The sequence below is a fragment of the Benincasa hispida genome, chromosome 9 (genome assembly GCF_009727055.1).
Source record: "Benincasa hispida cultivar B227 chromosome 9, ASM972705v1, whole genome shotgun sequence".
NCBI lineage: Eukaryota > Viridiplantae > Streptophyta > Magnoliopsida > Cucurbitales > Cucurbitaceae > Benincasa > Benincasa hispida.
This window is the reverse complement of record NC_052357.1, coordinates 24,230,197-24,302,285: the sequence shown is the minus strand read 5'-3', so window position 1 is coordinate 24,302,285 and position 72,089 is coordinate 24,230,197. Positions and strand designations below refer to the sequence as shown.

Genomic DNA, 72,089 nt, shown 5'->3' with positions numbered 1-72,089 from the left:
TTACTCCTTAAATTTCCATTGATTCCGCGATAAAAGTGTGCTATTTAAGACCATGCACATAGAACTTCGGGTCAACGTGAAAGCTCTAGAAAAAGCCCCTTAAACTTTTCCATAGAAGATGACCACACCTTCAGAATCACGTTAATTACTTCATAGTCTATCACAATAGACCACTAAAAGAGTGAGCTATGAAGACTTCACATCTAGTCCATACCAGGACCAACTTCATCAAGTTTGTCAAAGGCAAATCACTCAAAAATTGAGCTAACAAGATTTTATAATTATCCATTAAGTCTATATCAGGACCACCCAAAGGAAGGGCTATGAAATTTTTAAAGGTTTTAGTTCTGTTCATCAAGTCCGTGCTATGACCACCAAAATGAAGGGCTATGGACTGCCAAATCTATCACAATGGACCAGTCAAATAAAGGACTATAGACCATATTTAAGTCCCATACTTGTTGAAAATTCTAGAATTACTCTCATTATTAGGCCTTTAGTGAAAGAATCGCAAAATTCCTCTTAAACACTATAATGAACTAATCCTCCTTTCAGTAATTGTTTCAAAGCTCCATGCCTGAGGCGTATATGCCTCCTCTTGTCATCATACACACTATTCTTGACAATTCCTATGACAACATGTGAATCACAGTGCAAAGAGACTGGTACTAATGTCTCTACAATGGTACATCTCCTAGTAGATTTCTAAGCCACTCATACAAATGCCCTCCACAATGATGCATTTCTCAGTAGACTTCTAAGTCACTCAACCTCTTGTCCTGCTAATTCTAGAGTAATAAATTTAGACTCCATGGTGGACCTTGCTATACAAATATGTTTTGCAGACTTCCATGAAATAACTCTTCTACCCAATAAGAACACATCCACTAGTAAAACTTACTTCACCATTCTAAGTTACCCAGTTTGAATACACTACCCTTCTAGTATGGCAGAAGAATATTAAAATGTAAACAATAATCTATTGTACCATTAAGATATCTTAATAAACAACGAAGAGCAATAAAATGATCTTTAGTCATAAGTCTATTATAATTCATAAAAACATAACACTTCCTATAATCTTTGCATATTCGGATCGAGAAACACCACCTTCCTTATTTTTCTTAAGATTCATATTAGCATCATAAGGCATTCTTACAGGAGCATCATCAAAGCAATCAAATATCATTTTTCAATGTATGATTGATATAAAGAAAATCCATTTTCAGTTTCCTTATCTTAACACCAAGTATCACATCATTCTCACTTAAATCTTTCATTTCAAATTGTGGGGACATAAATAACTTAGTATTATTACTTACATCTATTTTTCTATCAAAGATCGGTATATCATCAATATACAAACGAATAGTCATTCAATCAGCTCAAATAAATTTGAGTAAACGCATGTCTCAAAGAACATTAACAAATACTCACATGATTAGCTTAAATAACTTGAGTAAATACTTCTTTACATTCATGCGATGTATTATACAAATGCTATCAAGGGTTTATAGTGGCTATTTCAAATATTTTAGTCATATGAAAATATGCATAAAATATTTGAAGATTCATATAAACCTAATTGGTTTGTTTCCTTTCAGAAATTGAAGATCCATGTTTAATTCATAATGTCTCTTCATAAGTTGCTAAATCATATGACAATTATAAATAATCAATCTTCATTTTCTTTTTTCAAGATCCTAAACATGCTCAATAAATACTTTCAATCAATTAAAATTTTATGTACACCTATGTAACCGTGATCTTATCTAACTAATGTGAGACTTTGTTCGTATTCTCAACAATCTATATGTACACCTATGTACCCATGATCTTATCTAACCAACGTGTGACTTTGGTTGTATTCCCAACAATCATCCCCTCGAACAAATGATCAACTGGGTCTCCCTTGAAGTAATCATCCATCAATCTAACTCTTATATAGGCTAACTCTTTTTCATCCGAGCATATTGCCTATTTGATATAGTTCAACCATGGATCACACTATGACTACTTTTGAGGTTCCACTACATCTTTGTTCGACACTTATGGATTATATCAACATAACTAAACTAGGGACATGACTCTTATACCACTTATTAAGGATAACAACTCTCAAAATATCTTCACAATAGTATGATATTGTATCTACTTTGGACATAAGGCCTCATGGCTTTGTTTTTTGTTTTGACCCAAGAAGTTTCATACGAACGGAGATAGTTGTTATAATTTATATACACATGAAAAATCATTATAAAATATCTACATATTTTATTGTTTAGACATATCATGATAAAAAGAAATAATACTTCTTCATGAAATTTAATGGCCATATATAACAATTTAATCATGCATAAACTTTTGTCAAATATACCACCCATGGAATGTTATTTCCATTCATGATAACATGATAATTAGACTTGCTCAACTAGATCAGAGTAACATCCCATTTAGGATATGAAAAGCAATACAATAACAACAATAAGATTATTTTCTTATTACACTTGTCATGAGACAATTTTCTAACTATGAAATATTCAAATATATATTGAATATCGTGCTCAACTATAGCAATTAAATAAAATTGTCAAATTCTCATACCTTATATAAAAATTTGAAATATATATCGTTGAGATTAAAAATATAGGAAATTCAACATATATTAAAGTCCATCTAAAATCAACAAGAAAAAACTCAATGATTTTGGATTTGAAATAAGATTTTAATCAAATCAAGAAAATCTTGCTACCATCATCATCCAAATTGACAATGGTTTGAAATTTAAAAATTGGATGTGATCAAGATGTCTTCACCTTAAAGTCATCATACTTAACGATGAACAACTACTAGACGCATACTATAGATTTTATGTCGTGTCCCAAAACCTACATTTCCCAAAAACACAAGCATGTCTAGCAACTAATGTTAATCAGTCCACTAATTTATCATCACAAAGTGGGAACTCAAATGCTAAGTTGTCTCCTCAAATTTCTCTTAAATCAATTCGAAATTAATTGAATAATGTATAAATAGATATATTTGGAGAATTATTTATTTTGGCAAATATCTATTTTTCATCTTTATTAATTTTAATTCTCAATTTGGAAATTGTAAGGCTTTAGGAAGTTTCATAAAGTAATACAATTCCATAAACAATCTATTTAATCATAAAGAGGAAAAAAAAAGTTCGTAACTTTCTCAAAAATATTTTCTTAATTTTCCTTCCCAATTTGCATTGACGAACCATAACCTTAACAATCTTATAATCACAACATAATCATAATATAATATCATATCTCTCAAATATTATTTTCAATAAACCATTCATTTATCAAGAACAAAATAAGCCAACAAATCATATAGAATTCTTTCATACGGACGTCGAAGAACAATCAATCAGAAATTCAAAAAATATAAGAGATGTAAATCAGTTGCTCAAATCATTAGAAGAAATCAATTATGAAAATTAAGATGGGAAGAGGTATGCATGAATTGAGCTTTGAGTAAGATTTTCCTTCTTTTATTATTATTATTATTTTTTTTCTCTTTTAAGTAATTGGGCATCAATATTGGTAATATCACAAGCCGAAGAAACTGTAATTGGAGATACATATCGTCTCCTTCCTACTTCCATATTCTCACAACACGCTCCATCAATTGGTTCCAATATAGACCTGGAAAAATCCTTTTGAATTTGATCGACATTTAGTAGAAATAATTATGATCTTGCTTTCAAATTATTGGAATCAAATGTCGATCGTTTTGCTGTAGATAAATCCACTTCCTTGAAACCAAGATCGACTAATCGCCAAAGCTGGTTGCTCCCCAAGGTTAACACAACTCCCGATCTTTGAAGTACACTCGTCGGAGAACGGATTGATATCAATGAAAAATTGCTCGGATAATAGTAGGTCTAGAGCATGGAAAAGAAGAAAAGGAGAAATCTTCTTTGTTCCTTTTTTTTTTTCCAAAAACTAAAAATTAATTTAAACAAATGGTTACAAAGTTGTTAAAAATTCATTTTTTTTTTTGTTATGGGTCAAAAGCCCAAAGTCATTCCCAACATATAAAATTGATTCATTACACTTTCGATCTTTGAGATTTGGATTTTGTTTTCATTTAGTTCATGAGTTTTTAATCGATTTCTAATCGAGGTTTGAAATTTGAAATAGATTTTTAGTTGATTGTTGAAGTTTGAAATTAATTTTTTATTAGTCACTGTGTATAAAGTATTAAGATACATATTAAAAATACGTTATCAAAGTCTAGACAACATTTGTTAACTTGTTACTATTTCAATGGTAAACTCCACTAGGAACGACTTAACAACTAGGGCGTGCTGGGTGTTTGAGGCACTATGTATTTTTTATTTATTTTTGAAAGGAAATAATAATATCATTCCAAAAAACCAACCTTTTCAAGCCCCACTAAATGAGAGAGCCAATCACGAAGGTTAGAAGTCCACAAACTAGAAGATTGATTTGAAACAGCAAACTGGGCGAAAGAATGGGCAATCCTATTATATCTTCTAGGAGAATAACATACTTCTTTCACACTTGATTTGACACATAAATTAAAGGCTTCAGCATAGATAACACCAAAAGGTTACAGAGAGTGCCAACAAAAGCGTAACTCAACTGACATAGTATTTGTACTATCAGAAAAAGTCATTGTCTTCATCTCCACTAAATGGGAGAGCCACAGCAAACTGGGCCAAAGGATAGGCAACCCTATTACATCTTCTAGGAGCATAATATACTTCATTCACACTTAATCTAACATATAAATCCACCTTCAAAGGACCAACCCCCAACTCATCTGCGCAAGCTGCAAACCAGGGAACAATGTTGAGGTTTGCACTCTAAGCTTGAAACTTCAACAAGACTGCCATCAAGATCTTCTCTACAAGGCTCAAGAAGGAATATGTGGTGGAAACACTCAAACTAAGCTGAATAGATGATGAGCTTTAGGGTTAGAAATCCCAGTTTCTCTCTTCAAATCCATGCATGAAGATGCATTTTATAGATTGATTTCATGCAAACACACAGAGTTGCATGAAGGACAGCTCCTCCTTGGAGTTAATTTGGTGGAATTTGATGATATATCATTAAGAGATAGTGGATTTTTACAACTCTCTTTGATTTTTAATCAATTTCTCAAAAATTGATTTTGATTTTGATTTTAAATAAAATAATTCTATTTAAAATAATTTTTACAAATTAATTCAAAAATTAATTTATATAAAACTAATTTCATTTTATTTTAATTAAAACAATATTAATTTAATATCTTAATATTAAATCAATAAAACACTAATTCCACCAATATGATTCAATTTCATATTTAAATCGTACTTTAAATATTAATTGATTCTTCAATTTTGTTTAATTTCAACTAAATTAAATAACTTTAATTAATTGAATCAAATACAATAAATTGAAAATCCTAATAATTGAATTTGAACATTTCATATTCATAACTCTAATTCTAGAATTCATCCAATTAATACTCAATTTGCTATTCCAATTTATGAGCTAGTAGAGAGACCTAACGAACATACAGATCATGAGCTCCAACGATTTGTAATTAATCAGTTAAACTTTTTAAATCGAATTAATTACTATTCGTTAATTGTCAAGGCACACAACTGTAACTCGATAGCTGCATTCTCCCCACTGTAGATATATTTCTGTTCATTTCGACCATAATCAATAAGTCGATCCTTCACGGGTCGTTCGTATTTACAGTTGAGTCAAAATTACCATTTTACTCCTGTAAATACATCTTGCACCTTAAGCTCCCATTGACCCTCTATTAAACAGCTGATTTGTAATACCATTTATAAATCATATCCCTCTCTACCAAGAGAGGACGGGGCCCCGTTGTTCAAGACTAGGTATCAACACTTAAGAGAACAACCTATTTGCTGACCCAAAGTCGGGTATCAGTGAATTTCATCTTGCATAGCTATGTCCCAAGCTATCTACCGGTCTTATCTTTAAAATGGAAGGCTTATTGAGTAGTGCTGTTGAACTACTCTCATCTTTGCATATCAAAGGATAATCTCGAAATAAACAGGAGTTCATAGTTAGCTCAGGATTAAGACCGTGTTATCCTAGGTCATTTTAGTTTGAAATAGTCAGTTTTAACAGTAAACGGTCGTTATAAAGAAAAGTGACTATTTCGAGGTCTAGTCTTATGCAAACTCATTGCATAGGATGCCCCCACTCATATGTCTCTACATGAATGATTTGTGGATCACATCATTTGTATCTTTATATGAAATGGGCTGCATCTAATAGTGTTACCAGGATGAAATACCCAACTTCATCTATATACTTATAGACCATTTAGGCTATATACTATAACTTGATCCTGTTTATGTCATCACATAAAGTTAAAGTATTCATACTATAACCATTGATTTGTTTATTAGATTTTGATTATAAAATGCAATATCAATGACTTTATTGAATAAAATACTTAATAACATTTTATTGATAAATAGAACGTTTAACACAAAATTTACGAACTGCGAGTTCTAGGTCATTTCCAACACAAGGGGGATTCCCGATTCACCTTGTTTCGATCTTCCCAGATGGCTCAACACGTGGTACCAAATTTAAGAAAATCATCACCACACAAGTGAGTAGTCATCCAAACTAGCACCTCACGGATAGGTATAGATAAAATACAACAAACATCATCATCCCATAAGAACTACCTTAACTTACCTTCATTCCATTGATGTACCTCATCAATGAACTCCCTCACCTTGAGATTATCCATAGTCATTCCCTGAGAAGTTAGGACACGAAAACTATGTTCTCTTGGAATCCATGGATCAAGAAACACATGTGTTTCCTCCTCAGTACCTATGCACCTACGAATTCCTTTTTCCTACAAGTCACAACCCCACTAAATACTTCTCCAAACATAGGATGGTCTATCACCTTTCACTGCATAAATAAAGTTCACATCTTTGAAATATTTGCCTTTGAACACCCGAGCCACAATAGACGATGGGTTTTGCAAAATGTGCCATGCCTGTTTAGCAAGTAAGGCTCGATTAAAGCCCACCAAATCTCTGAACCCAAGGCCCCCCTCCAGCTTAGCCTTGCGCAACAAATTCCATCGAAGTCAATGGACTCTTCGTTTCAAATCAGATGAGCCTCATCAATATTGAGCAACAGAATGCGTAATCTCATCAAAGAGACCTTCTGGTAATTTTAGACAAGACATAGTATAAGTTGGGATAGCCTGTGCAAAAACCTTAATAACAACCTTCTTTTTCCCTGTAGAGAACAATCTACTCTTTCAAGTAGAAGCACAGTTGGGAGGTACTACGTTGAGTTATGAAGTCTGAAGTTAAATAAGTTTGTTTTGGAGGCGTAGAGTTGAAAGATGGAATTTCTCAATATATATGCAAAATAGAGAAAGAGGAGAAAAATGAAATTCTTCAATAAATGTGCAAATTTCAATAGTGTTTATTATTGAAGTTCAGTTGTTTAGTACCAACATATGAAGTTGGTGGGCCAAACACCCTCATCACTTTAGATTTTACCTAGTAATTAGAAATCAAGTTTAAACTTTATAAATCTAATCCATCACTTTGAACCAACAATGAGTATAGTTTAACTGATATTTTTTTACTATCAACCTCGAAATCAAAAGTTCTATTCTTCACCCTGTATATTGTAAAGAAAAAAAAATTGTCACTTGCAAATTGTTAATTGAAAAGTAAATTAAAGTCTTTTAAGAATGAAATGTATTAAATTTGTGACAATTACCACAATCAAATGAGTTTATATTCACGTATCAATTGTAATGAGTCTCCATCACAAAAGAAATGAAATTCCTTGGACCATGCTTACGACACCCTAAAGCAATCATAATAAAAAATTCATTTTTATTTACTTTTATAGAGAAACGCAATAAAAAAGGTAAATGATGAAAGTTAGTAAAAAAAAAAAAATGTAAACTCCACGTAATAATCAAACATCAGACTATCTCTTCTACAATATAATTACATTTGTTGGTTACAAATTTCATAGTAAGATTCACGTTTCATTAGATTACAATATAATTACATAATTTCATAGTAAGATTCACATTTCATTAGATTACAGAACATTGGTTAACAACCATAAATATAATGAATGAAACCCATTATTATGTTACCATGGATGAATTCTCTTTGTAAAGAAGTAGACATAGTCTAAATTCAAATTTCAACGTAAATTTTAGCGAATAAAATAGAATATATCAAAAAAGTTTTAAACACGAATGAAAACTGAAGCCGCCACGGTGTAAGTGATTGTGATATAATAGAAACCCTCGTGACAGCTGGCAACTACTGTCGGCACCGACATAAAAAAACTAAGCCGCCTCATTAATTTTGGCCCAATGTTTAACCAACCACCTTCGAAACTTTTTTCTTTTTATTAGTCCAAAAAAAAAGATCTTTTCTTATTATAATTTTGGGTAAATTATAGAGGAGAAATTGTGGTTCGTAATTAAATATTAAATTTTTTTCAATATATAGATATTATTTCTACATTTCTATGAGTTTTATATCGACATAAAGAATAAATTAATATTTTATTATATCGTAAAAAGATCTACGAAATATTATAATTAAACAACAAAACATCACTAATGTAAATATAATAAAATATCAGACATAGATATGTTAATTTGCTTAAAAATCATATAATATTTATTTACTAATTTAAATTTATTTTTCAAAAATATCTATTGAAATTGAACTTTTAATGATATTTCTATCGATGTTTTATAAAATTAAGACTTCGATATTTCCATCGACATCGACATTTTAAACATTGTTCATAACTAAAAGAAAGTCCCTTTCTAGAGACCCAAATAAAAATTAGCCCTAAGTTTGAAAATCAAGAGATTCTGGTCTTCTGATTGCGTTAATATCATGTAAAATTACCACTTTAACTCTATGTGGAGATGGACACTTCTTATTTTTTCGATTTGCATTTTTTTTTTTATTAAAAGTCACAAATCGAATTGAAATTTTGGGATTTCTTTAGATAAAATTTAAATTTATATCTAATAAATTAATTGGTTTTTAAAAATCTCAATATTTTTTAGGAAAATTAAAAGTTCAAAATTCTATGGTCGAATAGATGCAAACTTTGAAGAGACAAAACCTAGTAATTTAATCTATTTTTTAAATCCTCAAAATGTTTTTAAATTTAATCACTATTATTTGAAAAGTTTTAGTTTAGTCCATTTGTTTTTGAAGTTTTTTAATTATGATCTTTCAGTTTATGATAATTAAAATTGGCTGAAGAAAAATTTACATGTTTTAGAGAACTAAGGTCACTCATGCAAGAAATTTTCTATATACTCCCCGAATTTCCAATAAAAAAATGATAATAAGAAAAATTTTAAAATTCAAGATTTTAAGGATAAATATCAATTTACCCATAAACTAATAATTTTATCAATATAAATTCTGAATTTTGGGATTATATCAATTTAAAATCTCAAACCAATAATGGTATTAATTTAAATCTTAAACTTTCATAAATACGTCAATTTAAACCACTCAATTATTTTTATTTGGATAAACATTGAATGAGACTTATAACTTTATCAATTAAATTTCTAAACTTACCTAAACAAATCAATTTAGATTCTCTACTAAGATTTATTTGAAAATTATCCGTTCGAATTATAATTGTCAATTTTGTTAAATTGAAATTTCTAAAAGTCTATACACTTATAAGAATTTATGCATTGACGATTTCAAATATAATCTTAATAAAAGTTCTAAGTTGGTTCGCTTATAATACTTTATAAGATTAATTGAAAAAAAATTAAATATTTTGCATGAAATTTTTCAAACTAAATCTGAAGAAAGGTATAAATTGATACATTTATGAAAGCTTAGAGTTGAAATTGATATATTTATGAAAGTTCAAAGTTTAAATTGATATAATTATTAGTTTGAATTTTAAATTTTTACCTCTCTCACAATTAAGGTTTGAATTGAATTATTAGTTTAGAGTTCACATTTTTACAATTCCAAAGCATATAATTAGTATTCATCAAATTTTAAATTACAAATTTTCAAACAATATAAGCTAGATTGAAAAGATAATTGAAGATAAGGGACTAACAACATTCCTTTAGACATTTCATTATTTTGTCAAGTAAAAAAAAGTAGATGAGTAAGATAAAATAAGAGCGTGAACAATAGGAAAACCTCTCTATTATTTCCAATCTTCACCGCAATAAATTGAATTTGAAAATCCAAAGATGTAATTGTCAAAATTAAATAGATAAATGCATCACGATTCAAAGGTTAAATTTATACATTGATAGAGTAATTCATTATATAAATAACGTCTAAAGTGTCAATTCTTTCAAATACTGACATAAATTATCTATATTGAGGAATAGTCTCTTCTTTTTTCGAATGCAATATAAGGGTTGTGAGTGTTTTTTTTGGTTAAATTATAAATTTTAATCTAGTAAGTTAAAAGTTAACGTTCATGGTTTGATAACTAAAATCTTATAAAGAGTGACACTATAGTTTTATAAGATTTTCATAAATAATTTCTCCTATTTTAATTATAAATTATAGTGACTATATTTTAACTTTAATAAAATTATTTGAATCAAATTTGCAATTCAACTTTTCTTTTCTTTATTTTTTTAAATGGCGGTGAGTTTTAGTGGGCAATAGATTGTGGTTTAGTTCCTATTCCAGAAGAGAACACATTATCCTATCAAGATCCAGCATCAAATATTGAACGCCTTGCAACAAATAAAACAAGCAATTGATAGAGATTAAATTCAAGATTGAGCCTGCGATTTGATAACCATTTGATTTTACTTTTTAGTTTTTGAAAATTTAATATGTGGTTTATCTTTTAGTAAAAATTTTCTAACGATATCATACGAAGACAACACAACGTGCATATCTCATATCAAAGGAGGATATATTAAAGAAGATAGAACAAAACATACTTCACCGAAACTTTTCTATACTCATGATCTTGAAGAAAATGATGACATGCTGTAGAACAAATTTATTTGAAAGACAATCTGGCAGACTTATTTACAAAAGCATTATCTACCTCAACCTTTGAAAAACGAGTGCACAACATTGGAATGCGACAACTCAGAGATCTTAAGTGATGTTTCCATGATGAAGAGTAAATATACTTAGTATCAGATTATATAAAATATGTATTCTTTTTCCTCCACTATGATTTTTTTTTCCAATGGGTTCTTTTCCTAGTAAGGTTTTAATGAGACATGTTTCATATGTAATGGAGATGTAAGGGGGAGTATTATAAACATGTTAAATTAGTTGTAATATAAATGCCCATTATTAATGTTCATTGGTCACGTTTCACTTATTCATTACTCCATATGTTGTTCATGTAATCCACCTCCTACCTGCTAAATTGTCTATAAATAGTGGCATTTGATGGATTTTGAAAGACACATACATATTGGTGATCAATCCAAAAAGATTAGAGAAAGTGGAGAAATCCACTCTATGTTATTTTATTTTCTTTTTGTTATTTATTTATTTTATAAATTTTTATGTTATATTATATTATTTATTTTAGTATATATTATTATTATAGTATATTTTCTCTATATCTGTATTCTCGTTGTGTGTCGTTTTGCTCCTCAAATTCACAACATTATATGTTTTTTTTTCTTTTAATAAATATTAATTTTCTTTGTGTTGATAGGCCAGGATGGTCTCTCCAAGACCTCACTGGGATTGTCTTTTGGAATTAGAAAACGGTCTTGTTCTGGATCTATTGGTGGTGACTGCATGACAAATTTGGGAGGTGAGAAAAAAAAATCCTTTTCTAAGAAAAATAACTTTATATTGATTCCATTAATTGTCATATGGGGGATTTGATGAATTTTGATGGTACTTTGAGAGCAAGATTTTGAGGGAGGTTTTCTAGTTAGCTGTTTTAAGATACATTATCAGAGGTGAATCCTAATAAAACGTAATATGTGGAAACTGAATAATGAAGCTGCATGGAATCCTTCAAGTTAAAATGGTGGTCTAGGTTAGGTGCTTTGGGATCATCTTGGGTGGGTTAGACAAGTGGAAATGAAGACAATCTCACATCCTTATAAGATACCGATTCTCAAAATTCTGACTATTTTTGAAGGGTTGTCTTATACTTTTTCGCTTATGCATGGACATGTGATTGTGGAGGAGGTGGTGAACTTGCTAAATTACAAGACAATTGATCTTACGGAGGTGGCATCTGTCATTGACAATGTCAAGTCTTTGATTCAAATCTGTGGAGAGGTCTTCTTCAGTCAAACCATCATTGATATAACATCCTAGTACATTCCCTTGTTCAAAAAGCTATGGTGGAGAATTGTATCAAACTTCTCCATATTCCTTATCTAGAGTGGTTGATAGAGTTGATGTCAAATCACATGATTGTGTAATTCTGCTTTATGTTTTTATTCTTAAAAAAAAAAAAAAAAAAAAAAAGCTAGAAAGGTTATTTATTTATATTTATTTTATTTTTTATACTTAAAATCTTATGCTCACCGAGAGGTAGTTTTAAAAATTGAACTCATATGCATCACTAAAGTAGTCTTAACATCGAAATATTTAAATTCCATTAGGTAGCTATTTTATTTTTGGTTTTTGGTTTTTAAAAACTAAGTTTATTTTCTCGTATCTTCTTACCATGGTTTGCATCTTTCTTAAGTACAAGAGTTGAATTCTTAGTCAAATTCCAAAAACAAAAACAAATTTTTAAAAACTACTTTTTTTAGTTTTCAAAATTTGACTTAGTTTTTGAAAATATGGTAAAAAGTAGAAAACAAAGGAAAATAAAAATCTAGGGGTGATAGTGTTTGCAAGTGTTAGAGAAAATTAGGGTTTATTCCTATATTTTCCATTTATGTATTTTCCTTTGGTGGTTTCTTGATTTATTCAATAAGATACAAAATTAACATGGTATTAGAGCATTAAGGTTTTGTCTTATTGAACTCTAACTGCCACCGCTCTGTCTGATTTTTGCCTCCAATGATCGATTGTCGACGAAGGAAGATCCACGCATAGATCCGTTGCCCATATCCGTCTCTAATCCAGCCACACCTCTTCACCTTCTGTCGTCGTCGCTTCTATTAGATCTGTTGTCCTCGGATTTTATGTTTAGTTTAGTCGACGCTGCATTCCACTGCCCTTCTCTAATATGTTCACGTCATTGTGCCTTCCTCCCTTTCCTACTCAGTTTCGCACTACCCTGCTCAGATCTGTTCACATCTCTCTGTCACCCTAGGTTGTGCTGCCTATACCAGAATCTGTCGCCGTCTACCGCGACTATAGATGAGATCCTCTGATGTTCGTCCCTTTGACCAGATCGCACCACCTCAGGTCGTCATCTTTAGATCCATGTCGTCTTCAAATCTGCTGCCATTCATGTTACGCTGCCGCTCAGCCTATATCTCTATTTGGTTCCATGGTTTGATGGTTTTAAAGAAAAATACAAATCTTCTTTGGTTCAAGTGTAAACTAGTTGAGTTTTGGTTCAACCAGTCCAGTTCTTTTTCAGTCTAGTTCGATCAGCCTAGTCCAATTTACTTTAGTCAAACCGGTTTTAGTTTGATTCACTCCATTACATTTGGTTCAAGTTGGTTCAATTTGGTTTATTTGCAATTATGACAAATTCCCTATTGAAAAAAAAAAAAAAAAAAAAAAAAACTTTTCTGGGTCTTTATCCTGCTTTCAAATCGGCCGTTTGTGAGTTTTGTTTTAGATTTCTTTATGAGGGTCTTTATTTCTAGCCTAAAAGTTCTTGTTTCGTTCTTTGTAGGTTTTGTTATAGATCTCTTTTTGAGGATCTTTGTTTCCAAACTAGAAGTTTGTTTCCCTACTTCATGTTTTCGTTCTTCACGGATTTTTGTTTCCATCCCAGATTTGCTGATTTATTTTATAAATTTTCTTCACAAACTCAAGTTGTTCGTCATTCTACCACCTTCAGTTTGAGGGAAGGTATTAAAGAAAATTAGGGTTTGTTCCTAGTTATTATTTTTCTTTTTGGTATTTCCCATTTATTTATTTTCTTTTAGTGGTTTCTTGATGTTTATTTATTCACCTTTGTAAAAGGTTGATTATGTATCTGATTTATTCAATAATATACAAAATTAACATACTAATGTTGCTCAACAAATCTAAATGGTGTGCATAGATCTGCCTTTGCCAATGACCGATTGACGAAAGCAGAGATTAGATAGAGGCAGTAGGAAGTAAAGAAGGTGGTGTTATAAAATCCTAGTATTTAGACTTTGATACCATGTTAATTTTATATATCATTGAATAATTAGCTTCCACAGGCTACAATGAATTGTCCAATAAAATACTCTAGCAGACCCAATAAAAAAAAGAAACAAAAAAGGAAAAATGTTAATATGAAAAATACATATTAGGAAAAAAAAACCCTAATTTCCTTTAATAGTAGACTTAATTTTAAAAAACTAGAAACTAAAAATCAAATGATTATCTGTGCTAGATAGAAATCTTTATTTCTTAATTGGTAAAGAGATCAATAACCCTCGACTCTCGAGTTTTCTTCCATAAAACTAACATTTTGAACTTCAATTTTTAGTAATCTAATTATGTGATTGGAGATTAATTCATTACATTTCTGCATGACCTTTCCATACATATTTCGTATTTCTTAACCGTTCTTTAAAATTAGTTCATCATACAAGTTCCCAACATAGAAGCAAAAAGGCTATTTTAAAATCTAATTTCCAAAATAGTTATCTTTTAAGAAACTTCTATTTTCAAATCTGACATCTTTCATTCCTTTTCATGGCTAATGAAAGGGCCAGCATTCTATTCTATGATCCAGCCCCCCACCCAAAAGAAACAAACTTTAGTTGACAAACAAGTCTGACTAAAGAGCATGCAACGAAAGAGTCACAACCATGAGGAGGGAACCCATATTCTTGTTCAATTTTGATTAGGGAGCTTCTTTTTCTTGCCTGGAGGAGGAACGTCGCCCGCATCGAGAGACGTATCCTTGTCGAGTTCTGCTTGAGACATAGCTTGAGTTGATTCGGAAACTTTCAGACTGTTCGAAATCACGATGACATCCTTTAACTTCTCCAACATTTCAAAAGCATCATGATTCCCATTCTTGTACTGCACAATTTTAAAGTTTGGTGAGCAGGTTTGCTTACCCCAAGCTATAAATTTGTTGATCCCACATTAAAAAAAACACACACATATAGAATTAGATTATATGAAACACACATACATATAGAATTAGATTATATGAATATCAACATTCTAACTCTACTGTCACATGCGTAATCCGAAAGAATTAAAATTACGAGCCAAATATTCTCTTGGTAATAGTTTTCGAAAGTGGCCCTCGATAATTAGCAATTTTTATAACCACTAAACATCAATTGCAAAAAGATAACAAAGTCAACAACTTAACAACTCAGACACATGATATCATTTGGAAATGGACATAACACAACATAGACCATTAAAAATGGCAACACATCTTTTTCAGAAAATGATACATGTACATTAACAATATAAAATGTTGAATATATCATATTCTTGAGAATATTTTGGTATAATTAACCTATTTCAACAAGTATTTTGTTTTCTCTCACATCACAGTTTTCCAGTTGTCATTCCAGTTTTAGAATGAAACTTTTCATCACATGGGAACCACAGTAATGTCTTAGGACTTTATCAATGGCATCCATATATATAACCCAAGAAAACTGTTGAGTTCTTGTTGCAATCATTGTAATCTTCACATTTACCACTAACAAACTTTAATATTTTTATCATTCCTAAGGTTTAAAGGGCCAACTTAAACAATGGCAATTTTTAAGGATTGTCGTCTTCAAACTTTAGTAAGAATTGGCCCAAAATATAACATTCTTTGTTGCAACAGAGAAATCTAGCTTCTTCCTCACTTTTACACCGAAGAGGGATCTAGATTCTTCTTCTTCCTTCTATCATGACCCAACTTGCATGTTTCTCTAACTATTTTCATGATACTTTATCAGAAAGAGACTAGGATTTTGAGTTCTACTAGCAAGTTCTTTTGTTCCCTCTTTTGTAGGCAGGTCATGAAATGATACCTTTTTAATTCTTATGACTGAACTGGGGTGCATGCGCTCTTATACGAGTTCTAGGGGTCTTTTGGGAGATTTCTTATGTACATTTTTATTCTATCAACAAAAAGTTTATTTGTTCCTTTTCAAACGAAAAAGGAAGTAAAGAAAAAAAAAAGTCGATGCAGATCTCATAACTATGATAGCTAGCAGAATTGAAATTCGATAATACATACAGCTTCGTATTGGTCAAGAGCATTCTCCAATTTTTGAGTAAGCACTCGATTTTCTTCAGCTAGTTCTTCAATCTGCACATAAGCAAATAGTTGTCGAAATAAACAGTTGGCCTCAAGAAAGCTTGAAGAAACAAAAATCAGAAGATGGAAATGACTAAATATAACCTTCTTCTGGGATGCTATATACATGCTCTTATAATTCATTTCAGGCGTAGGTACCGTTTCCATCGAGATTGATCTTTTGATAACCTGCTCATTTACTAATTAATGAGCAAAATCATTCAACCTAAAAACACAACAGGAAAAATAAAAAGCTTTGTACCTCAGTCTTTATTGAGTCTAAGGTATAGCCATGTGCTTCAAGTAGTTTTACAATATAGTCAATTTTCCCTTCAAATTTCCTTTCCTTCTTCATTAAGTCTGCCCAATCATTCTCTTGGTCAGGAGGTGGCAAACTTTTCTCATGGTCAGTAGGCAACTCATCTTCTGCATCACTTTCACTAAGTGTAATCTCTTCAATGACGCTCTGTATTTTGGGGCTTTGAGGCATGGAATTTCGGATACGTCCAGATCGACGGATAGAGAACCTATTCGCTCTCTCTTTAGAAGTACTTTGGCTGGTCAATGGTGATTTTAATTTCTTCAAGGATGTATTGGTACCTTCTAGTCCCTCAGAGGTAGTCATTGTGCTTTCGTGTGCTGCTTCTGTGCTCTACAAAAACAAATAATCTTTTCAGGCTTTGATTTTGATGAACTAAATCAGTAGATAGATTCAAAACTTATAATTTATTCTACCATTTCTACTGTTTCAAAATTTACTCGAAAGACGAAACAAAGGTCATGGGGACAAAAGAAAACTTGAAGTGAGCTAGAAAACATTAAGACTGCATGAACACATTGCACCTTTTTAACTCAACATAATTTCACATCAGAAATTAATGCAGAAATTTTTAAAAAAAAACGCTAATAAATTATAATTAAACAAAATACAATAATTAACGGCATTCTAGCAGTCTAGTTTGACATTGGACATGACATCTTCCTACGTGATCACAGGTGAAGAACAGAATTTAGATGAAAAAGTCCCAACTGAACAGAAGAACAAAACAGAAGTGCCAATCACAAGCACAACCAAAGGGACTGGAAAAGGAAAATTATACAAACGAACTCCAATTTTCGGTGATAAGAGAAGAAAGAAACTTTTCATAAACGAAATTTGTCTCAAAAAGAAGAACCTGAGCACCTCCACAAACTCGAGCATTGAATAACAGAGATGTCATAACTCAAAAGAATGTCAAATACAACACCACACCTTAAAAGCATGGGAGTACACTCCACACCTTACATATGACCCTTTAGACTCAATGAATAGAAACAAACACATTTGAAATGAACTGTAAGTTCAATCACAAAAATCAAGGAACATTCAGCAGAAATGTGATCCTTTCATCTAAAAATGCTCACAAAAATCAAGGAACATTCAGCAGAAATGTGATCCTTTCATCTAAAAATGCTCTACTCTAACCTTTGTTCCAATCTACACACAAAACAAAAACTCCCCACAAAAAATACTTCAGTTCACATCAATGGAAATCAAAAGTTTTGGAAGTTTGGAGATACCTCCAAGGGTTTCAAGCTCTTAAACTTAAAACTTAATAACTTAAATTCCTCATTCAGTTTAAACTAATCTCAAGTATGGTTTGAATCAGTGAGATGGATAGAAAATAAGCATGATACAAAGGAAATGAAGAACCATGAAGCAAATAAATGAACTATCAATAAATGTATATTCGAAATGCGCGATCAAAGTCCTACATTGGTTAGATAAGAAAAAGATGGTAAGTATATAAGTAAGGGAAAATTACAACTTAAAATTTCAGATCACAAGGGTATATAAGATCATTACTTCCATTCTACAATCCATCTTGTGGTTTTCACCATTACAACAAAGAACTATAAGATACTTATCTGAAGACTTGAAAGTAGCAAAACAAATTTTCCATTGACAAGTTCAAATTTAAAACAATTAATTCTCAAACAAAATTAGCTTCAGAGTTAGAAACAAAAGTGCATGGAAGAAACAAAACAAGAATAAGAGTTGATTTACATTACCAATTCTGCATCTGGCCCAGTTTTTACAGCCCGAGGTTTCTTCCTCATTTTATAGCCGTAAAAAGAAAAACCCTTTAAAAAAAAGATCAAAACATAGAAATTTCCCACCAAACTTTACTTTTCAATCGAATGAGAACAACCCCATTTGAGAAATTGGGAAGAAGAAGGACAACTAATTTATTATGGGGTGATTTACAGAATCCATTTTGATGATCATCCAATTTATTTATTGCAGGAAAGAATAAAAAAGAACGTCATTAAGGATCCCTTTTCTGAAAATGGGATCTTCAAATTTCAGAACGTCTGAGCATTCGGAGTCCACAATTATGGTGCCTCCAACAATATATATTCCGTTCAAAATTTTGGGTGGGTTTCTATTGAAGACCTTTGGGTGGGTTTTAGACTCTCAGTTTGAGAAAGGAAATAACAAAATAGAAGGTTTCTATTTGAAAAGTGGTAAATAAAAAAATAAAAAAATTCAAATTAAGAAAATGGCAAAATGATTTTCCGAGTTATTAATTAGGTTACGAATTATCTTCCAAAAAAAAAAAAAGGTTACGAATTAACAATTAAAATTCATTAGTAATTTGATGGTTATAACATTCAAATCTCATTAGCTATTAAAAAACAGAATATTTCCAAATCTTATGAAAATAGTGGGTGATTAAAAATATAAAATTATAATTATAATAATTATAATCAACATTTTATTAATTATTAAAAAAACAAATAATTTCAATTCATACTATAAAAGTATTTTCTATATCTACTACTTTTGGAAATAATAAACTTTATGAAAATATATTTTTGAACTTGTACTATTGAGGTTCCGTCTTATAACTATTTGGTTTTTTATTTTTGATTTTTGAAAATTAGTAGACACTACTTTCACTTCCAAATTTCTTTCTTTGTTATCTACCTTTTACCAATGATTTAAAAAACAAGCAAAATTTTGAAAACTAAAAAAAATTAGTTTTTCAAAACTTCTTTTTATTTTTGAATTTTGGTTAAGAATTCAACTATTATATTTAAGAAACATGCAAATTATAGTAAGAAATTGAGAGGAAATATACTTGATTTTCAAAAACAAAAAAAACGAAATAATTATGAATAATTCAAAAAATATATATAATTCAAATTATAACAATCAACATACTATAAACTATTAAAAAGCATATTATTTTGAAGTCTTACCATAAGACATTTTTTTTTCCATATGCTCCTTTTGAAAATAATAAATTTTGTGAAAATATATTTTTAAACTTGAAATTAAACCACCCAGTATAAATAAATACCTTGTATTAAAAATAGTTAAGATCTTCGTCAATAATACACTATGTTCAAAAGTACTATATTAAAAAGCATATATGTATATATATATTTGGAGTACAATAAAGATGAGAATTTGAATTACATACTTTTGGTCCTACTATATATATTTTGAAAATGTTTGAAAATTATTAAAGTAAATTTAGGTTTATTCCTAATTAGTATTTTTCTTTATAGTAATTTTTTTTATGTATTTTTCCTTTTTTTGGTTTATTTCCTTTGTTCGGTCTCTTGGTGTCTATTTACTTGTTTTTCTATTGTATTTTTTTTTAAAAAAATTGATTATTCAATATAATATAGTATCTGATGGAACGAACACATGTGCGATAGAAGAAATAAATGATCTAAAATATTCTAATCATGTTAATTTAAAAAGAATAAGCATGCAAATTAATTTAAAACAAAGGGATAGAGAGTACAATCTTTGTAGTCTAAAATCTTCTCAAAATTTGCTCCAATCTTCTCAAAATTTGTTCCAATCTCCTCACGAACAGTTCGTAGACTACCAGGAGAGTCTTCCTGACTATTCTCCGACTTTAGAACGAGATGGTTGGATCTGGTGAGTGATCAATTTTGAGAGAGAATTAGGTTTAAATTTTTCTCAAAAAATCTCATGAAATTCCAATTTTGCCAAGAGAAATTAAAAAACATAGAACATCCTATTTATTGGGGAAAAAACATGCAAATCATACAATTTTTGAGTTAATGAGAACTTGACACTCAAAATCTCATCAACACAAAGTGGAATTAGTGTCTTGATGTCTTCAAGTGGGATGAACACCTAGCAACATAAATTTAGGATTTTCCCACTAAAAAATGGTGGATTTTCCCACTAACTTGGTTAAAGGTCAATCTTTGACTTTATAAGTCCAAAGTCTTGATTTTTTTTTAACTCTCAAAGTCTAAAGTCAATATCTTGACTTTTGTTGCAATTTTGACCAATTCTATTTAATTTTAAAATTAAATTAATATTAAATAATTAATTAAATCATTTAATTAATTTAATTTAATTTGATATTAAATCCAATGCTAATCCCAATCAACATGAATCTCTATTCATAGTCTTGATATTTAAATCTTATTTAAACATCTTTATCTCTCTCTTTAACACTTTACTCCAAAAAATCGAATTCGAACACTTCAAATTCGTTTGTCACATTTTTCTAAGAGTTAGTTCGATATGAGCTAGTAGGGGACCTTATGAACATACAGATCATGGGCTCCAACAATTTGAGATTAATCGGTTAAACTTTTTAACCCAATTAACCAACATTCATCAACTACCAGATCAGTACACTAAAGCCTAATAGTTACATTCCCCTCATTATAAATATATTTCTGTCCACTCGATATAACCATAATCAATAAATCAATCTTTCACAAGTTGTTTGTAATAACAACTAGGTCAAAAACTATTTTACCCCCGAGATTACATCTTGCTCCTTAAACCCCATTGATCCTCTAATAAACAATTGATTTGTGATCCAATCACCAAACCGAGTCCTTCTCGGGCCAATGAGAGAGTGGGGCCCCTTGTTCAAGACCTGAGTCAACACTTAAGGGAACAATCTCTCTATTATCCCTAAAAACGGGTAGGAGTGAATTTCGTTTTCCACACCATATCCCCAGCTATCTACTTGGTCTTACCCTTGAAATGGGGTGATTATTGAGCCGATGCTGTTGAGCCACCTCTCACCCATACAAATCCAAGGATAATCCCGAATAAACAGGAGTTCATAGTTAGCTCAGAATTAAGGTCAAGTTACCTAGGTCATCACTTTGAAATAGTCAATCTTAAACCGTAAACAACGTTATAAAGTAAGAGTGACTTATTTCTTGGTTGAATTTTATACAACCTCTTTGAACAGGACACCTTCACTCGCATGTCTCCACAGGAACGATTCGAAATCACATCGTTTGTACTAAATACAAAGTGGGTAACATCCAATAGGATCTCCGGAATAAGGTACCCAACCTTATCTGTATATTATAGACCGTTTAGACTATTTACTCGAACTTGACCCATTTTTATGTCTCCACATAAAGTTCAAGTACTCATGTAATAGCCATGGATCTTAATTTAAACGTTCTATCTTTTTTTCTTTTTCTTTTTCTTTTTCTTTTTCTTTTTTTTTTGCATATCTTCTCTTCTTGAAGTTACAAAATTACCGTTGAACCACATTAAGTTGAAAGATATTTTATCTGGCCAATTTTTTTTACTCATGACTATAATTATAAACTTCTTTGAAAATTAAGGAATTTGTATTAAACAGTTCGAAATAGCATTAGATGATGGTGTTATATTACTTATTTGCAACTTTTATATTCATTTGAAGGAATTAAAAACAAAGTCAACATGTGCACAATTCAACTATCATAATTATATTATCAACCTCAAAATCTAAAGTTCGATCTCCCTATCCCACAATTACCATATAGGAAAATACTATGATGGAAGAGTGTCAATTTGCTGTTGAATATAGCAGTAGGTTAAAAATGGTTTTCGTCTCTAATCTTTTATAAAGGTAACAAATTTAGTCCATGAATTTTTATTTGTAACAATTTAGTCCTTAAATTATCGATTTTGTTACAATTTAATCCATGAATATTAGTTTGTAACAATTTAATTCCTAACCGTAAAAATATTATCAAAATTAAATGTTGCCTTTTATTATTCAAGGATTTGAACTTTATAGCTAACGTAATGGGGGTGTTTGGCTCACCAGCATGAGTTGAGTTGAGTTGGTATAATATACCAACTCAATACTTGGTCTACCAACTTTAAATATTGGTGGAGTTGAGTTGATATTTTACCAAGTCACCCCAACTCATTACAACTCTCATTTCTTCCAATGTTGCTCTACCCAAACTATCGACGACCATTGTTGTTACACTCCAGAAATCAACTCCGAACTCCAACAACTACCTCCGATAAAAACTCCACTGATCAATTCCGATGATCAATTCTAGGCCCCGACGACCACCTCTGATGATAAAATCCATTGACCCAACTCCAACGACCACCTTCATGCGACCAATTTTGGGCTTCGACAACAAATTCTGATAACTAACTCCGACAACAACGTTCGTAGGCTTCGACTACAAGCTTCAATGAAGATCACTTTCGATGACCACCTTCGAGCGAGCAACTCCGACGACTAACTCTGAGCTTTAATAACCACCTTCGAGCGAGTAACTCCGACGACTAACTCTAGGCTTCAACAACCACCTTCAAGCGAGCAACTTCGATGACTAACTCTAGGCTTCAACAACCACCTCCAACGATAAAATTCCAGTAACCAATTCTATTACCACTTTCATGCGACTAACTGCGAGCTTCGACAACCACCTCCGACTACAAACTCCAATAAAAATTATCTTCGACGATTGTGGGGATTGATAGGTTTAGATGGGCTGTATTAAAACATTGTCTTCTTGAAAACAAAGTTGATTTAGGTTTAATTGAAAGCCTAGCCCGATGTGAAAACCATATACCACTGATGGAAAGCACTTGAACACAAAATAGTGTGTTAAAAGCACAATCTACGAGAAGAATGATCTTCACCCTACACTTTGATGGTCGAGATTAATTTCAAGCACTCTGGAAATTGTAGACACTTCAATGACTATTCTTCTCTTTTCTTTTTGCAGAAAGAAACCGAGAGAAAAGAGAAAAAGAACCAGAGGGAGATACTATCGGAGATCGTCTGGGCGATGAAGGCAAGTATCGTCTAGGTTATTGGAGGTAAGGTTGTGATTCGTCTAGACGAAGTAAGATCCGTCTAGACGATGAAGGATTTCCCGAAGATCGTCTAGACGATGGGGTCCGCTGCCGAGTGAGAGTCTACACGATAGGAGTGCCAAGGTACACGATAGGAGTCAAAAGGTGCACAATAGAGTAAAATGTGCACGATAGAGTAAAAGAAGATCAGGGAAGAAGAAGAATGCAAAGGTTTTTACGTGGTTCGGCCAAAGATAACTTACGTCCACGGAGAAGCTGGTGATTTCTGATATGGGAGTTACAATCAAGAAGTATTACAAGATAAGTTGTTAAGCTATCTTGATCTCTCAGTTTTTTTCCCACTCTCTTACTTGTATAAGAAAATACATATGTATATAAAGACACCTTGTAACTAATTTCTAACAACTTTGAAGTTGAATTCATTATTTGTAATAACAACGATCAACTTCAACGATCACCTTCGCACGACCAACTTTGAAGACCAATTTTGGACTCTAAAAACCACCACTGACGACAAACTCTAGCTACCATCTCCAATACCACCTTCATGTGACCAACTTTAGGCTTCGACAACCACCTCCAACTACAAACTCCAACAAAAATCTTCTTTGATAATCAACTTCGACAACTACTTTTGACTATTATAAGACTGATAACTATAAAAGTATGTTATAGGATTGTTGATTATATAAATAATAGTATTTTGTCTACATTAAGTGCAATTTTATACGTAGAAATTTGTAAAATATATTTTTATTTAATTGAATTCACATATCAAATTAGTGTTAATAATATTTGGAAAAGTTTGTATCTAGTTGAATAGTATGTAACACATAAAAAAAAAACCCTAAAATTGAGATTTTTTTCCTGAAACATTTTCTGACAATAAATAATGATGAAGATTTGTTCTATGATGATCTTCCAAATTTGGAAGAATTAAAAGTAAAAATGTTCAAGAAATGTAGTGGTACTTCATTAGCCGTTAAGATGATGGGGAGAGATTCAATTAAAAAAATTTATGACAAAGTAAGAATACAGAGCAACAATAGGAAGAAGAAGAAAAAAAAATGAAGATGAAAATCGTGGAGAAAAATTAGGAATCAAAACTCAAAAGTTTTGAATTCTCATTGGTTCCCATTTTATTTAACTATACAAAGTCATGTTGTCGCTTAGCAAGGAGACTGCTAAGCATTGTTCCTTCCCGTTACCCCCAGTATTGCGAGGGAGCTCAGTTGAGCTCGGTAAAGCTCCTTGCGGTCTATTTTTCAGCTCGCTTGCAATTTGTCCCATTTAGGGCATTTGGAGCTTTGGTTGAGGAAGATAATAGTCGCCACTTTAGAGTCATCATCAATCTTTCAATGGAATTCGATATGTAGATATTATTAACCATTTGACATGAATGATTCTAGGGTTTATCTATTCAATATAGATATAAAGTATTTATGCTAACAAGTAAAAAAATTTGATTGGTGAATTTATGTTCGGCTCTGTTTGCTACTGGTAGAAGGACATCGCTGACAATATGTTAAATGGATTATGATCACACCGACTGCAATAAATATAATGGGTTAATTGTTATTCATTGTCAAAAAAAAAAAAAAGAAAGAAAAACTTCAAAAATTAAAAGAATTGCAGTCATACTTTATTCAACACAAAAATGAGTAAAATTAATGAATAAAAAAGTTTTTAAAAAAATGGTTATCATAAATGCAGATAATTCAGAAAACTGTATCAGATATCTTAGACATATGAATTCAATTCTGCACCCCAAATACAGATATATGAACTCAAACCAAATAACTCTACATCCCAAACATAGATATATAAACTCCAAACATCATATCTCAACTCAGCGTTCCAAATAACTCCAATAGATTCCTAATTAGTTCATTGATGTGGTTATACAATAAAATTCACTAAATCATAATACCAAATTTCACAAATTAAAGTACACATTGTATTGCTTCATAATAACATTTTACCAAACAAGGTTGTTTAAAGACTAAAGTTGTTTAAAGACTAAATCAACCTCCATCAAAGACCAAAAGTAAATTTTTAATCAATTTTTAATTAACCTTATCAGCATATTTTAACGATAATTAATATATATTAATTTTCTTTAAACTGGAGGTTCAAATACATAAAACTCTAAAAGTGTGTTTGGTATGTGATAAAAGTAAAAAAGTTGAGTTGAGTTGATTTGGTAATTATTAGTTGGAGAGTAAATTATTTGGGAAGTTAAATTGTTGTGTTTGTTTGCAGAGTTGAGTTGAGTTGGTAATTATTGTGTGTGTTTTTTGTGCAGAGTTGAGTTGAGTTGGAGGATTTGATATAGTTTTTTTGTGAATGAGATTAGTTCTATTTTTTTTCTGTTTGTTTTTTTATTTCATTCTTTTATTTTTTAGTTTTATGTTTTGTTATTATTGATTAATTTTCAAATATATACGTATTTTCTCAAATCATTTATGACATAAACTGAACAATCTCAATTTTTTTTTCTCAATTTGTAGAACATAATATATTATTTTGCATATATTCTTTTAAAAAACTATAATAATTCTAATTCTCTTCAATCGGTAAAACATACCAACAAAATATATTTCATATTGCTGCTCAATTAATTAGTATATTATATATTGTATCTATATATATTGAATGTATGTATATATATTGAAGGTAATTATCTCAATTACTAATTGGTATATTGTATGTATATATATTGAATCTTGTTAACTTAACTTTATTATTTCACCTATCATACGGTTTATTTTTATATAATATGGATAGTATATTTGGGGATCTAAATGGAAAAGATGAGGAAAGAGAGAAAGAAATAAAAATAGAATCCAAAGGTTTGACGATAAAGAAAAAAAAATCAGATCTGGATCCAAACGACAAAGATGATGGAAGAAAGAAAGAAATGAAAATATATTGATTTATAGGATTAGTTTTGAGGGATAAAAAAGAGAGTTTTGAGTGGGTAAAAAATGAGTTTTAATAACCCATAGGTTTGACTATTAAAAAAAAAAATCTAGATCTAAACAGCAAAGATGAGGGAAGAGAAAAAGAAATGAAAATATATTAATTTCTAGAGTTAGTTTTGAGGGGATAAAAAAGAAAGTTTTGAGTGAGTAAAAAATGGAGTTTTAATACCCATAGTTTTCTTTAGGGACTTAACAAACATAGGTAATAAATACCTACCCAACTCAATAACTCATACCCATTTATCAAACAACTCCTAAAAGACAATATCACCACTGGTCCGAGAACTACATATTAATTTTTTTGGTGGTCAAACAATTAATAAAAAACAGTAAGAATGATTTTTTCATTAAAAAATTAGTCTAAATTAGAAAGAAAAAACAAAAATAGATCTTAGAAAAAATAAAAATACAAGAATATGCTATGTCTGTCTACACAGCTATAAATGAATAAAACAATACAGAACCTATCTCTATACAAAGAGGAAAACATAAAGAAATGATAATTACAGAGAAACTTTGCTCATTAAAACCTTTTTAAAAAAATGAATTTAGATTTATACAAAAATTCCCACCTTATTCGAACAAGAGAAGAATGAAAAAAAATCACTATTTTGGTGTAATCTGGTAAAGTCTGTTGTACCAAATGGAGTGTAATATCATATGAAACATATCATACTTTTGAGGCTTTGCATGCCATAGAAAATGAGGCTGCAACTTCTTCACCCTCATCTGCATCTCCCTATACCTCTTATCTGGTATTGAAAGGAGGATTTTCTTCAGATTCGGAATGTCTTTTTCCGCAACGAAAACTGCAAATGATTCCCAGTTAAGAACCTCGAACAGTGGAGGCACGAAGTTATCCGAAATGATCACAGGAACACATTCGTACAAGATGGATTCAACGACTCGGGGGCTGTTGACTTCGTAACCTTTGGCACAGATGCAGTATTTGCTGTTCTTCATGTGCCACAGGTAGTTCTTTGCATCTTTGACCTTTGGCATTGGGCCCGAGATTTTCATGTCGGGGTCTTTTCGTTCCCAATATTCGAGGAGAATTGACCGTAAGTAGCCGTGCATGCTTCCTGCAAAGAAGGCGAGGATCGGCCTCTTCGATGGAGGATTGCCCCCGACATCCCTTAGAGGATTCCGAGCAACACGCACAAATGTTTCGGGAAGAGATACATCCTTGCCAAAAACAAAACCTTCTTTGACATCGGAGTTGCACAGAGCTCTTATGCACCTTGCCATATATTTCCTGGTTTCTGCTGGTGCCTGAGGTCATGCTTATATATATTAGCAAATCGAGATAATGATATTCTAATTCACAGCTAATTTGACAGTTCACATGGTGTTCGAGAGGCTCCGAACACGCTTTGCAAATCAATTCATAGCAGTCCTCTCTTGTCCAAGCATACACAAGTCGTAAAAAAGATTCTAAAATGCATTATATGGAATGCCATTTGAGTTTCGAAAAGGATATTGAATATTGACAACGTAAATGACTAGAATGGAGAAAGAATTACCCAGTCGTGACATGCAACGAGAAAATGATCGGCTCCTCCAGTTCTGTTCCAGTAAGGATATCTTGCACCAATGAAGTCCAAGTAGTTCTTGAGGTGTTGTATGAGGTTCTTATGGTTGTGTGAGTCGTGAACGTATAAGACCTCTTCCAATCGTCGAGAGCTGAATGGCAAGTAAAATAGGTGAGCTTTTCTTGGGTTCTTAGTAACAAATTTTTTGTTTGATTCTAGTATCTTCATGAACCACCCCTCGGAAGCATAGATACTCTGGAGCGGACCCTGGTGAAAGATTGGTCTCTCTCCTTCTCTATAAATGTACACTTTGAGAGTACTCTCCATCAGTTCATAGCTCCTGCAAGATAGGATGCAACATAAATCAACACCAAAAACATCTAGCTATTTGCAAAATTGAGTCCATGCTGGAATTATAATCCCACCTTTTGAAAATGGAAACATTTCGAAACAGAGGAGCGTAAAGATCTGGGTCATTATCTATCACGGGTGCATTCTCGATCTGTAACTTTGCTTGTAGCAGTTCCTGATCAGCAGCTGAAGACCACCATGGTACCTGCATAATTTGAGAGGTACACCAGATAATTGTTTAAACTGACTACGATTTTGAGAGACATTCCATTAAGACAAAATGTTTCAGCACTTACAAGCGGACTGTTGGACGTGCGACTTTCAAACAACAAATTATCCATCTCAGATATTGTATATACTCCTGAAAAGGGGGCTTTAGGCACTTTCTTCTCCTCAGAGACTGACTTGTTTTTTGATGTATTGTCATTACGGCGCCATTGCTCAGTTTTCTCACTCTTATCAGGTTTATCAGAAGTGTTAGGAGCATTTGATCCAACAAACACGTTGTGGCTTGATGTATTTGTAGCAATATTACTTGTATTCCCCACTATCAATGAAGATGAACTTGTTGGCGGAACTGCAGGCGAGGCTGCAAAGTTATCTCCCGAGTGATTATTATACCCTAATGTCGAAACATAGCTTTCTGTTCCATTTATTCCTATCGAATCATTTTGTAAAGAGCTGTCTTTCCCATCGAAGCTTTGATTATTTCCTTGCAAATCCCCATCAGCAGATTCATCATCAACTGTCGAATTATCAACAGGCTCCATCGAATCCCCAGATGAGGAAGACTTATTAGCATCATTATCCATGTCTAATTCTAATGACTCTTTCAAGGTATGATCTTCTTCTGGTACAAATTCATCCTCTCTCTGTTCTTCAAGTGGGGTATCGGCAACGATCTCAGTCTTCGATTTTGGATCACTGACAGGGGAATGAGAGCTTCCTTCTCCTATGACCGAAACCTTACCAGCAGAAAGTAAAGAAGACAGAGAAAACCCATATGGAAGTTCAAAGTATTGAAAAGCCAAAATCATGGCAAACATCAGCCCCATCAGCCACAGCACTCTTTTTGTATCGATTCGAGATATCGAAAAGAGTTCTTGACCCATTTTGAAAAACTGTGCGATTGATACTTTGATGACTTCTAATGACCATAATCAAACCTTGCAGATATTTTAAAACCCCAGACCAGGATGGAAAACACCCTGTCATAAATATTAAAAAGGAAAACCATAATATGATTCATTCCTCTGTTAATATACCAAGAATAAAGACAGCAACACAAGCAGTAATGGAAGGGGAAAAAAATTGAAATTATAACACCATCATGCACTAAAAGCAAAAGCAATGATTCGTTCAAGGCAATAAGCACATTGAGTCCCTTACCATTAAAGTAAAACAGAGGCTACAGATCTACAAGATTTATAAGATCTGCCTCACCAGGATCAGAAGAATTTCTAACTTAGATGAAACCAACTAAAAGACAAAGGAAAGTATAATTTGATTGATTCCTTTGTTATTATGATGAAAATTAAACACCCTGCCATAAATATTAAAAAGAAAACTATAAAATGATTCATTCCTCTGTTAATATACCAATAATAAAAACAGCAAGACATGCATTAATGGGGGAATAAATCAAATAGAGAGATAAGTTATGGAATTATAACTCCTCATGCTTTAAAACATTATTAATGTTTCATTTAAGCACAATAAAAGCTGACAGTGGTAGAGCTACTAGATCTGTAAAATCCATCTTTCTAAATTCTAAGTTGAAACTTGAAAGAAACTCAGTGGATAAGTTACTCATTACTATCCTAATGATCCCTCGTTCGATCTTCCACTCATGTTGGTTGAACTCACAAAAAATAAACAAATAAATAAAAATGAATGAACTACAAGAAATGGGAAGTGTAATTTAAATCAAAGCATTTCAAAATGCTGTTGAGCTGCATTTCATTTCTGCCATTTTTGAATTTGGGCAAACATCAAGTTAATGAAAATTAACGCATATGAAGATACTCTTTCATCTACAATCAAGCAAGTAGAAATCCAGGATTTCAAACATATAGCAACAACAAGATCAAATTGAAGATCAGAAGGAAGGAAATTTGAACCAATGATCTGGTCCATGAAAGAAAGTAAAACTCAATTTAAAAAAAAAAAAAAAAAAAAAAACATGAACCACATCCATTAACACAACACAGTCAAATAAATTCATTATTCGAATTCCTAAAACCCAGAGACGATCTCGAATAACCCACCAGAAAATACTCGATTTCTGTACAAACGAACCAAAAATTCCAAAGAAATAGACTAAAAGAGAGAACAAGATTCAAACCTTCAAAAAATTGAACTCACGAAATGCGTTTCGAAGGGTAATTTTAAGAATCGCGATTCAGACCCATTTGAAATTCTTTTCTGGGATTCACGTGGTTTCTCAGGATCGAAACAAATAACGAAAATCGATTCGATTACCGAGGAGCTACGTGGCTTCTACGGGCTCTAGAAGATGGTTGGAGAACGTGAAGTAATTGAATATGAAGTGTTATTTGCTACTTTGCTTGCTGCTTCTGCTACTGATTTTTCTGCTTTCGTGTTCTGTGTTCAAAAATTATATTTAATGGTTTGGAAGAGGGGCGGCCGGAGAAGAGAGGCCGTTGATTTGATGTTCAGTGAAATGGTGTAAAGAAACGCCGGCCGTTGATTAGTGACTGGCCGCCGCCGATTTGGTCAAAAGAGACGGCGGTATCGGTCGCCGTCATTTGGGCCTAAACCAACGGATTCATTTGTCTCGCTTTCTTACACGCTGCCGAGGAAATCGCTTTCTAAATCTTTGTTTATTTATTTATTTATTTTATTTTTGGTTTGTAGACTTTAACATTGTTTTCCTTTTCACAAACATTTATTGTTTTAATTTACAAATTTTGTTCCTACAATTAATAGTTTTAAAATTACATCCATACAATAATTTTACATTTTTATGAGTAGGATATTAATATGATGAATCGATATTTTTTTTTATTGGATCGTAGAAAAATTTATGAAACATATAAAATAAGTAATAAAATATCATTAATATAGACATAATATAAATTTAATTTTTTATAATATTTTAAAAAATGTCATTTGAAATTATAGATATTTTCATCGAACTTTCTTTAATTTAATATATTGATATTTCCATCGACATTGACATTTTAAATCTTGTCTATAATTTGAGAGGGAAAAATGGGTTAAAATTTAATCTTTATGAATTTAAAAGTTAGACTTTTAGTCTTTATAGTTGGATAAAATCTCCTAAATAGTCTCTATAGCTTGAATTTCAATTATAAACTATATGGACAACTCTAACTTTCTCGAAACTATAGGGACTAAATTTAACATTTAACCGATTAAACACTATTAGCCTTTAATGACAATTTATTTTTATTTTTAGTTTTCATAGTACAGTATTCACACGGACACTATTGGCTTCTTTAAACAATTGAGTTAACAAGTGAAGATTAATACTCAAAAAGTGATAAAAGAAATAGAAAAAAGAAGAAAGTCAACGACTCAACAAAAAAGAATCCCATGATTCACTACCTTACACCAATTTAAATATAGTTTAGTGGATAATTGTACTTTAATTTTCATATTAATCTCTGGCTTGACCATCTCTCTTTTAATATTTACTTGTATAGATCAAGGTGCACGAAAAGATAGAATTAATTAATAAACATGTCGTCATCTTTCATATTATAATTTTTTAAAATATTTTTAATCGACTATATAAATGTTGTTGCAAATTATAAATAATTAAGACATATATTTTTTTAAAAAAAAGTTAGAGATTTAAATATTCATCTCATTTGCTATTAAACTCAATAATGGTCCTCTAAACTTATTGAAAAGTATTAATAATAGACTAAACAAAATTATTTATCAAAAATTCAAAGACTTAAAACGTTATCTTGTCGAAAGTTCAACTAAATATATGACTACTAATTTCAAAATAGTGAAATAATTTTATTTATTGAAATGAATATTTTCAAATTTAAAATTAAAGTGGTAATTTTATATAATATACTGGTTTTTTTAGAAAAATTGAAGTGTATATATATCCATAGGTGAAAAAATACGAATTCATGATCAAGTAATTGGATTGAGAAAATGGAAAAGAAAACGACATTGAAAAATACATCTCTTCATTATACAAATTTTGTCCAGTAAAATTAAAGCACCGTCTAACAATGTGTGGTCAAATCATTTGTCACCATTCAATCTCCACCCAACGCATTGCACCAACATTAAAAAAAAAAACTTAAAAATAAAAATTTTAAAACATAGTATCGTTCATAAAAATCACCTTGATTTCTAAAATGATTGCAAAAATTCACAAAATTGAGCATAATTTTAAAGAACATGGCAACATTAAGTGTTTGGATTGTCAACGAAAAAAGTGTTCTTCAAGAATACATTTTTTTAGAATATTTTTCTTAAATGTGTTTCAAATTTAAACACTTACATGTTTGGTTAGAACTTTTCACAAGTATTTATATACATAATTTTGTTTGGATTGTTATATGCCAGAAAACATTTATACTTCAAATTACCATAAAGAACTATTAAAACATTATGGACTAATTTCATAAAAAATCGCATGTATTTTGTTTTTTTGTTTTTTGTGTTTTTTTAGAAAGATATATATTTTGAACTTAATCACACACTATCTTAAGATTATTGAATTTTTTTTATTGAAGTTAAAACCAAACATTAAATTCATTTTTTTGATTTTTTTTTTGATGATTCAATTTTAAAAGCAGAAATATCTTGAAATGTAAATATATAACTTTGAAAAAATAATTGATCTCTAACAATAAGACATAAATAATAATAATTTTTCATATATAATATGATATCAACTAGATATAAAAAGTTGTGCAATTCGATCATGTTCTTCATTCATCTCCATTTCACGAATTGAAACTTTATGTTCTTCGTTGGCATCTTCATGATTCTTTCATCATGTGAAGGTAGTGGCATTCGTTGTCGTCATAAGGCTTGAACTCAAAATCTGTTTTTGAGTGAACTCTTATAAAGTTATGGAGAGTCATTGAAGCACTACCAATTTTTACTTATTTGACGAATGGAAAATTATGCATTTGTTAAACCATTCTCCATCCATTCTTCCAAACACCAAATGACTTTTTCAAATTTAAACACTTCAAAATGCATTCCAAACATATCCTTAATCCATCTAGATAATTATTTTCTAAAAATATTTTAAAAAATAGTTAGAGACTATTCTGAAGAATTAAAACAAAGTAATAAAAAAAAAAATTAAACTTATGTTAACGGCACAAATGAAAAATTGCATTCCATAAAGATCAAATATCTGCTCGTTTCCTCTAATTTTTTTAGGATGTGCTCGTTTTCTCTATTTTTTTTTTATTAGAATTGAAATATTGATCTAGCTGAGTTGTGGCTAGCAAGCTAATATTTTTCCTATTAGATTTTAATTATGTAAAAAAGGAAGTTTTCAAATTATTTAGAAAAAATTGGTGGTTTTTTGTCTCGCATTCATGAATATATTATTATTTTTTTATTAATATTCTCTCAATTTTATATAAAAAATAATAATAGACCACCTGTCCGCCTGTCGTGTAGCGCCTCGTTGATCGTGAATTCTTTTTAATTTTGTCTTTTTCCATTTTAATATCAACATAAATTCTACCCGTTTCCTCCTTCTTCCTTCATTTTCTCCCTAAACATCGAGAACCAGTCTTCCATCTCCTTCATATTTTCTCACCAGCCATTCTTGTAACACCTTCAAAATATTTCTCCCCAAATTTAACAACCATCACAATTTCCACCATCTTCATATTATTAATTTGTTTTAGTACAATATTTCTTTTGGTTTGATATATTTTTGTTATTTAATAACATATTAAGTTTTTTATAATCTCGTACTGATTTTTTTTTCATTTTGTTTACCGTGAATATTATTTCGAATAAGAAATTCTACAAACTATCATTTGAAGTTTTTTTTTGGTAAGGTGCAATATTTTTCTTTTAGTAAATTGATATATTTTTAATAGAAAATTAAAATTTTTATAATTTTGTATTGATTTTTTTTTTATAGTGGGTTAACTTTTTTGTATTGATTGTGATAATATGAGAAAGGAGAATTACATGCGATTACCATTTGGTTATATATATTCAGATTAACTATTAAAAATAGGTTATTAGACTTCTAAATGGTTATAGTTTTTTTTTTAAAAAAAATTTCAATAAGTCAAAGGACATAATAAACTCAAAATCAAATGTACTATAAAAAAACTTATTAGATGGACTATTAAAAAAAACTTAGAGATTTATTAGACACTCTTAGAAATGTAAGGTAATTGTACATAGACTACAAAAATTAAAAAAAAAACAAAAAAATAAAAAAATGTAAGTGTTTTTTTAATAGTAGATATTATTTCTTTATTTTATAGTGGATTAAATGGGGAAATATAGACGTGTTATTTTATAATGAATTAATTGGAGAATTTATTTTATAGTAGGTTAATTGGATGTTTTATTTCTCCAATTAAACAAAAATGTAAGTGTCTAAGATGTCTATAATTTTATATCATTTTTTTTGTTATTTTGTTTACAGTGGATATTATTTCTGAGAAAAATTCTACAATCGATAATTCAAAGATTATGTATATAGTTATTTACTTTTATTTGAAATGATGTATTGATTATTGAATATTGAATGTTTGAATGTTAATGTTAATGTTATTATTGTTGTTGTTGTTATATTTAGTCATTGGTTTATTCCATCATTATCATTATTATTATGTTTACAATTTTTTTTATATTTTTTTTGTTACATATATTTTGTGTTATAGGCATTCTTACGTTAGGTTAAGTTGTATTATTCACCATAATATTGTAAATTTTATGATGATTAAAAAACAAAGATGCATGTCTATATAAAAAAAAATATTTATCATTGATTTCCTAAATGAGGATGCATGTCTATAGTAAGAATATTTATCATTAATATTTTCGTCATTTAATAGAAAATCAATTTTCACATGATTTTGTACCTATTTTATTATTATTATTATTTTGTTTAAGGTGGATATTATTTTTTTAAAAAAATATTTCTTTTTAGAAATAGGAAACTTGAAACAAAAAATAGGAAATGAGAATGTCATCCAACCTGCGTCCAAATATGTTAATTAGGCATTTTTTTTAAAGAATTAAACACTAATGCATACTTTCTATTTTCAACCTATTGTTCGAACAAACATTTTTTTAACAAATAAATGATGAATAAAATCAAAAAATTAAATATTTTTTAAATATAGTTGGTCTAATTAAATGTTCAAACAAAAACTATTAAATGTTTTAAATGGTCAAATTAAAATTTCATTTTGAGTGCAATATTTTTTTAATATAGCTGGCTTTATTTACGTAGTGATAAATATTAGTTTGCATTGGTCAAACTACAATGGACGTTGTGGGATTTGTATGCTAAATGCATGGAAACATCGTTAATGGGCGAAACGGTATAGAATATGATAATAAACATGCATTGCCAAGTTGACTTCAACACATTAATCGATGGATTATGTGATGCATTATCCATAGATAGAGATGATGAGGTAGAGGTAATATTTAAATATGGTAGTTATGTAGCGGGATCTACTTCTACATTCCTATACCATTACGAGGTGAAGCTGATATATGGTTTATGATGAGCAACGCTCTATACCCTCCAAATAGAGTTGAACTATATATATCTCAACTCATGTCCCAAGTCCAACCTCAGCAAGAGAAATTGAAACTACTATTGAGTTAGAAAGTCATAATGTGGAGAATGAGCATTGTGATTCAACTATTGCCACAAACGACGAACAAGTTAAAATAGACGATGATGATATCGATCTAGATCAACTACGAATGCGTTTTTTTTATAGTGATAATAATATTATATGAATTCACTTAAATCAAACACTAATGAGATGTTTAATCTTAGTAAACAGCTTAAATTGAATCACTTATAATAATTTAGAAGTTTAATGAAACAATGATGTATTTCACTTTTTTTTTTTACTAAATTAGGAAGGTGTTAATTGGTGCATGGGCATAATTTAGATAGAATTATAAAAATAATTATAGAAGTTAATCCACAAGTTTTGGAAAATTGTAATTTAAAAAGAAAAAAAAAAGTTAGAAAGAATGAAAAGGAAAGTGGAAAAAGTGGGTTGTCCTTACCTTCCCTTTTAAATGTCTTTGACATTGTTAGTTGACGCAGATTATTATTATTTTTTCATTTTCATGAATGCATCTTTTGAAGAGAGGTATTCAACCATTTTTTTTTAATAATTTTTTTATATGAATGCGAGGAAGACTAATAAAAAAAATATTTATGAATGCGTCTCTTGAATAGAGTATTCACATAAAGACAAAAAAAAAACCATCCTTTTTATATTAACTAACGAGGGTGTCCCATGATTTGATAATGCGAACAATTCGGATTATCCCATAAAGATTGAGTTAGGTTTGTTTTAATTTTGGGTTGAGTTAGATTGAATTTTTTATTCTTTTTTCGGATTGAGTTAGATCCGGATTACATTTTTTAAAATTCGGGTTGATCCAATCCAACCCGAGTTTCTAATATTATTAAAATAGATATAAATAGATATATATATTATAACTTATTAATATTATATCTCATGCATATTTTTATGATGTATGTTTGAAGTTTATATAGATATCTTGGATTTTGATATTTAACATTTGAGTTCTATGAAATTTTAGTTATTAATATGTATTCTATACATATTTAAGTATTTAAGAATTTTAAGTTAATAAAAATGATAATAAAATAAATAATTAATTAATTACACGGACAACCCAACCCGAATTTTAAGGGTTTGGTTGCAGACCCTATTCGAGTCACTCGGATAGCCAATCCGAATACTCCAAACCCAATCTATGTACACCCTTATTAACTAATCATAACTTGCAGTAAGCATGTGGATGATTAGTCTCTGAAAATTTGTATGAAGGTAATAAATTGGTACATGTCGAGCAACACCTTTTTTTTTACATCTCATCGAATTGTCTATTAATAAATTGTGATGTGGCAAATTCATCTTATTTCTTTTTTGAAATATTTTAATTTTTTTCGTGCATCGATAATGAAGCGGATACATAAAGATGGGTGCATATTGAAATTCACTTTTACCATTTTTTAAATTCTAAGAAGTACAAAGTATATGTGTTAATTTAATTGCATTTTTTTTTTTTACTTTATTCACCCGAATTTTGATTTGGTCATTTTTAGACCATCGAGAATGATCTATTAATTTTGTTACAATTAATTAGATATCTTGTAGAATTAGCTTATAATTTATTTTTTTATGTCCAATAATCCTCTAATTTATGAGATTTGATATGGTTCTTTAAATATTAGATTCCAATCGATTACTCCGATTATACCCTTAAGCGACCTTTCATGATTTGGAGTATTTAAACCATTTATTAAGTTCAATTATAATACAATAACAAAGATATTTTACTAATTTATAGGGCCATTCAGATTTAAAATATTTACAGGTATAATACAATATAAAATAATTTGTAAATGTAACAAAATTTATGTCCAATTTTCAGAGTGTGATAGACTATATAGTTAATAATAGTCAATTAGTAATACAATCGATCACCGATAAAAGTCTCAATAATAGAGTATAGATTTTGCTATATTTACGATTTTTTTTAAAAAAAATCATTATTCACTTGATTATTATATTAACCATAAAAATTCTACCTATTATAATTATCCATTTTTTTTTCTAAACGATCTATTAAATTTTGTGATTTCACCTTATTAACCCAATTTTTCTTATGATTGCAGGTATACTTTGCCCAAAAAGGAAGGACATATGCCCAATAAGAGGTTTAGAATTGAATGGGCTTTAGGCCCAAAATTGGGTTCTAGGACTGTGGTCTATCATCCGGATTGAATGGGCTTTAGGCCCTAATCTAAAAACTGGGCTAACAGAAGAAAGGACAATTTTTAAGGTTTCATTTAAAGATATGACAAACTCATTTTAGGTTTTGAAAAATAGCAAATTGATTAAATAAATAATTGATTAATAATTTGTGAATGTCATAAATACCCTATAGATTACATTCTCTATTTAAAAAATACTCAGATCTTTTAATGCTAATAAAAAAGATTATTTCCCCTAAATTAGGTTGTAACTAACTAACCAAATCTTAATTAAATGGTAAAAATAGACAACACAAAACAAATCAAAAGTTGAAAATAAGAAACCCGATAAATAAAAACTTAATATAGAAAAATGGACCAAACCTCTCTCGACAGTTTTTCGAAGTATACCAATTGGAACATACCACAAATGGGTATTCTAACCATTAAACTATACTAACTACTGTCTCACAACAACATATGAGAACATAATTATTGTGTATTTATAATCTAGAACTAAAGCTCTATATAAATACTTACAAAAAAAAAATGGTGGATAGATGATACTTACTTCAAAATCGTAAACAATAAATACAAATTCTCAATCAAATATAACAAATCCTTAACAAGTTTTATGATTGTGCAAAAAAAAAAAAAATAAATAAATAGGAAAACAAAAATTTTAGATAAAGTGATATTTGAAAATAAGATAACATAAAAAAAAAAAAAGACGAAGAAAAAGAAGGAAGCATAAATGAAAAATTGGAGTAGAGTGAAGTTTCAAAAATCACTGATTAAAAAATGGAGAAAGAAAAGAAAGAAGTAAATAACGGTATAACACCTTGTAAAAATGATATGATGCTATACAACCCAATTTCCCTCTTCCTTAATTGAGCTTCATTAAAACGGTATTACATCTTGTAAAAGGAAAAGAAAGAAGCAAATAACAAAAGAGTAAAAAGAAAGAAGCAAATAATAATTTTTTAAAAATCAATATTCATAAGTTAATTACATTGTGATTTTAATATCGTTGAAGAAAAATTGGTGAACAACAAAAGAAAGAAGTAAATAGACTACTTACTGGAAAGTTATAATCTTGTGAAATAAGGGACTAAAATTATTGAGAATACAAAAATAATTATCCATTAATTATTTCTCTTCCTCTTCATCTTCTGATTTCGAATTCACCATATCTATTTTCCTTTATCAAGCCTTCATCGCATTCTCACTATCAAGATTTTCTTTGGTGTTTATAAAAGAATTGGTGAAGAATAATTTGGAGCATGAAAATGTATCATGACTGCGCTCTAAGAAAGTCAGCTCCTCTATAACATAAGTTTATAGTAAGTATTTAGGTAATAACTCCGGGAAAGAAAGAAGAAGAAACAAAATAAATATATAAAATGAAATGTATAATGAAATAAGAAAAGAATGGATGAATCGAAACAATAAGAATAATATGAGATTTGAATATATATATATATATAAAAGAGAGAGAGAAAAGAAATGGAAAATAGCAAGATTTGAAAACAAATATTTGTTATTATCTCAAAGTTTCAAACATATAGGAGATTTTGTAGGCTATATATAATATAGGAAGACCAAAATGAAATTATGATGTAATACAAAATATTATTGAGGGCATTTTAGGATTAACTAAAAAACACATTCCTTGTAATGGAGGCATTTTGCCATAATGTAAAAGAATTTTGTCATTTGCTATTTTTTCAAATGATATTGTAATTACTGCTATATGCCTGAATATTCCTTTAGAGTACTTGTGAAATTTCTCTCTCTATTTTACAAGTGAAATTTCAAGTTCACTTGTGATAGTGACTTACATGAAAAATGAGCTTATACCTATCATGTTACATGTAATGTTTAAAACATCGACATTAATGAAAATATTAGTTTCTTCTTAAAAAAAAAAAAAAAAAAAATTTAATAGTTACTTTTATAGTTGAAGATAGTTGCTATAACAAAACAAAGAAATCATTTAATAAAAGCAATGTTGATTATAAGTTTCATTTTCAAAAGCTAAATTTAAAAATAAAATAAATATAAAAAATGGATTTGAAGTTTTGATAAATTCAATCAAGAATATAGTTTGCACAACTTCCATTTGAGAATAAAATTATGAAGCTAAAAAGTCTAATTAAACATTCTTAATATCATAATTAAGGAGTGTAGAACTATATGAGCATATTCAACAAGAGCATAATTTTATTCATACATCACTTCCCACATATTTCGAATAACCCCACTTAATTAGTTAAGAAGCATCATAGTGTCCTACGAAAGTTTGAAGTACCTTACTATGGTTTTAAATCCACAAAGTATAATGATACAATTTTACTATTTTAAGCCACTGTAATATGCAACTATTAACTCATGTTCGAATTAGTCGAATTGAGCCTAGCTTAATAGTAATTGACATGCACTTCCTACTTTAAAGTTGGACGTTCGTTCTTTCATCTCATACCAAAAAAAGACCATTATGTCACATAATTCAAATGTTTTAAACATAAACTCTCAACAAAGGCAGAAATTTGTCGATATTAAGGAAATGCATTGACAAAACTACCCTTTGACGATGTGTGTAGTTTTGGCGTTGGTAAAGAGTTTTCCAATCGTAATATTCCCCCAACAAGTTTCTTTTTATCGAAATGATCTTGGTTGGCATGTTTTTTTTTTCTAGTATTTTTTATTGTTGAGATAAAAAAATTTTGAATTCTTATAGTGGAGGTTCAAATCCTTCACCCTACATGTTGTTGAAAACTATTAAAAAAAATTCAAATCCACCTAAGGCCCTAACAGTATCTATTATTTATTCATAATATATCATAAACTTGCCAAAAATATTATGCTTTGATGAGAATTAAAGACTAACTCGTATTACTAACTTCTTAATTGTAGTTTTAGGGACAACAAGCCTTCTATATATATTAGTATGATATTATCCACTTTAGATATAATCGACACCTCGTTAATATAGATGGTCATCCTTACTTGTATATACCTGACCATAATCTTCTCCTTATTATTAGATAACATGGATTGTAAAAATCAAGGGACCTCACATCTTGAGAGGGTAATTTTCTAAAGAGAACCCTAATTGTTGCATAGTAGAAATGATGAATGTGACATAGGAGCAAGTAGATGACAATAAAGATATCCAGGATTGATTTCTTGTGTCTGTGGAGCAGTGGAGGAGGACGTTGTTGTTTGAGAAGTAAGGGCAGTGGGTAGGTATTGATCTGGTTGAGGGTGGAGTCATCAACATAGCCAAACAGAGCATGGGGTTTTAAGATAGCAACAGACTTGAACTTTCCATTATACGTAATTGGTAGAATCTAGATGGACAAGGACGATATTACATATGTTTAAGAGGAGATACGTTCAAGGAGGATGTTTGGAAAGAAGAAGATGTTCTTGCCATTGGATGAGAGGAAAAATAAAGAGAAGATGTTCGTCGACTGCTCTGATACCAAGATGAGCCTCAAAATAGAGATAAAAATATCAATATGTATTTTTCATTAGGACTAGTCGCAAATCGTCACATCATTTCTCCAATTACTGACGAAATTAAAAATCATCAAATTCGAGACTAATTAAAGGTTGACACATATCCTAAATTGAAATTAAAAACATAAATTGGCAAATCTCGATGATGCCACGTGTTTTCATCGTGACCGTTGGATCAAATAAAATAATTTGATCAAATTTGATATTAATATTTGGGTTAAAGTTCAATTAAACCAGTTTAACTTATCCCAAAAGCTAATTAAGGCCCAAATCCAGTTAGTTAGGCCCAATGGTCAGGTATATGTACCAATCAAACTAAGTTCATAAAGCCCACCTAAAAACTCTATAAATGAAAAAGTTCTCATTTATTTGAAGGGTTAGAATTTCTCCACTCCATAAGGCCTAGAGAGAATTCTCCCAACAATCATAATACTTTTGCTGAATACTAGAAGTAAGACTTCAACTTCAAGAACATCACCAGTTCCCCTTCGTAAGAATTCTATAAACAAAATTAAACAAAATTAAAGGATAAAGCTAGAGATCGAACAACATCCACATCAAATCTACACAAACATAAATATTGATAGAAGATTTACAAGAAAAAAAATCTATATATCTGTTACAACTACAAGAAGAAGATTTAAACTAAATAATCCTGATACTTATCTTAGTCAATGTAGAACTTTAGTCGCATTTTTAATCTTAAAATTTATCTATAATTCTTTTTAATGCTTAGCATTTAGATTTATTATTGTTATTATTATTTGACATATGCTAAATTTAGGATTTTTTTTTTTTTAAAAAAATTACTCGAGAGGGAACACAGAAAAGTGGATGGACTTTGAGGTGCAGCACTTTCTTAGGGAGACAAGATCAAAGCAAAACCCTAAATTTACTCATTCTAATCCTTTGGATTTTAGAGCATGGTGACGTGTATCATCTCTAAATAAACAAAAAATAAAGTTTCAAAATTATAATATGGGCTTTAATTATTATTTGCAATATGCAATATGTGAGAGACACCTGGCCTTTTGTTGGACAAGACAATATATATAGCTAGAGATGAAAAAAAAATAAAAGGATTTGAAATGTATTCACAATGTTGGGGAATTGGGAGGTTAAGTGATTGTAGCTAGAGTTTGTTCTCTCTCTTTTTGAAGAATATGTTTAGGTGTGAGTCCATCTCATTGTTTACCTATTTCTGGCACCAACTTGCAATGACCAAAAAAAAAAAAAAAGTGAATTGTTGTTGGTTGTCTCCTGATATTATTATTCATAGTTTCAGACCGGTTAAATTGTATAATATTGATTAAAAGATTTAAAATTTAAATCTTCACTTTACATGTTGTCTTGAATGAGTGAGAGAATTTAAAGATTGAAAGAGGACGTGAATTCATGTTGTTTCATTTTATAATGTTATTATATAGAAGAAACGAGTAAAAATGTAGTGGTTTAAGGAATAAAAAGATTTAGCTTCATGATTCATGTTACGAAAATGTGGGCATGCCCTATTCGCTTCATGGAATGGCTTCCATGACCCCTTCCCATGCAGTCTTTTGCTTCAATATTTTAAAATCAAAGAAATTTTCTATTTAATGGCGTACTTTAGACCATTAATTCACAAACAAAAAGTCAAATCCCTTTTAATTTGGGTTTTGGAGAGTTGATGACAATTTTTTTTTATCAAATATTTGGAGTTTAGGAGTTTGGTCCACATTAATTAATAAATCTATTTATTTACATTCCTAATCATCAAAATACTAAATAGAGAGGGGTTCGATTTTTTTTCTGGATAGTGAAAATGTGAATCTTGAAACTCAACAATAAAAATCTTAATTTTTAAATTATATGCTCATTTTCATAAATATATATAGGATTTCATTAAAAAGGAGTGCATTCAAGATAGACTCATTTTTGCACATTTCACTCTAATAGAAAATGATCTAAAATAACCTAAAATCCGAAAACTCTATCAAAATGACCACTTTTTTTTTTTTAAAAGAAAAAAAAACATGTTTTTAAAACATTTTTAGATGTAAAATATACTCACTTTTAAATGTACTTCTCAATTTCTTCTCTCTACTGTTTTTTCTTCTATTACCAAAACATCAAATACCAAAACTGATCTAAACAAAATTGCAAAGCAAGAGCTTAGCGATTGCGCACTCTAGGTTAGTTAATTACATATCGGAGCTTAGTGACGACACACCTTTTGTTGTGCGAACATTAATTTTGTTTTAATCATGTTTTTTTTTTTATACAATTCTATTTTAATTAACAACTAGTTTTCATACGTTAATTAGTGTTCTTTCCAATCATACTTTTAATTTATATAATATATTAAATCATCTTTACTTTTAAATGACTTTACAAAGTTTCAATTTAGATCATTTCTGGTATTTGATCTTTTGATAATGTAAGAAAGAAACACAGAGAGGAGAAATGGAGAATGATTCATCTAAACTAAAGACAAACTAGGTATTTCACATCTCAAAAAGGTTAAAAAAGTACGTTTTTAAAAAAGATACCAGTTTGATAGAAGTTTCTTATTTTAGATTATTTTGAGTAATTTTTCGATCACTCTGATCACAGTAAAAAAATAAAAATAAATAATATTTTTTAAAAACTAAATAACAAAAAAGTCGTGAAATTGAGATAACCAAAATAAACCTAACCTATGATGTAGTCAAACATCTTTGTTCATTAATAATCTCATTCTTAATTAAAAATAAAATTTAACTTTTCCACCTATCATAAGAGAAAAGTTGAATTCTACATTCACCCACTTGCTTGTGTCCTAATAGCCACCATACAACAAACATGTTGGCTCTATTTTCTCCATACATTTTTGTTCTCTTTCCCTACATGTAGGATAGAGGGAGTAAACTTTCTGTTAAACAATACAAAATACTTTTTAATTGGGAACGTTTTAATAATGTTTCCAAACTTTAATATTCGAAATTATTTTAAAAAATACTATCCATTAATTAAAATGATGAATAAAAATCAATAAATGTATACAAAAAATTAATTGAAAATGCACACATGACATAAATTTTTACAACATTTTAATGTAAATTAATGTGGCCTCATGCGTAAAAATTGGTTTCCTGAGTCGTATTATAAATGGTTAAAAGTTAATTTTTCCATAAAAAAAACAAAATAATAATTTAGTCTCTAAACTTTGATTTGTAACGATTGAATAATGTAATTTTAATTTTATAACAATTTAGTTCTTGAATTTTACTGTATAACAATTTAGTCATTGTACTTAAAATTTATAACGATTTAGTCCCTGTTGAAAGAAAAGTTTTGAATCAATCACGAATTGTCACGTCATTTACCAAATTAATGGCGAAATTACATATAATATAATTTGGGACCGATTAAAAGTTGACATGTGTCCCAAATTAAAATTGAAAATGACAAATCTTGATGATGCCACATGTTTTCACATGACTGATGGATTTGATAAAGTTCAATTGAGCCCAAAAATATACTTAGTTTATCCAAATGCCAACTAAGGCCCAAATCCAATTAATTGCATAAACCAACCAATGTCAAGCCCACAAAGCCCATCAGAGGTAAGGCGTTCTATTTGTGGGGTCAGAAATTTTGCACTCTAGAGAGTCTAGAGAGGATTCTCCCAACAATCAAAAGACTCCTTTACTCTAAAACTGATCACACTTGAAGACTGAAGAATATCACACGCTCCATTTCCTCAAATCAAGCATACGCGTTCAACTGAGAGAGAATCGGAGGATCAAGTACTAAAGATCAAATCACATCCGCGTCAAATCTACATCAACATAAGTTCAACTCCACGAAATATGTTTCTCTAGAAACCTCGTACTAACAATCCCTATTGTAGAAATTAGTGTTAAATTTAATGAGATTTCTTACATAAATAAATCGATATACTAATTAGAGGCACAATATTTTTATAAAATACAAAATCTACATCATAATTATAAGATTAAAAAAATGGCATCAAATTTTGATTTATTTATTTTTTCTTTTGTATGTTAGGGACTAAACTAGCTATTACTAATTTGAGAGTACAATAACTAAGGCTCCGTTTGGTAATCATTTGATTTTTTGTTTTTGTTTTTAAAAATGAAGCCTATATCATCTACATTTCTTATCATGATTTGCATCTTTCTTAATTTCTTACCATGATTTGCATCTTTCTTAACTATAATGGTCGAATTCTTAGCCAAATTCCAAAAACAAAAACTACTTTTTTTAGTTATCAAAATTTGGCTCGATTTTTTAGACCACCGGTGAAAAGTAGATAATAAGAAAGAAATTTGGCCGTGGAAGTAGTATGTATAAGCTTATTTTTCAAAAACAAAAACAAAAAACAAAATAGCTACCAAACATGACCTAAATTATTAGGTACTAAAGTTTAGAGAATAAATTATTATAAAACTGAAAATATAAGAACTAAATTGTTACTTTCATTAAAATTTAAAAATTATCTAATATAAATTATGTCAATCACACAACTTTAGATCCAAATGATGGATAATCTTTATTATAGTTGAAATTGAATTGTGGATGATGTTAAGTATGTTTTTCAATTTTCATAATAGCGAAAAAAAAAAACTCACAAATTTTAATTGAAAATTTAGAAAGTTTAGAGTAATATTCAAAGCTTAACATAAAGTTTTCAAGTGTATTTTGTATGATTTAAACCGAAATTTGATAAGCTCTGTTTTTAATTTCTTTCAAAAACCAACTTTTTCACATTTTCACCTATAAATTCCTGCCTTCAGCCACTTCTTTCTTCATCTTTAACTCCCTTCTCTCTCCTCCACAAGCTAAGTATATCTTCAATTCCAACCAAAACCCATCTCATTTTTTTGTGTTTTGAGCTCATACAAACTTCAAAGTTTCAATCTTTTTGGCTATTTATTCATACCCAAATCTCACTCTTTTCCCCTCCTCTGTTTTTTTCTTCTTTGTTTTCGAATTTGTATACACCAAAATAATGTCGTCCAGTATCTATCAAGGGTTGCAATCATGTCTTATGGAACCACGTGTTTTAAGGCTCAAATTGACTCCCTGCAAATCCATTTCTTCCCCGCCGTCGGCCCAAGAACAAGATTCCGATCTCTCTGCTACTCATGCTGACCTACAATTTGAAACCCATCTGAAAATGGAAGAGAATGATTCCGCCGGTGCCGGCGCCGGCGCCGGAGATTCTCCTGCAGAAAACAGAGTCGCTGGGAATGACGGCGGGAATGGTGTTGGTGGATGGAGCTTTCTCCAAGCTCCGTCGGGTGTGGATGGCCATCCTCCGGCGAAGCAATATTCCCCGACGATAGCGCTCAGCCAGAAGAGTCTTGAAATGTGTACTGAGAGCTTGGGCAGCGAGACCGGCAGCGATGGCAGCGAGATTGGCGGCGACGAGAAAATGTCTCTGTTTTCATCCGACGAAACAGAGATTTCTCCGTCGTATAGCTCCGGCGGAAAGTCAGTTAAGTTTTCAAAGCTTCGAACGAAGAAACTCGTCAAGCCCAGGTAAAACGATACTCAATAGATTACGATATATTTAATCTTTTATATATACTCTTACTCGTACTATTAAATTAGCATGAGTCTAACATTAATAGAAGAGTAAATGACATTAATTTTAAAAGTTAAATCTAAATATACGATGTTATGTATATTTAATCACTTAATTCAAATTCTTAATCTACAGTTATCCTCCACCATTGACGTCGATGAGTGGGTCAATGAGCGTGAAGGTGAAGCCTTATCGGGAAGACGGGCGGTTAGTGTTGAAAGCGGTGTCGATTCCATCGACGAAGCCATGTTTTGAGGTGGTGCGTGGCGGGGGAAGGCTGAGGTTGAGGTTGTTGAAGCATTGTCTTTTGTTGAATAGTTTAGAAGAAGGAGAGGAAGAAGTAGAAGAGAAAGGAGAGAGGGAGGAGGCTGAGAGTACCGAGAGCGGTGAGCGGCGGCGGAAGGGGAGGAGATGCAAGGAAGGTGGCGGAGGAAGAAAAGAGTTGGTGAATTGGGAGCCATTTTTGGTCTCCACTTGAAGAACTTCTATTATTTCCCTTTTATTCTCTAATTTCTGACTATGATGGCTATATCATGATATATTTTGTATGTTTGATTTTGCAATGTACATGCTAATTGCTAATGGCAGTTATTATGGTTACTTTCTCTCTCCTCAAAAAAAAAAAAAAAAATTGTATTGTGAATTTACTAGTTCAACAGTAGTTATCTAAAAAATAATTAAATCGTTACAATTAAATCTTCATCGTTGCAACTTGATTGATGGACGACGAACAAGATTGCAATATCTAATACGACAATGTTAAAGGTTGCACTTAATCCATGCATCTCCTTTTCAATACATAGTATAAAAAAAAATTAATTTTGTAAAAAAATTGTCACATGACACATTTTTATTGAGTATTATCTAGCTACATAATAGATTATTGCAGCTCGAATTGCATCTAATATTTTTTCTATATGATAATTATTCCTATAAAGGGTCTTATAAATTTAAATTCATATGGGTTTTTGCAATTTTTTCCTTTAGATTTTGTGATTAAATGTCATCTTTAGCTAAATTATAGCAGTGAAAGTTCCAAACCCCATAGAAAAAGTTTTCAAATATTTTGTAGTATATGGCCATACGTATGTGCTCAATTAATTTGTAGTATATATCTATCGATTCCACTTGCACTTTCATTCATATCATACATATATAAATAAATTAAATAAATGATAGCAATCATTATAACATATATATGAATAGCAACAATAATATAGCTAATTATTGTTCTTCTATTTAATTTTTCTTTTTATGAGAAAATATAGTTGCTTTAAAAGAATAGCACATTTAAACCAAAATATCTACCAAAATTTTTAAGTTTAAAGTTTGATCTCCACCCTCCATATTATAAAAAAATAAATTAAAATAATATCATTCTATTTCAAATATACTCTAAAACAAATAGCTCATCAACCCAACAAGAATAAATGGTGGAATACTTAACAAGAAGGTTTCAATATCTCATAATAAACAAAACATATACAAACATCATGTCCTTTAAAAAAGATTTCGCTCAACTTGTTGACTGACGGATGGACAGACAAAATGTACGATAATATTATATATATTCTCAATTAAGCAGAAATCAAAACGTGAAATAGAGCGTTATAACGTGCATGTAACATGTGATTTATCTTCAATTTTCTTAAACTAAATATTTTTTTAAAAAAGATGTTATGTTGGATCCTTGATTGTGGAATGTAGAAAGGAAAAAAGGGTTGGTGGTCCAATGGAGAAGGTGTTGAGTTGGGGAAAGCAGATAAAGGAGTATTGCAAGTGCCAATTTGTGAGGAAATATGGACTATTAAGAGAGGACAGAGAGTGAGTACATGCCCTGCTAAGTTTCATATGGGTGTAGGACCATATATTTGGAGAGACCAAATTGGACTGAGTGAGACTGAGTGATCTCTGATATCTCATCATCATCCATGTGCTTCCCCCTCTTCTTTTTTCATCTCTATGCTAGGGTTTCTAACAACACATGATATCACATATAGGCCTAGGTCCCCCAATTCTAGATCTATATACAATCAAAATCAATTTAAACTCCATTACTCTCGATACGTGATCGGTCATTTCACTTCAAACACTGAAATCACTTTTCTATAAGGATTGATCAGTACGACAACCAAACTTTAAAAACCTATCTCTTAAACTAAATTTTTTTTCAAAAGCAAAGAACATAAATAAAAAGAAGTTGAAGACTCTTTTCGACACATTAGTTTATATTGAGAATGTTATGGAATCGACAAATAAAAAGAACATAAAATAATAAATAATTAAAACACAAATTTACATGGTTCACTAATAATGCGTTAACTATATTTTACCAACGGGAATAATTCATATTATAGATTAATAGAAATATCTCTACGGTTAGAGAGTTTATATACCACATTTCTCTCTAAACCCTAAGCTTAAAATCATAAATAATATAAAAATGTCAAACATGAATTCAACTGGATCCCATACAAATTTTTAGTCAATTGGTAATTTAAGAAATCCTAAATTCAACAAGTACGAAACATCAATATTAGATAATCTAATCTCATCTCTCAAATGAATAAATAAATTAGATTTTCTTAACGTAAATGTATAGTCCATGAAACATACTTTAACCCTAATTAATTCGTTCTTTCGAAACAAAAACTCAACGTCATTTAAAGTCAACTTAAATCTAAGGATTTTTTTTTTTTTCAAAGGGTGAAAAACAATGTTAGACGTATTTTAAATAATAATATGTATAATTAAAGTATGAGTTACATATGTGGATCAATATTTTATCACATTGGGTTATTTTATTATATTGTGTCATATTATGTGATCTAATTAATTAAGGCTCTAGATTCCTAATTGAGTATGAATTTAATGGGTAGAAGCTCATTCATAGTTAATTAAGGTTTAATGGAAACCCTAATTAAACTAGTATATATAGAGACCTTAGGACTATGGTCCCCGATATATTAGAACAATACGTAAGTGTTTTTTATTTCTTGAATCCTATTTAGAGAGAGATCCACTAAGGAGTTTTAGTTGAGAAAGACAATAGCCACTATAAAGTCAACATCAATCTTTCAATAGTAGATTTGGTTGAGGAAGACAATAGCCATTTTAGAGTCATCCTCAATCTTTCAATGGAATCCGATATGGAATCTAATATGTATATATTTTTTACAATTTGGCATGAAAGAACCTACGATTAATCTATTTGATGTAGATTTAAAGTATTTATGCTAAAAAGTGGTACTAGAGTATTATTTTTATGTTAGATTGTTGGTTTATATTCGTTTACCATTAATCTTGATTCAATTTTTCTTAAAGAAATTTGAAGAATTTAAGAATTTTAAAATAAAGAAGGGTATTGCACCGATTTCCCAACCTCCGCCGGTGATACTCATGTGATTATTGAATCCTATGGTGGTTTTGTGGGTTTCAGCAGGAAAAAAAATAATAATAAACAAATAATGTTTCGTTGATTTCAATAGAATCCAATTGATGGGTGCATTGCTTGGAAGTATCACCAGTTCACCATCTGTGTTAGGGTGTATATGGATTGTATTAGGTTGGGTTGAGGGTGTTTTTAGGATCAACTTGATGGTTGGATTGGCAATCCAAATGACTCAAATAAAGTCTCCAATCCCACCCAACCTAACCCTTAAAATTCAGGTTGGATTGGGTTGTCGGGTTATATTTTTTATTCTTTTTAATTAAATATATGTAAATTCATATACAACACATGACTAATAATTAAAATCTCATAAAACTCAAATACCAAATACCAAATATCTATGATATTTATTGCAAACTTTAAACAAAGACAAATATCATAACAATTTTAAAAGAAAAATATTAAAAAATCACAAAATAATCAAACTTTAAACAAAGATATATATATTATTAGAAAAAGTTGAACCCAACCCAACCCAATAACAAAACTAATCCAACTCAATCCTTACATTTTAGGTTGGGTAGTCCATATTGTTCATATTGTCGAATTATTTGAACACCCTTAATATGTGCAGTAGGGTTTTGTTATTATTATTATTATTATTTTAGCAATATGCTTTATTGTTGGTGTTGAATCTAATTCAATATTTATATTGGATTTAAATTTTTTAAAATCGATTGTTAATATTATTTTGATTAATAAGTAATCAATCCTTTTTTTTTTCAATCTAGGATGAATCAATTCGATTTTAATATGAGTGAAAATATTGTCGATTTAAGTTAAATTTGATTAATCATGTTGTGGTTTTAAGTTTAAATTTGATTAATCATGTTGTGGATTCAAGATTAATTGATCATGTTGTGGATTAAATTTAAATTTGATTGATATTTTGGTAAATTTAAATATAAATTTGCTTGATGATATTTGGTGATATTCACATGTTTATGTTGCTTTAATTGTATTATGTGTATGCAATTATTAGGTGAAATTTGGTGAAGACTACTTGGTGTTTTTCTTCTATTATTTTTGTACAATAATATTATTATGTTATTGTGTCTTATATTTTAGATTGAATTAGTCAAAATAATACGTTACCAATGTAGTCTTTGTTATCTAGATTAATTTAATTCTAAAATATAAAATGTGCATATTCATTAATTTATACAAATGATTATCAGCCCAAAGGAAGATAATTATTTGGCCAAATTGTGGGTATGCATGTGGTAATGAGTATGACAATTACAAGGATTGCTTATGCGGAAAATAATCAATCCAAAAAAAGTGTTTTTTTTTTTTTTTTACAGAGTTTATTGTCAGTACTTTGATTACTACATTGAGAGTACCATTTACAGTTGGTGTCTTTGCCCAAATGCTAGACATCAATATTGTGATAGGTATCTTATAAAAAGGGCTCACCTATTTTGTTATATTTTAATTGTGAGTATATGTTTTGTGGTTTATTGTTTCAGTTGGTCTTACTCAAATATCTGGAAATTTGAGTTCAATCCCTAAGTTGAATGGATCGAACTTCAAGTTTTAGAAGGAAAACCTAGAGATACTTCCCGTATGTATGGATTTGAACCTTGCATTAAGGTCACTTCCTCATACCCGAAATAGTATGTTATAAAGCTGTTGTTGTTGCTTATTGCTTTCTAACCTACTACAATCTTTCTCTTCTCTATTCTTACAATTAAACTGTTTGCAAAAACCTTTTCTCCAAACCCATTTTATAAAACCGTTTTCTCCAAAACGGGGGTTATTAACGTACCGTTGATTAACGTACCGTTGGAGTTTCAAGCTACAGGTCCATAAGGTCCCCTTGGTAGCTCAATGAATTCAAGTTGAGAATCAGTTCTTGGTATTAATTTGAAATGTTGAAATTGACAAGAGAAAATTCGATTATATATGATATGTTCGGTGTGATGTATGAGATACATCAAGTGGAGGATTAATGTAAATGAGATTTACATTAAACACCATGAAATAGAAAAAGAACTATGGTTTATATGTTTCATGAGATGAAATATTAAAACTATAGGTTATGAATATAATATGGTAAGTTGGTTATCATATATATTTATAATAATATTAATTATTAGATAATTATATCTTTTTTTCTAATAACCAATTGAGTGGGAGATTATTGGTGGTTTTCATGGTAACCGTGAGATAAAAGAAAAAATGTTTTCCTAATTTTAGTAAGATTTTGAGAGAGTTGCTATTCTTGACATGTACTCACAGTTTGTTGTCAAGTGAATTGGATTCACTAAATGATAGCTGAAAAAGAGACTAAACGATCGTGGAGTGACATTACACGATAGTTCACTTAGTTGGTCGTCTTCTAAACGATCGTGGGGCTTTTACTATAAGATAGCTTGTCTTCTTCTAAACGATTGGGCATTCGTCTATACAATAGACTTTTATCTTCTCCCACTTGCTCAATTGTTTACACGATTGTTATTCCTTCGGTGTCTTCCTCTAACCAAGTCCACATAGAGCACACACTTCTAGATTCTCATACCGAGAATACTAAAGTAGCCTTATGGTGGTGTCTTACTCAACTCGATTGAGGTCGAGGTCTTTGAAGGCCGTTCGTTGAGTTCGTGATCTTGATGATTGTTAGTTCAAGTTTGCTGCTGATTGTGCTGTGTTGCGGCCACTGTGTTCGAGCGTTCGAGTGTTGCTATCTTGGAGATAGAACGAGCGTTCGTGATCGAGGGAGTTTGAAGATGAGTCTTCAAAGGTATGTTTTATCTTTCCCTTGATTATATGTATAAGCATGTTGTAATTTCGTATTGTGCATGACCTGTATGTTTCCGTTTCTGGACTGTAATTGTTAGTGTTTAATTTCGAATGAAATTTGGAACGATCATTCCATTGCTCATGGAAATCTTCATGTCTGATTTCCATCAACAATTCTATCTTGCAGGACTATGTCCCCAGCTATCTATCCTATCTTATCCCAAAAATGGGAGGCTTGTTGAGCAGTGTTGTCGAACTACTCTCACCTATGCATATCAAAGGATAATCCCAAATAAACAGGAGTTCACAGTTAGCTCAGGATTAAGATTGAGTTACACTAGGTCATCGAATTGAAATAGTCAATTTTAACAGTAAACGATCGTCGTTATAAAGAAAAAGTGACTATTTCATGATCCAGTCTTATGCAAAACTCTTTTGCATAGGATGCCCCTACTCGCATGTCTCCACATGAACGATTTCTAGGATCATGTCGTTTGTATCATTATACAAAGTAGGGCACATCCACAGTGTCCCCAGGATGAGGTACCCAATCTTATCCATATACTTATAGACTTTTTTGGCTATATACTATAACTTGATTCTTTTTTATATCTCTACATAAAGTTACAGTATTTATGCAATAGCCAAAGATTCGTTTATTGGATTTACATAATGCAATTTCAATAATACTTTTATTGAATAAAAACTTCAATAATACTTTTATTGATAAATAGAATATGTTTCCATGATTTACGAACTGTGAGTTTTAGGACATTCCCAGCAAGGCAGATATTTGAGCAACTTGGGGATGGATCATTGGAAAGTAGTCAAACGGGTTATGAGGTATTTATAGAGAACAAAATATTATATGTTCACTTATCGGAGATCGAAAGTTTTGGAGATCATTGGATATTCTGATTCCGACTATGCTGGATACCAAGACAATTTGCGATCCACTTCAGGCTATATCTTCATGTTGGTTGGAGGAGTTGTATCCTGGAAAAGTATTAAACAAAAACTTATGGCTTCTTCTACCATGGTTGTGGAGTTTATTGCATGTTATGAGGCATCCAATCATGGAATATGGTTGCGAAATTTTTGTCACTAGGCTACAGATAGTGGTTAGCATAGAAAGACCACTAAAATTATTTTATGATAATAAGTCGACAGTGATGTATTCCAACAACAACAAAAGCAATACGAAGTCAAACCATGTAGATGTGAAGTTTCTAGTTGTTAAAGAAAGAGTTCAGAATGGTCAAATTTCAATAGAATACATAGGAACAAACTCTATGGTGGCAAATCCATTGACTAAAGGTTTACCACCTAAAGTTTTTCATGAGCATGTTGCTCACACATGGGTGTTAGTCACTTTTGTGATTTCATGGTCTAGTGGAAGTTTATTATTGAGGATATTCTTTGACCTTATTTTGTTTATTTTCTATATAGAATAAAGTTGATGGTTTATGTTTTATTATCTGAATTTGTTTATCATACATGTGGTTTAGCATAAAGTTTTTAAGAACGATCTCACTAAGGAATTTGGACCAGTTAGAAACAGGTATGATCTAGATCACTTTGCATGCAGTTTCCATGTTATCCATCCATACTTGATCTATGTCGTTGAATATATTGGAATTGGTGATCAAGGAAGGTTTAGTTACAAGGGTAGTGGCGAAAGCCGCCTTGATTCCGTGTTAATACAGGAGATGAACCAGATTGAACTAAAGGAAAATTTTATTATTGAAATAACTAGTTTATGCGCGCTTAATGTTTATGTGATTTAATTACATTAGGTACACAGACATAACCCAAGTGAAAGATTGTTAGACATATTCTAAATAATAATACATATAATTAAAGTATGGACTATGTATGTGGATTAATATTTTATCACATTGGGTTATTTTATTAGATTGGGCCATATTATATTATCTAATTAATTAAGGCCCTAGATTCTTAATTGAATATGAACTTAATGGGTAGAAGCTCATTCCTAGTTAATTAAGGTTTAATGGGAACCCTAATTGAAATAGTATATAAAGAGACCTTAAGGCTATGGTCCCCGATATACCAAAACAATACACACTTAGTCTTTCTTGAATCCCAACTAGAAAGAGACCCCACTAAGGGGTTTTAGTTGAGAAAGACAATAACCGAATCCATTACGTATATATTTTTGATAATTTGGCATGAATAATCCTAAGGTTAATCTATTTGATATAGATTTAAAGTATTTATGCTAATAATAATTACTTTTAAATTAACTAAATGAACGTTTGTGAAATACTAATCATTCCAACTCTAGAGATATTTTGCTAAGAAGGGTTCACAATCAAATTTAGACACAAAGGAAGGTTTAGGGCTTTTATTTTGATCTATGTACTACATGTTTAGGAGTGATTTTGAATAATTATTAAAATCATTTTTGTCATGTTCAAAATAACTCTAAATTATGTCTTTAATCACTCAATATCAATTTCATATTTAATTTTCTACACTTTTAGATGCAATTTCCATATGATGATCAAAATTAATTTTGAATTATTAAAAACATGTTTTAAAATGATTTTTAAAATATGTGAAAAATGATTTTATTAATTTCAGAATCACTCTCAAATATGTCCTGATGTGGTTAGAGGGCCAAGAAAGTGAGGGTGTTATTGTCCAATCATGGAATTTTAGGGTAACCCATAGAATGAAAAGGGTAAAACTTTATTGGGGAATGGTTGCTTGGATAGGGAAAGGAGTCAATTAAAGCATAAATTGCATCAGTGTCCCTAAAATCATGTGCTTCAAGAATTACCCTGTACCCTTTCCATGTGTTTATGTATGTGTGCATATATATAGACATATTGTAGTACTAATTATATATATATAGGACCCTTTTTCTCTCACCAAATCATGTCCCCATTAAGCAAAATATCTTGAAATGTCATTTTCAAGTTTGTGTGTCTAGCCCTACACAAAGTTATTGTTTGGAAATGCACTATTGAGAAGTGAAATTATGTGTGTATATTTGAACTTTGAGTAGTGAGATGAAAAATGATATACACACAATTTTCTTAACAATATCTATAGACGCTAGTGTAATTGGATCTTTGTTATCAAATTGAAAAACTACCATCTTATTTGATAATAATTTTGTTTTTTGTTTTTTTTAAAATAAACTTATAAACTCAAACTTTTCCAACTTTAAATTTATATGTTATGTTGTCCATTTTTTTACTAAAGTTTTCAAAAATCAAGTAAAATTTTAAAAACTAAAAAAGGTAATTAATTTTTAACATGTTTTTTGTTTTTAGATTTTTAACTAAGAATTCAAATGTTAATCAAGAAAAAGTGAAAATCTTAGAAAGGAAATTAGGAGAAAATATTCATAAATTAAATCTGTAAACATATTAATTATGTATACATATGGTTTTCTTACCACTTTATCACCTACATTTTTTTAATAAAAAAAAACATTGTGAAGGCATAAACGCACGAGAGTTCTCTAGGGATGCTTCATCCTCATCCTCTTCCTCTGTCCACTCTATTTCAGATTTTGGTGTAACCAAGCCATTTGCACCCCAGTAACTTGAGGAGCGGTCCATCCTGTTGCACCAACTTTTCATGTTTTATGGTCAATAGACTTGAGAAAAGTAGTCATCCAAGCCTTCCAATACGAATAATTTATTCTATCAAGAATAGAAGGACACGTAGTAGATCTACCTTTTTTAATTGAGTCTATTAAGACTTGCAGATCAAAACACTACTACGACAATCCACTTTGATATCAATTGAAAAATGGGTGAATCTAAAGACACAACCCACAAGTCAAACAAAATTTCACAAATATAGTATGAGACAAAAAGTCGAATAAAAAAAACAGTAAAAAAATACATGTAGATTGGTAACCCAATTCGGTGTAACCACACCTACATTTGAAGAGCAGTGGGCCTGATGAAAAGAACTTCACTAAAGAGTTGATTATAAGGGAATACTTATCTAATAGTGCACACTATCTAGACTCACAACAAGCTTACTCCTAATGAAGAGTTTAGGTTCCCTCAAAACTTGAGACTCCCTCTCTTGACAGACTTCATGTTTAGGCTCCCTAAACTCGAGACACTCCTTCTCCTAAAGTTATGCAATTCTTGTCATCTCATATATGAAACAACCTTCAAACATGTTTGCTTACGTTCCTCTATAAAAGGTTTTCACACTAACTGTTGCATCACTCAATAGAAGAATAAAACGACCACGTATTGTAATCAACTAAAGTAACATGGATGGTTGAATAGAAAAACTCATAGATAGCACCGAAAATGTACTATCTAACTCTGCTTAATTCGGGTTTGTTTTGGATTTTATGTGTTTATTTAGCTATTTTATAGGTTTCAAGCACCTAGGAGGTATAATAGAGCGTCAGTGACAACATAGAGCTAAAATAGTCCAAAATGAAGCTTAATTGCATCAACCAAGAAATGCCAAAATTATCAAAATGCACCTGAATACAACGTTGCAACCCTCCTTTTTACATTATCTTTATGGTAAAAGGCAGTAACATGTAGAAGGAAGTGTTGCAACGCTCCGAAGATTTACAGACAATGAGGCGCGCGTGGTTGCTTGAGCATAATGCTCAACGTTGCAACGCTGGACCGCACTATTGGATATTGTCGGGTTTTAATATCCTAAAACTAACTCGTGGTTTGTAAACAATTAAACTTATTCTGTTATCAATAAAGATGTTATTAAGGTTTATTCAATAAAGTTGTTTTTGAATGTATGAATTGCTCATTTCATTTTAGAAAGAATCTAAATCCAATAAACTAAGATCCATGACTATTACATGAGTACTTGAACTTTATGTGGAGACATAAGAGTGGACCAAATTCGAGTAGATAGCCAAAACGGTCTATAGTATACAGATAAGACTAAGTACCTTATTCTGGAAACATTATCGGATGCGACCCATTTTGTATTTAGTACAAACGATGTGATCCTGAATCGTTCATGTGAAGACATGCGAGTGGAGACATCATATGTAAAGAGTTTATATAAGACCGGATCGAGAAATATGTCACTCTTACTTTATAACGTTGTTTACTGTTTAAGATGGATTATTTCAAAGCGATGACCTATGCAACTTAACCTTAATCTTGAGCTAACTATAAACTCTTATTTATTCGGGATTATTCTTAGATTTTTATGAGTGAGGGTTAGCCCAACAACATCGACATAATAAGCCCCCCATTTTAGGGGTAAGACCGAGTAGATAGCTAGGGACATAGGGTGCAAGAAGAAAATCACTTCTAACCATTTTTAGGGATAGTAGAGAGGTTGTTTCCTTAAGTATTGACTCCGGGTCTTAGGGGCTTCACCCTTTCATTGGCCCGAGAGGGACTCGGTTTGGTAATTGGATCACAAACCAATTGTTCATTAGATGATCAATATGACTTAAGGAGCAAGATATAATTTTGAGGGTAAAACAACTTTTGACCCAACCGTTATTATGAACAACCTGTGAAGGATTGACTTAGTGATTATGGTAAAATCAAGTGAACATAAATATATCTACAATGAGAAGAGTGCAACTACTGGGCTTTAGTGGAGTAACCCAGTAGTTAATGAATGTTGATTAATTTGATTTAAAGAGTTTAGTCTGTTAATCTTAGATCGTTGAAGCTCATGATATGTAGGTTCATTAGGTCTCCCTACTAGCTCACAAACGGACTAAACCTTAGAATATTGTGATGAGAGAATTTGAAGCATTCAAATTCGAATTAAGGGAATCAATAATTATATACGACATAATTATACGTTTAATTATCAGATTAAACGAAATTGGATAATTGAATAATGTTTAAATTTGATTTAAATATTAATTACATAAATAGAGATTTATGATTGAGGAATTAGTGTTTAATTAATTTAATATTTGGTATTAAATTAATTAAATTATTTAATTAATTATTCAAATTATTTTTATTTAGAATTAATTGTTTGAATTAATTTTATTTAAAGTTGAAAATTTTAATTTTATAAAAATTAAAATAATACATTCAATTTTTGTTTTATTTTAAGTTTTGAAAATTTAAATTAAAATTTGAAAAAGAATTGAATTTTATTGAAAATTGATTTCAAACCAATTTAAAAGTCATTGTGGGTTTTTCCCACTTTAGACACTAAATTCTCACTAAAGCTTGACTTGTTTGATGTCAAGATATGATGCAATTAGATTACATGATGTAGTTGAACAAAATTTAGTTGATTTTGCTGAGATTTATTCATTCATGCGTGCTGAATTTTAAAAAGGAGAAAAAAAAAATATTTCTCTTGTTCTTCTAAAATACACCTAACAATATTTTTTTTTCCCTTCAATTCAAATTCATTTTGGGTTTCACCATCCAATTTAATATCCTAGAGAATAGTAAGGAAAATTAAGTGGTGGTCTACAAGCATTTGCAATGAATATTCAAGTTGGAATTGAAGGATTGAAGAATTCTTCAAAGGTAATATCTTAAAACTGTATTTCTTTGTTCTGAACATGTTTACTTGATTGCTAAAATTGATGGAATTAGAGTGCTTAAGGTCCAAATTACTTCCGCTTGTTGATTGTCAATCCCAACAGTTATAAATATCATCTTTTCCAAATTAGGTCAAGAGATTTTGATACCAACTAACTCCTACACGATTTCTCTTCTTTTTTCTTTTGTTCTTAGTTTGAGAATGCATCAAAACAATTCCTTGACGTTTATCATGAATATCATAGGCTAAGGTATTCCTTTCTAGCTTAGGTTTTAGGATTTATCTACCTATTTTGATGTATTTGTGAGTTATTGAACTAGATTATTGTAATTGTCGGATTCAATTGTGTTCTTTATAGATTATGGTTATATTATTGGATGCTTGTGAATTTGATAATTGTAGCTTCTGATTAACATTTGATATGTAACAATAATCTCGTATTACTCACCTAGAGCAATAGGTTAGGTTAGCTTGCAAATCACCAACTTAGAATTGAACCAAAGAATATTTAATTAAGGCTTTTTCTTTTAGATATTCAATCTAACTTTGCCCTAGATCTTAATGCAAGTAGGCCAAATTGAAGTTGTATGTTGTTCATCAAGTTGAATTGGACTAATTAGTTAATATGGACAAATTAATGGGCTTTTCCAATTAATTTGGTTAGGTATAAACAATTACATGATCTTGGTAATGAGAATTTTATGATCAAATATATTGAATAGGAGAATTTCGTCATGACCCGAGCTAGGCTTTCTCGCATAGACTTTCAACACTTCACTTTCTATTTTATTTCATGCATTTAAATTTCTTGCAACAAAACAATTTCAAAAATCATTTTTTGGTTACCCTCAGATTGCAAACTTTTAACTGAGAAACTTGAGGGCTCCTTGAGTTCGACCTGAACTACTACTACTACATGTTTTGAGTGAATACAATTAAATTATTTGGTCTAGATTTAGGCGAAAAATCTGCTTCGACTAAATTGGTGCCATTGCTGGGGAGCCAAGTATTTTTGGTTTTCAGTTCTCTGTTCATTCTTAAATTTATCTTTCTTTGTATGACATGATCCTTCCAAGATCGAAACTTTTTGTTGTATTTTGCAAAGCTTGGTAAGGAGGAGAGGCGACGTAGAAGGGTAGCTAGAGGACGAAGAGCTAGAGAAAGACAAATTAGTGCAGAAGGCACATATGAAAAAGAACATTCTGGAGAGGAATTTGAACGAGAGATAATGGCGCAACTTGAAAAGCGTACTTTGAAGGAATTCTCATCTCCTGACCTTAGCAGTAGCCCCTCTGCATCATTTATCTTGAGACCACAATCGAATTAAAAACTGGTCTCATTCATTTACTACATTTTTTCTCTGGACATGTAGGTGAGGATCTACACAAGCACCTAAAGGACTTCTACATCGTGTGTAGTTGAATCACGGTGTAACTGAAGAGCAGCTCAACCTACGAGCCTTCCCGTTCTCTCTGAAGAATGATGCGAAGAACTGATTGTACTATCTACCATCATTGTGCATCACCACCTGGATAGAAATGAAGAAGAAGTTTCTGGATATATTTTTCCTAGTATCTAGAGGAGCCAAATTCAAGAACGAGACTTACGGCACCTACAAGGGCATGATGAGTCATTATACGAGTATTGGGAGAGGTTCAAATACCTCTCTGTTGGCTTCCCCAATTATCAGATCTCAGATCACCTTCTGATCCATTATTTTTATGAGGGATTACTGCAGCATGACAAAAGCAATATCGATGCAGTTGCAACTGAAGCATTAGTTAACAAAACCCCCTCTCAAGCTATGGAGCTTATTTCCACTATGGCTAAAAATAATCAGTAGTTTGGGACCAGAGATCGCGTTTCTTAGTCATCCACATCTCCACAAGAGGTAAGTGAACTTAGAGTTGAGATTACTAAACTATCTACTCTTGTGAAACAGGTATTCTCTATAAAGACATAGTCCCGAGAGCCTGCAGCTGAGATGAATTATGTTGGGAATTGGTAAGCCGGCTGAATGTATAATAACAATCAGTGGAGCAATCAGGAACGCAGGGCCAGAGTAGTTCGAGTATGCCCTTGGTGGATATGGTAAAGAGCCTAGCATAGTCTACCATGCAAATTCAACACTACCAGGAGAAGTTCTAGCTAACCATTGACTCTCATATACAGAGTATGGCTACTCAAATTTCCCAGCTAGCTGACGCGGTCAATAGGTCAGACACTCAATAAGGTTTGTTGCACTTTTCCTAGCAGGTTTGTTGTTGCTAAGAAAGTTATGCACAAGGAGAATGTGAGTTTAGTACAGTCCAGTACAGACTTCTGGGGCCAAGAGCCCTACTACAAAAGCAAGAAAGTCTGGATTGTGATTCCTTTTAAGGAAAAGAAAGAAGAGATGGTAAAGTAGGAGGTAGTTATCCCAAGTAACTTACTAAGCAGGAAGACCCAAGTATGTTTTATGTTCCCTATCAGACATGGACTAGGAAGTTTGAGTAGGTCATGCTTGATTTAGGGCCTGCTGTTAATATTATGCATATTCCTATTTTTTTGTTAGTCCATTAGGATTTGTAAAAGATATGCTAGTTAGAATTAATGGTCTAACATTTACTGCTGATTTTACGTGTTAGATGTGAATGCTTCCTCCCCTCCTTAAAATTTATCTATTTTGTTAGAGAGACTCGCTATCATCGATGTGGACAAAGGGTCTCTACAAATTGATCGGGGGGAGGGAGGGGTAAAATTGAAAAAAAAAATTGATTAAATCTTCTTCCCTCACTAATCCTTCATGTTTTAGTACTTATCTTTTTTAGGATAGTGGTCAACCTCCTAAGTTGGGGTTGAGAGATGGAAACCCAGAGTTCTTTGATGAATATGGGTGATGAAGTCGAGTCGAGTCGAACATATCGACCTTAAACAATTACGCTACCTGGAGGCAGCCGAGATTTACCTTTTACTTGTTTTTTAGTATAGGTTTCTTTCCTGTTATCTTTATTTGAATGAACTTAATTTTTCCCATCTTTCTTTGATTTTTAGGTTTTTGTAGCCCAATAAGAAGTTAAAGAGAATTACTTTTTCATGAGCCTCTTGTGTGCCCAAAATTTCAGGGAAGATTTTTATTTCCCTTTTCATTATGTCCTTGTTTTCAATTCTTTATCACATTGGGGATAATTTAGGATTTAAGTTGGGGGTGGGGGATGTCTGTGTTCTCACTGTAACCCTTGAGTATTTGAGCTCAGGTTATTTTGTTTGTGTGCTTGTATGCATGTTTTTGGTCATGTTAAGTAGTTCGCTATGATGATTAGTCTAGGACGCCCTCCCTTGTGATTTTAATTTGTATGACATGGTATTTGATATGAATAATCATGATTTTTAGCCCTTTTTTTAAAAAAATCTTACTTTTCATGCACGTTTAAGTTATTTGTCTGTCTACATTAGGTCTTGCATGCTTAGAATCGTATTACTTAGCTCGTATTTTTGTTATCATCTTGATGGACCCCACTGATTAGATTGTAACTTGTATGATGGGTTGTAGTGTAATATTGAAAAGTAAAATGATTTATATATCTGCTTGGAAAAAGAAAAAAAAATTGTAGATAAAAAAATTTGTACTAAAAAGAAATATCATAAAAAAGAAAATAAACTTGTAATGTTATGCATGACTGGGAGTAGAAAAAGCTACCTTGTTGTGATTAGTTAGGACACTCACGAGAAAAGAGTAATATAGTTCCTTGTAGTAATGTGTGAAAGTTAATATCCCTAGGTAAAATAAATGCAAGTTTAGGGTACTCTTAGAATTTAATTTGAGGTGCCTCAGTTGACATATTGTCATCTTCATTGCTTTGATGCTTGATAATTAGTGTTTGAACTAGTGTAGGAGAAAAATAAATTAAGAGTCATTTAAAACCATTCCAGGTTGCTTGGACTTAATCAGAAGGGATTTAACTCACTCATGAATAGGTCTAGAATTAAATTTAAATTGTGCTTCATTGTATGATTATGAATTGATTTCATTATTGATTGTAAATTAAATCCTAGGAGACTGTTTAGGCTTGAGTAATGAACCATGCAATTTGAGTGAGCATATCATTTATATGACTGTGTGTTTATTCTACCTTGCTCGAGGATGATCAAGAATTAAGTTGGAGGTGTCTCACCCAATGAGTATACACAACCTCTCCACTTTCTTTTTCCTCTATTTCAAAAAGTTGTATTCAGAAGAGTTGACCCTAGAATACGAATAAGAATGAATAAATAAGGTCTCATTTGGTAACCATTTCGTTTTTGGATTTTTTTTTTTTTTGAAAGTTAAGCCTATTTTTCCCCATTTCTTACCATGATTTGCATCTCTCGTAAGTACAATGTCGAATTCTTAACCAAATTTCAAAAACAGAAATAAGTTTTTAAAATCTACGTTTTTTATAGTTTTCAAATTTTGGCTTGTTTTTTAAATCATTGATAAAAAGTAGATAACAAAATAAGAAATTTGGAGGTAGAAGTGGTGTCTATAAGCTTTATTTTCAAAAACAAAAAATAAAAAACGAAATGGTTACCAAACTGTGCCTAAGAGAAACAAAAAAGGAAACAAATCTGCATAGGCAAAGATCCTCGCAACAGCAAAAGATAGAACATACTGTTGGAAATTTGCACTACCAAGGAAAAAAATAGTTATCTTCAAACAATTAAACAACAACTTCGATAAGTAAGAGACCTTTGACAAGAGTAAGAACAAAGGTTTCAACATAAGGCCAAAAGGAAAAATGGTCAACCAACACAACTTTAACAATTGTTACAGAAAAAAAAAAAATTGCACCAAATATTCATAACTCAATATAAATCAACTATGTCCCAGCAAACACACACTTCTTAAACCAACTCAACACCTCAAACACAGAAAATTATTATCAATACAGATAATTATTACCAACTCAACTTTATGTGTCAAACACACCTCGGTGAGCCAAGTCAATTATCCATATTAGTATTGAACAAGTATATACTTTCTTTCCAAGTTTCTTTTGGCTATAACTTTCACAATTGACATCCCATTTGAATGATTCAAAATCTATTAGAATCATCTCTATGACCTCAACATTGTAGATAGATTGAAACATAGTGAAATTCTCAATTCAATAAAAAACCAAATTAAAAAAATTTAGGATTTAAAAAGTTTTGTAAATATCAAATTCTACCACTATAAAAATGACTTTTTCTCTAATACCATTCTTCACTAATACCTAGAATAACAACTTAGAGTTACTCAGGCTGTCTACATATATTTTTATGTATATACACACACATCCACATACATACTTTCTCTTACTAATCTCATCATCAAACTTCTCTCTAACATTATTAAACTGATCACTCTTGGATATGAAAATCCTCAATATATGATGGATGGAGTTGAAAAACAAGTTTTCTGAAAAAAGAGTTGAAAAACAATTTAAAAAACATAACTTATTTTTCAAAATCATGTTCTTACCATTTGTGAATCAATTTAGGTTAAGGAACCACTCTTTTCGGAAAGTCTTGATTCTTCGTACGATATATCCCCATTGAACTTGGATAAAGTTTTTAGCTTTACAAGATGACCTTTAAGTTTGTGTGGCAATAGTTTGGGACACCTCTTAACAGTTTTTGACCATTGGCAACACTTTGGACAAATTTCTAATTGGGAGTATCATTTTCATATATTCTTTGGCATTGCATTGCACCTCAATGCCTTATTCATCTCATTATTGGTTTATGATTCTATAGAAAGATCCCTTTTTTGGGCATTATCCAAAATTAATACTTTGAGTTCTTTTTACATTCAATTTTTCAATTTTAATACTTGCACTTCCAATAAATCTTAAAATATTAGTGATTTTACTCCAAAATAGTTATTATTAGATATATTTAAATAATAATAAGTAATCAATCTTTCTTGAATCCAATCTTGGAATTTTTGTTGAGGAAGACAATACCCATTTAGAGCCATTATCAATTCGTCAATGGAATCCGGTATGTATATATTTGCAAATGGTTATGTCTCTTTTCTATTAGCATGCCCTTTATAAATGGTGACAAATATATATATTCATATATCTAGTATCTTTTCTTAATTATATGAAAATTATTGTTATAATTTAATCAATTACGACTAAAATATATTAATTTTAAAAGACTAAAGTTAAAGATTTACTAAAAATATAAAGATTTAAAAGTAAAATTTATTAAAAATATAGAAATTAAATTTGAACAATTAAAAATATAAAGATTAAAATTGAATGAAACTTGAAGTACACAAATTAAAACTATAAGTCAAAAGTTCAATGCCCATCTTCAAATTTGTATTAAAAAAATTAAGAAACGAGGGAGAAAAGCCAACTTTTGTTGGGTTTTACATACACCTTATTTTCACACCATAGATACATACATATATATAGACAAAAGCTTTCAATTTTATTCTGAGTGTTAGTGATTTTCAATGCCCAAGTTGTCCTTGTCTCCTTTCTCCCTTGGATATGCCATATTTACAAATTAGATTATATTTGAAAAGCCCACCACAAATATAAAGCCAATTTGTGCTGTAGGATTAGGAAGCCATCTCTATTCACAATCTACACGCAAGAATGAGAGAGAGAGTTATATTTAAAGTTTATATTATGTGGTGTTTTTGTGTTACAATATTGTCTTACGTGGTCAACCCTAATGTTCTCCACATCTTATGTGAATAGTACGTGAGGATCCATGTCATCGACCTAATCTTTGAGTATTTCGTTCTCGTTCTTGATCCTTTTTGTTTCGTTTATTTCACTACGTAAGTGAACCAAGAGAATTGTCATTTGTGCAAAAGAGTGTAATCACATGTTTCATATTTTGTTAAAAATAAATTAACGGAGATGTGTGTGTCTTAAAAACTCTATTTTGGTTAGAAAATATTGGAGTGTAATTAATGTGTTCTACATTTGATATTAGAAGTTGAATTGATGTCAAACATATGCGATCAAGTTTCTATTTTGATTGGAGTAGAGAAAATGGAGGTTAATAAAAATATTAATACAATAATATATGAAGAGAGATGGCTATCTATATATTTATAAGACTTTAAGTAATACAATGATACGTTAATATTATAGATTTATTATTATTATTATTCAAATAAATTGTCATGAGTCAATTAAAATTCAACTACAAAATTATAATAAATGTTCAAATATTGAAATATAATTTTTTGCAAATATAATTATATGAAAAGCACTAATAATTTGGCAATCAGATATATTAATAACAGATTAAATTAAAATACAATCAATTAATTACATAAATCTAACTTGAAAGTTAGATGTTTGAATTTTTGAAAATTTTTTAATGGATGATCCATAGACTATATAACTTTTTAAACTTCTTTTTTTTCTTTTCTTTTTTGGAAACTAAAATTGAACCATAATTTCCAATTGCTAAAAAAAATTCTAATTTTATAAAATTCAATAGAAAAAATGCTATCCATTAGACATTTCATTTTATACTTTTTTTAAAAAAAGTAGACATTACAATGCTTATGATGATGCAAGATTTAGAGAATCCAAGATAAGGGCCCATTCGATTATTTAATAAAAAAATTGTTCCTATTATCTTTTTCATTTTATTTTTTTATTTTTTATTTTTTTTCCTTGTTTCTTTTTCCGAATCTAATTTCTTGTCTTCTTGCAAGTTGCAGTATCGTTAGTGTGTTTTTTTTTTTAAAAGAAAAAAAAAAGAATAAAAACTTAATTCAGTTTTCATGTAATGATGACTACAAAAGACAATATAATTTAATGAGAGTGAAAAGCATATAACATGTAATGATTAAATTAATATTCAATTAATAGGATCAGAATGTTATTTTTAGTTTAACAAGATGGAAAATTGAAGTATAATTTTTAAGATGGCAATTAATGTCTTTATCTATTAAATTATATTTTGATTGTGATTCAGTGGATAAATATGGTAAACCAAATGCAAGAACCTTTTATTCTCGACCATCTTTATAAGATTCTCGTCGACAATTTTATTACAAAACAAAATATGCGCACATTTAAGTATACTATATTATCCATATAGAACAAAAGAACAATAAAAAAATATTTTTCCTTCACGTGTGAAAATGTCATCTATAGGACTCCATTAATCTAAGATGGGCCGCAATAGTATGTGTAATCCCTTTTAATGGGCTTAGAACTTACAAGCCTCATCTTTTGAGAACACTCAATTTTCTAATGAAAATAGTTGTTGTTTAGTTAGAAACTATGAAGTAAGAATCTATATCATACACGTATTTGATACACGCGATTTGACGTATCTATTTCTACACGTACTTTTCTTTTAAAGAAAAAAGACAAGTAACTCATCTAATCTTTCTCAATCTAAAACTAGGCAACGTATTTAAAAAATTACTATTTGAGTCCAAAACTAAAAGAAAAAATAAATAAATAACAGATCAAACCCTAAACTAGAATCATCTAATCTCCATCTTCACATTTGAGTCCCCATAAAGTCCACCAAAATATAAAGCATTTGGATATCTTCAACAATTCAATGAAGAAGTTCTTCGTTTATCTTCATACTTCTCACTCTAATCTTCTTTTTCTTCTTTGCAATATGAGTCACTTTTCTATTGCATTTTATTAACTATTGTACTTCAACATCTTAGATGTTGTTTTTTTTGTATTGTATTTCAGTGTTTATATTCTATTTTTTGCTATTGTTATTAACTTGTATGCTAAATTTATCTATATCCTATATTTTTTTAAAGAAAAAGAAAATGTATCTTCAACGTATTAGTATCCTCGTTTTTTAGAAATATATATATTAAAAAAAATGACGCATCCTTACACATATCTGTATCTTAGTTTTTTAGAAATTAACAAATTGTCGTATTCGATCGTATCCATATCATGTAGCCGTAGAAATTAAATTCCATTTACACTATGGAAAGTGACACATTATTGCTCAAAAACTTATTAATTAAACTAATGCATTAGAGAGTCACTTATTTACCTTCTACATAAGGAAAATAGTGAACTTATTAGCTAGCCCTCTAGTTGAATGAGAAATTTTTGTTGTCACTATATATTCTTTAGTCCTTATTTAATAAATTATTATCTCAATATAACAATATTAATCTTGTGGGTGTGTTCTTTGAAATAGGTTAAATTGTAAATTTGAATTTAGTCCCTATGGTTTGATAAAGTCTCAAAAATTGTCTACTATATAAAGACTATTCATGAAGACTATATCAAATTATAGGGACTAAATTATAATTATAAGTCATAATGACTAATTCTAACCTTTTTTTAAACTATAGAGACCCAAATTGTAATTTATCCCTCATAATACTTATTAAATATACGTATATAATTGCAATGAGTAGCACTTTTAATGTTAATAATTAAGTGTATAGCAATAATTTTAAAGAATTACAAATATAGAAAAATCTACAACTCTATCATTGATAAATCCTGAGAGTTAAATATAAATTTTGTTATATTTATAAATTTATGCTATATTTACAAATATTTTGGGTCTCATTTGAAAAGTTTACATACCTACCCAAAGAAGAAAAAAAAGGTATTTTAAATGGTAATAGATTGACAATATGGATTGGTTGAAAATAATTACCAAATCAACCATGGTAATTATATCAGCTAAGTGGAAGATAAATCATAGCCGTCCAAGTTCCCTATCTGTCAGACAAAAATACCAAGATTTGGGGATATGCTGATCTGACGGCTGACGTGTGGACAACAATTAGTAGTCTGACGTGGATGGTTATGTAATAAGTATATATGTTCCCTTTGCCTAAAAAAAAGTATATTTGTTCCCACAAAATTAATTTTCTCTTTTGAAAAAAAAAAAAAAAAAAAAAAAAAATTCATATAAAAATGAGGCATAACCGGGTGCCTGTAAAAAAAACAACTCTATTGCAACAACCAACTACAATTTTTAGGCTTAGATTAGATTAAAATTTGGATGTATAAATATTTTCAGTTCACAATTTTCACAAGACACGTATATGCATTATGAATGTATACACATGTCTAACATTACCAATTTATAACGCTACATGCTACACATAAATGGAATTAGTAATATATATATATATAGATAGATATAGATATAGATATAGATAGATAGATTTTTTAATTTTAATTTCAATTTCGAAAATATTCTCATTTTCTAAAACCAAATTATCATTAAACTTAAATTTTATTTTGTTTTAAAACATTTTTGTAAAATTCCAAGTATTCATATTAATCAAATTTGTATGAAGCTTTATTTTAATATATGCAAATAAACTAAAATATATATCATGATGTGAATTTTGAATGATTAAAATCACGTTTCGAAGTGATTTTCAACCTCATAAAAGTAATTTCAATAGTTTAAAAAGCACCCCAAACTTGAGATTTTAAATAGTTAATGTTAAATACTAAAAATTTTTAAAAGCACTTGTGTGCTAGTATGCTTCAAAGACACATAATTTGTCTTTTATTCAAAAGTGCTTACGGAAAAAGTATATCCTTTTAAACTAGTTGTTTAAAAATCCATCTTAAAACTTATTCTAACGAGCGTTTTGGGCGTTGAGTTAAATTATAAAATTTCAAATTGTTTAATTTGAGAGTTAATTAATTTATGAAATAAAATAACCTATACTTGAAATGCAAAGTTGTTTACAAGTGTAAAATTGTTTAATCCGAGTTAAAAGAAATTTAATTTATTTGAAATTTTTTTCAATAATTTTTTTATGATAAAAAATTTCATATGGAATGTTCTTACCTTATTTGTTGCACCTTATGATTTTTAATTCCACTCAAAATTGTTCTTGGATATGAATGTAACAAATTTTCTTAATTTGAGATAAAATCTCGATGGTTTAAATTCAAATTTTACACTTTATAAAAAAATATTTAAGATAAAGTTTAGAATGTCCAAATTTAATTCAAGATTCTATACGATGTTTGATTTAGATGATTTGTAATAGAATTCTAGGATACACTTTATGCGTAATTTGATTTTGGATGAAAGGGTAGAAATTTTGAATTCTTTGCAGATTATAATTTGAATGAGAATTTCTAATTTGATAAAATTCCAAAAATTGGTAAGGTTTTTAAATAATTTTTTTAAGATATTAATCTTTTATTTTTGAACTATTAAAAATAGTGGAGAGAGAGAAATAGAGGAAGTTAAAAGTTCTTCGATAAATGTGCAGAATTATTTAACACTGAGTTATAGTTAATCAAGCATACTCTACTCACATATAGATGTGTTAGCCACCAAAATGTATGTGGTCTGAATCTCTCTATCCTTATTGCACTAAAAGACACTTGATTGTGAAGTATGTAGGTCAAACAGTGAACATTCAAATCATACGAATTCATGAATTTTTTTTTTTTTTTTAATTACAAGATCGATAAGATTTTGCGAATAAAGTATGTCTAGCTATAGATTCTAATGGATCATAGTTGTAGATGTAATTTTTTTTCCAACAATAAATTAAAATGTTGGAAGTTATAAATGGTTGACATTTAATTGTCAAAACCCTAAGCAGCTATATGCATTTATTTATGGTTTTTGTTTGTTATTTAGAAGCCTTTGCCAAACAAGTTGGCTATGCAATCTAAGGCCTTTGAAAGAAATTTATATGCGAATCCATTTAAAAAGCAACACAAAAATGGCAATTATTTACTTGTCTTTTAATTAAAACCACAATGTATATATATCCTATATCTTCTCGAAAGCTGTGCTACAAACAAAGAGAGAGATGGTGTGGGGGAATGATGGGGATGGATGCAATTTGATTAAAAATTAAAAAATATCGATGTTGATAGATACGTTGATAATATATGTCGAAATTTGATGT

At 30.2% G+C, this 72,089-nt stretch overlaps 3 protein-coding genes across 4 annotated transcripts; 1 reads left to right on the top strand and 2 right to left on the bottom strand.

The window, feature by feature from the left end:
- Positions 1–14,725: 14,725 nt before the first annotated feature.
- Positions 14,726–18,814, bottom strand: LOC120086802. Its single transcript, XM_039043593.1, has 5 exons — positions 18,477–18,814; positions 16,687–17,076; positions 16,530–16,613; positions 16,365–16,436; positions 14,726–15,190 (listed from the first exon to the last, which is right to left on the bottom strand). Exons 1-5 carry the CDS (start codon positions 18,522–18,524, stop codon positions 14,999–15,001), a joined length of 786 nt encoding a protein of 261 aa, XP_038899521.1. The 5' UTR covers positions 18,525–18,814; the 3' UTR covers positions 14,726–14,998.
- An 8,037-nt stretch (positions 18,815–26,851) lies between these two features.
- On the bottom strand, positions 26,852–31,251 carry LOC120087317 (probable glycosyltransferase At5g03795). Of its 2 annotated transcripts, none has more exons than XM_039044289.1 (5): positions 30,759–31,251; positions 28,711–29,622; positions 28,489–28,619; positions 28,055–28,403; positions 26,852–27,803 (listed from the first exon to the last, which is right to left on the bottom strand). In XM_039044289.1, the coding sequence occupies exons 2-5, from the start codon at positions 29,524–29,526 to the stop codon at positions 27,138–27,140; spliced, it is 1,962 nt and encodes a 653-aa protein (XP_038900217.1). In that variant the 5' UTR covers positions 29,527–29,622; positions 30,759–31,251; the 3' UTR covers positions 26,852–27,137. The 2 variants fall into 2 exon arrangements, with proteins under 2 accessions (XP_038900217.1, XP_038900218.1); XM_039044290.1 differs by lacking the exon at positions 30,759–31,251 and adding an exon at positions 30,682–30,705.
- A 15,486-nt stretch (positions 31,252–46,737) lies between these two features.
- LOC120086872 (protein FANTASTIC FOUR 3-like) lies at positions 46,738–48,129 on the top strand. Its single transcript, XM_039043686.1, has 2 exons — positions 46,738–47,453; positions 47,635–48,129. The coding sequence occupies exons 1-2, from the start codon at positions 46,921–46,923 to the stop codon at positions 47,975–47,977; spliced, it is 876 nt and encodes a 291-aa protein (XP_038899614.1). The 5' UTR covers positions 46,738–46,920; the 3' UTR covers positions 47,978–48,129.
- Positions 48,130–72,089: the final 23,960 nt, after the last annotated feature.

Excerpts from the sequence above, each read along its gene's own strand:
- LOC120087317 (XM_039044289.1), bottom strand. The coding sequence starts at position 29,526 with ATGGGTCAAGAACTCTTTTCGATATCTCGAATCGATACAAAAAGAGTG. Across the intron at positions 28,620-28,710 it reads GCACGTCCAACAGTCCGCTT|GTACCATGGTGGTCTTCAGC; the intron begins GTAAGTGCTGAA and ends CAAATTATGCAG. Across the intron at positions 27,804-28,054 it reads TCGTTGCATGTCACGACTGG|GCACCAGCAGAAACCAGGAA; the intron begins GTAATTCTTTCT and ends GCATGACCTCAG.
- LOC120086802 (XM_039043593.1), bottom strand. The coding sequence starts at position 18,524 with ATGAGGAAGAAACCTCGGGCTGTAAAAACTGGGCCAGATGCAGAATTG. Across the intron at positions 17,077-18,476 it reads CTGGGCCAGATGCAGAATTG|AGCACAGAAGCAGCACACGA; the intron begins GTAATGTAAATC and ends TTGTTTTTGTAG. Across the intron at positions 16,437-16,529 it reads ATATAGCATCCCAGAAGAAG|ATTGAAGAACTAGCTGAAGA; the intron begins GTTATATTTAGT and ends GCTTATGTGCAG.
- LOC120086872 (XM_039043686.1), top strand. The coding sequence starts at position 46,921 with ATGTCGTCCAGTATCTATCAAGGGTTGCAATCATGTCTTATGGAACCA. Across the intron at positions 47,454-47,634 it reads AAGAAACTCGTCAAGCCCAG|TTATCCTCCACCATTGACGT; the intron begins GTAAAACGATAC and ends CTTAATCTACAG.